Genomic DNA, 60,948 nt, shown 5'->3' with positions numbered 1-60,948 from the left:
AAGAGCGGCTATCGAACTGAGGGATGACTGTGATGACAGCGGCTATATGTGCAGGCGGGGCCGTGCGCGTGTCATCACACGTCATCTGCCTTAAAGGTGTGAATAAAGGTTTCTTCAGCCAGGACACACGAGGGCGTGATATCCCATACTTATGTGTTGTACCTCGTTCCTCTCCTTCAGGGAACAGAAGTTATAGACATAACTATTCATTTGTTGATGCCTACCAAAAGTCGTGTTGTGACTTGCAAAGGGACATTTAACTAAGTATTATTGGGGGTCTATGTTTATATTTGAGCCTGTATGTTTAATTGTGATCCTGTGTGGATTAGGGAAAATCCAAAATAAATTTAACATGTGCACCTAATTCTTATTTTTTTTTAAGTCATTAAAGATTTATGGTGCATAATCATTTCACCCTGGAAAAATAACAGCTTAAAGAAATCATCAAAAGCCCCAAATTACCATGGCATTTATGCCCATGATGAGTGTTTGTAAACTCTCTCTCAAACACCGTCACATTTTCTAGTAAAGAAAATGTTTGGGTAACTACAATTCTTGTTCCATTACGAAATGTTTAGCAATAAAGCTTATCTTTGCCAGGTAATATGTCCAGTTTTTATTGACTTGGCATGAGATTGGTGTTGAAGCAACTAACAGGGGTGTTAGTAACGCTCTCCTATTGCAATACTGTTTTACCACCCAATTTACAGATAAAGGAATACATAAAAATACACGTAAGAAACATTTTACAAAGCTAAGTATAACAGTGCCTTTGGACTTGGTGATGTAAATCAAATATATTTAGCTGCTGGGAAATGCTAGATAGTTTGCACAGTTTTTTCCACCAACAGCACAATTATAACAGGTCACTAAATACTGTTGCTCATTTATCAAACACCATAAGGTTTTTCTTTGCTTTTGGTTGCATGTGTAAACAAAAATCCACCATTGTGGCTACAAAGGGCTTGGTGACCAGCAGATGTCACCGCACACCTGCACATGAAATGCTTTCAGTATTTTGAACTCTTTGTCTTGTCCACCTCTGTAGTGATTTAGTAAAGGCATTAACAAGACTGTAGAATAATTTATCTTTAACTTTGAATCCATTTGTCCTTCACTCATATCACTCTGTTTTATGTGTTTTAAAGTGTTTCTTTCTTTATTGGAAAGAACATAAAGAAGAGACCTTGACCCTAACAACCTAGCAGTCACTGTCCTTTTGTCTCATTAAAAGTAAATGTATAACATCATTTTAATGAGCTGTGGCTGTATAGTTGAGTCAGGAGGTAAAGTTCAGAGCAAGAATTAGATTCTGAAGCATTATAAACATTACACAGACGTGTTTATTTCTCTGGTTTGACAGCAGTTTGATAGTTTTACACTGGGTATTATCAAAGCATCAGCTTAAGCATTGAGTTACTCTCTTTTAAGCAGCTTTTTGGTTTTTAACACAATTAGTCTGACAATTATCTGTATCTTTATTGTTTTAAAAAGCACACTGATTAATATGCAGAAGCCAGCATGAGCTATATATCAGGGTAAGTGCATGCATTTCTCATACAATAGCAGTTAAATGTGACAGTGTGAATTGTGGTTTCTGTCTATGTCTGGTAATACATATATATATATATACATTGTATAAAAACCAATAAAAATGATCTTACAGACAAAGACCGTTTATCTTGCATTGATTGCATTGGAAAGATGAGCTTTACTAGCTGCATCATCTCTATCCTGAACCCATAAGTCATGAAGATGATTTATGGGTTCAGACACATTTGTGTCTGAACATATGCAGTCACTGTTACCAGACAGTTAGCACAGTGTAAGACAGGAAACGAGGGGAACAGGCTAGTCTGGTTTTAACCAAAGGTAACAGGACATGATAAGAACTGATAAGTTATACCCTGATTGTATAACACATAGAAAAACTAACATACACTGAGTTTTATGAGTTGATTACCGTTAGACTAACACTACTAAGTGTTTCACTGAAGTTTCACTCTAAGCTAAACTAGCTAGCTGTTTACATAACAGAAATACACTATATGGACAAAAGCTTTAGGCCACACCTATTAATCTTTAAATTCAGGTGTTTTCAGCCCTGCTGTCACAGGTGTATAACATCAAGCACCCAGCCATGCTGTCTCCCATTACAAATGAACATGTTGTGCTAAAGAGCTGAATGTGAGTTTGATTTCTATTACAGGAAGTCACTTCCTGAAGTTGTTCTCCACCTAGATAGTACACCGTCAGCTGTAGTATTATTGTACAGTGGAAGTGTTCAGAAGCCACACGATGTAGCAGATCATATGAAGTTACAGTGTAGTGCATGAAAGTTGCCAGTGCTCTGCTCGCTCAGTAACTGCAGAGGTCCAAATGTCCTCTGGCATTAACATCAGCACAAGCTGGGAGCTACATAGCATGAGTTTCCATGGCTGTGCAGCTCCTGTAGGTGTAATGTATATGTAGCCCTGCACTTTTGTCCATATAGTGTATACAAGAACATTCATTGTTTATACATAGGCAAGAAAATTTAAATGTAGAATAGATGTATCTCTCAAAATGACAAAGCATTCCTTTAAAAAATGACAACCATCACATCACAAAATTAAATAGAAGGACACAATAATGGATAATCAGAGTCTCTTACACACAGAGTAGTGGTGTTATCTTCATGGCTTGTCTCGTTTGGTGATGTAGAGAAGACTGGTTATTTTGAGCACAACTTACTTGCAGCACTGTTAAAAGAGATTTAAAATATTAGAAGGTCCGGGTTGTCAGTCAGTCTCTGTACTCCACACGTGTATTCTGTGCGTTACCTTTACGATTTTCCTCCACCTTGAAACAACAGCAAGAAGAGCAGTGAGGCCCACAACCACCAGCCCAGCTATCATGGGCCCCAGTGGGAACTTCAGGGTTTTGTCTGTAAAAATGAAGATTAAAACATTAATAACCAAGCCATAATATCATGCACTGATTTTTATAATCCATTGAACAACTTAATGTGGAGATGTGGCTTGGGTAGCATTGCAGAGTGCTGATCTTGTGGGCTCACCTGTTATTGTGACTTGGAAATGCCTGCTGCTAATTCCATACATAGGAGAGTCCACTGTGCACGTGTACATGCCTCCATGCAAGCTTTTCTTCACTTTGCTGGCTGTCAGCTGACATGTTAAGCCATTATTGATCACAGAGAGGCCATCTGCTAGTAGATCCACCAGGCTTCCATTTAGTGACCATGTCACAGAGGAGACAAGTGGATTGGCCCTTGTGTCACACTCCAAGACAAGGTCATCCTCCTCTTCAACTGTAACTTCCACTGTTTCAGAGATATTTGGGGCAACTGAAAAATGATCAGTGCAAATATTAATGCTTGTGAGATTATTGAAGTAACTTTTTCCAGATAGATGCACATCAACTTGACGCAAGTTACACGTTAACCTAGCAGCTACACTGATTCAAACCGGAATATTCCATGACCAGCCTGCCATCAAAATTTGCACAGGTATGTTGGGCGTGTTTGTATCATTCCATCCCTCCCTCCTCTTAAAATGGAAATTCCCTGTTAAAGTGCTGTTGTCATGCAGGAATGTGACCACAGAACAACTAGCTGCATCCAGAGGGGAGACTGTGTGCAGATAAAATCTTTTCAAAAACCCAGATGTCAGTTTACTATAGAAACCCAAGTCCTCATGATCACTGATAATCCTGGACAAATCAGGGCTAGAATAAAGATGGGATCGTGGTCAGTTCCTTCCAGTCACGCTTCCTGCAAGTCCACTTGAATGGTCCATGCGTAGTTTGGTGTTCTCCATGGTCGAGACTAGTCACTCCACTCCGAGTGGGCACTAGGACTACTAGTATAATATGTTAAATATCTACATATTGTGGTGCTGTACTTTTTCCCTGAGATCAGTGAAAAATATATGAACTAACAGGTAATGAGCCCTACTTTGGTTGGTCCTTTAGTTTAAAACCTGTTAAATGCCAATGACCCCAGTACTGGGGGCAAGATGGAAAACATCAGGTTTCACGAGATGTGCCGCCACATTTGTTTTTTAAATATAAACATCTGTGGCATCCACAGAAAAATCAGAATGTTTTGTGAGCTAAAGGCATGAAAAACATTTTCTACGATCACCAAACACAGCTAAAACAACATATAATTAAAGAGCAAGTAGACATGTAGCAAAACTGCATGTTTCATCACGCTCCAACCAAAGTTCTCTGAACCAGCAGCAAAACAAGACCAAAATTATGCATCCCACTTGAAAAACACGATGAATTTTGTCCTACCTTTGCTTTCTTTCTTTCAAAACAAATCCACATAAAAATGCATTTCCTGAATACCTCCATCTTTCAATGTGCTTTGTGTTCTGTCTTATTTGCTTATTTACACACAGATAAATTACAGCCTATGGCAGCATATTTTCTTCTATATTCTGTTTTATAGAATATAACCCCTCCCTGTCCAGGATGTGCACATCAGCATCACTGACGGGGTGGCTGCTGGCCTGTAGGTCTAAACAGACTGCAGAGTCCTGGCCTGATGAGGTAGCTTTTCTGTGTTGTGTCATCAGCTTAGAGGTTGTTTGATTTCACTGATGTATAATTTTACAAAAATCCTCCTTGTACTTAAACACGTAGATTAGATTACTCTGTTTGTACCGGAGGACCCGATCCTTGGGGTGGAGCAATTTTCTGACGTAGCATGTTTTTTGGTTTGAAAGCCACAAAACATGGCTTTCAAACCATGTTTAGAGAAAATGTGTCTCAGGATCACCAAAAGTTTTCGTTTCGTTTCGTTTAGGCATGGGTTGTAATTCTCTCCTCAAGTATTCTTTAGGTGGCTTCCCGGCTGGTCAAATGTCCAACTGGGAATGCCACATTTACCCAGGGCCGTTTTGATATGATGTTCTTCTGCTTCCCTACCCGGCATGTTTGCGAGGATGTCGTTCACTCTGTGTTGTAGTGTCCTGATGACAACCTGTTTATGCTCCAGAGTATGATGACAATCCAACCTTGAATACTGATACATATTAAAGACAGTGGTGCAACGGATCCAAAATCTCACGATCACGGTTTTAAGTCACGGATCGGATCAATTTTCGGATCATCAAAAAAAGACAAAAAGACAAAACTTTAACTTGCCATTTACTTATTTAAGTATTTTTTGGCTATTAAAAAACATTCAACTCAAGACTCATTCCACGCAATTATATAAAAACAAATTAAGGTGCAATATAGGGCAGTACAGGGCTTTGTATCTACCACTCCGCTGTGATATAATGAGCAGTCACGGTCACGAAGCTTTCCGTTGCCCTGGAGGTCCACCCAACAGAAGATGCCTGGAACAGTTCAGGCATAACTTTAGACTTTTCCTGCTCATACATGCTTGGAACGATCTTGTTACTGAAGTGGACTTGCAACGAGATATCATAGCGTGGCTCAAGCACGTTCATCATAGTTTAAACCCCTTGTTTTGCACAACGGAATACGGCCTCACGTCTGCAGCTAAACACCCCAATAGCTTTTGTAATAGCTTTAGCCCGGTCGGATTGGGCAGCAAATGGCTGCTTAAACGCCGCAAACTCCTCTGCTCCTCCACTTGGACCGCTAGCGCTGGCCATAACTATGGCTTGACAGACTGACCACGCGCACCATACACATACTTTTTTTCTTCTTTTTCGAATCTTCGGAGTGTGTGCCGAACCGTGGAGTGGGATCGGTTCGGATTACGGATCAACAGTGATCCGTTGCACCACTATTTAAAGATCATAAAACTGAACTCACGCCCCGTTGTCAGTCAGTGTGATAGTTTTGGTCATTATGCAGTTATATTGTTTCTGATTCCTAAGTTGGCTAAATATGCAATTGATCTAAAAGTGATTTAGTATTGGCTGGGAGTATTAATATAATAATGCAATAAACAGATCTTTAAAGAATTCTTTAAAGGGACTTACATGTGACATTCAGGGTGACAGAGACTTGATCTGTGGAATTGCCTTTTTGGTGGCAAGTGAACTTGGCACCATTATCTTCATAGGTCGGTGTGACACACAGACTGCTGCGATTCTTGTTGTTCCCTTCCTTCAGAAGAACCGCTGCATCATTCCTGAGCCAGACCAGCTCTTCATCAGCCTGAGTAACACCAAACGTACAAACCAGCGATACGGGTTCGTTGAGCTTTACCTGTATAACACCCTCATCGTTGAATGCAGGTTTAGACTGGATATTAATGGCTTTAGGATGGGGAAGAAAAGAAAGTTGAGTAAGATCGGGGGAGTAAATCTTGACAATATAAATAGAGACAAGAAAACTGATTGAGATACGTTCCCTGTGACCAGGTCTTTCTAAAACAACAAACTTACCTAAAATGTGCACTGCATAGAGGACGAGGAAATGGAAAACTGCGGCTCTGAGGATAAACTTCATTTTGCTTTGCCTTCAATGAACCTGGAGGAAAGGAAGAGATCATTAGAAAAAGCACTAGTATGCAATTCATTTACAATTTTAAGCTAAAGCATTACGAGTTTTTTCAGATGTGGCATACCACCAGACCCCACATTCTGTTGTGTTCTTCATCGAGAGGTAGTAAGATCGCTAACCATTTACTTAACAGGTCAACCAACAAACCAAAAATACGTTAAATATTAGTCTCTCACAATTTTAGCCTCAGATTAAATTTACATTCCAGACGTCAGACGACCAAAGTGCAAACATTTTCTCCTCTGCTCTTCTAAAAAAAAAGAAAGCCATCAAAAAACATTCAACTTATTTATCCTTCTGTAACCTTAAAAAATAACTGCCTGATCTGAATGACCTGAAAATGTCTGTGTTACACGGGTTTTAAGCAGAGGAGCTGCTGTGTTAAACTGTTGACTGGCTGTTCATTAACAAACCTGGTTTAAAAATCAGTTAGCATATAAATATTGCAAAATCCATCTACAGAAAAAAGGGGATTTTTCTGATTTTGTTTGAATCAGATTATTTCCAACTCTGGCAACCAGAACTTTATGACTCAGAAAAGAAACACATTTGTTTCAAAATACTTTTTTTCAGCATTTGTTAGATATTAAGGACAGCATTAAAAGCCCTAAAAAAACTCCCTGGATTTAAAAGTTTAAAAGTTTTAGGAATTATACTATAAATATATCTAGAAATGTTTCGCATTCTGAGATGAATTACACGAATTTACCTGACGACGCTCGGGTCTTGTCTGTGTTATATGAGGGTATGAATGACTGTTTTAATCTGGATCAGCTCCTAGTCTGTACTTCGCAGGTCCCTTTTTATAACTACCGTCTTGTTCAAAATGCCTTTCTTATAATAGTATTTACCTTCACGTCAACACCCTTTAAATCCTCCCACCCATGACTTTTTTCCATCTTTTATTGTGGACACTTTTAACACAAGGAAAACTTTTATTGGCTGTAGCCATTACAATGGCACTAAAAGTAAACTGGGTGTGTGTGCCGAGTTAAAAAACACCCTTTTTATAGTTTTTTTTATTTTAAATAGCCGCTTTTAAATGCCGTTATGACATCACAAACCCTTAAAAATCAATGGTTGGAGGGATTAAAAAATAAATTAAAATTCTTTAAAATCAGTGTAATTCTACACATTTATTTATGAAGGAAGTTACAATGGAAGCCCATTAATTAGTTCCAATACTATAAAATTATACACAATATATAAATTACTTATACATTAAATTTGTGTGTGTCCTTAAAAATGAGCGGAATGCATTGTTATTTTGCTGTGGAAAAAGGGATAGATGTAACTATAGTGGTTGTGGATTTACTTCCTTGTCAATTTTCCTGCCTTTCCTGTTAATGTCCGATGAGTGACAGTAAACACAGATCAGTGCAACTGAAGTTTGTGTCTATATAAAAACATGTAAGAAATTATTAAAAAAACCCAAAACCTAACAAATGTTAATGAGACATGTGAGATTTGAATTATAACAGAAATTTCAAAGACATGGGTTTACTGCTCTGTAACAAGCTAATAATTCAGGGTTGCCACAAGTTTTTTTTTTTAAATTAGCATTTCTGAACCAACTGCTGGACCGACAACAACAAAAATGTGCTAATTTAATGACCATTTGTGAGGAATGCAAATAATGCTACTATCCTTACTGATAGCTTGAGAAATATGCTTAGCTAAACTTTGCTTCAAAATTTTCCACTGTTTGCTGAGGCATCAATTCTGATGCTTCAGCAATTTAATTTGTTAAGTCACAGTGCTGTGCATGCAATGTTTGACTCCAGGTGGAGTAGACGTCTAAAACTAGCTTTAAAGCAAGACCTGCAGCGGACACACTACGCCTAGTTATTACTTTACATCAGAATTAAATCAGAACTCAAATTTAAAGCAGGAAAAAGGCCAGCTTCCTCTCCCTTTTATTCTTGCGACTTAGCACATATGCTAAAGTGCAAGTTGTAATAATAACCATCGCCTTCACGCTTGGACCTTCTTCATTCATATATTTCACCACTGCCAACGCTGTACTTTTTAATCTATGACAGATTTCTGAGCTCGCTCTTTAAGAAAGCCTTATGTGTTCACACAAAGATCAAAGGTTAGCTGCAATTGCAACACGAACAGAGGTGTAAAAAGACGCTCTTTATGATGCTGTTGCACAATTGACTGGATAGCACACTATGGACAGGAAACTCTTTCTATCCATGTGCAATCAAACACACACACACACACACACACACACACACACACACACACACACACACACACACACACACACACACACACACACACACTTTTCAGCTCTACTGTATAAACTAATTCTTTAACTTCTGACTGAGCTCGTGGCCAGGTTAAAATCAGTTTGATCATGTGGACATGATACGTATTAGGTGTTCATTTTCACACTGTGCCTTTTTGGAGTTTCAGTGATTAAATCACTATCATTCGTCAGGCAATTCATTGACATATAAATGTAAGTTTATAGGATTTAAAGGTCCCCATGTGTTGTGAGAGGTGGTCTCTTCTCAATAGTCAGTCGACTATAAAGACTAAAGTCAAGTTATCTGTAAATGCTTGTGAGTAAATGATCAGGTTTTTGTGCTCATGTGACTTTGTTGATTTATGTGACATGAGGAAGGACGACCCCAAAAATCATTTGTCAAAGTCCATTCAGAGGGAGCTACAATCAATGGCTAATACCGACACACACACACACACACACACACACACACACCTACACACACACACACACACACACACACACACACAGCATGACTGCCCTGCACCAATTAGTCAAAGCCTGCAGATCAGATGCCATCAAAATTCCTTGTATACACTGAAAAACAAGGCATTCCTCATCAGATTACCACTGAGCCCTGCAAGACCACTCAAACGCACAAGTAAACCCACACGACAAAATATGCCATGTAACATATTCACAAAGCACGCACTCGTACACTGCACACAGAGCAAATACTCAAACACGTTGCATTCCCTCCCCCAACTTCAAGACACGTTTGTCAGCCCTGTTTTGATCCTTGTATCAGAAAGGTCTTCTGTTCTTTTCCAATCCCTTCTCCAGCCGTCACCTCTCATGTTTATTTTCTCTATTTTGTTTAATCTGTTGTTTCCACTACCACCCTCCCCCCCCACACACCCCAAAACCACATAATTTAATCAATAACTTCTAAGAAGTGCATGTGTCGCACTTCTAAACCCAGATAGGCCAATTGCCCCTCTTACCCTTGCACTCTCTTACCCCATTCCCTCCCTGCCACTCTTGCTCCCTCCCACCAGTGCTTTCTAACTTTTCTCCCTCCTCTCTCCCGTCGGTATTCTCTTTCTGTGTTTGAATGGAGAAGCTGGCTTCACTGGAACCAGCACACCCCTTGCCCGGTGCAGGGCCCGTTGCTGAGGTTTCTGTTGCTAAGACGCCAGGGGCTGTGGAAGACGAGGGTGCATCATGGGTGAGATCCAAACTCTTTGAGTGTGGGTGCATGAAACGCTTGCTACCACAGGCTTACAGAGAGGAACTCTACCAAGTGTTACGACTCACAGGCCCACTGGTGAGTAGCGGACTTCTTCTTTTTCTTCTTTTCCTTTTTAGTTGGGGGATCCTATGATTATAGTACGTACAGTCAGCGCACTCCTGCACTGCAGAATTGCTGTTTTTGGTACAGGTTTACATAATGCAGTGGAACTAGTCACTATATCTCAAATATAAACTGAATATACTGCATGCCTAAAAAAGTGAAGAAAAAATGTTGTCTATACTGACTGAATATTAATGCAATCAAGTCTGTGCCTTGTGATTTCACAACACTGCTTTGCCAAGTACTGATAAGTCCCCTGGACACAGTTATAGGCTATAAATCGCTGTGGTTTCACCGTACCAGCAAATGATTAAAGTCCTTCCTTCTGCTTGTTTCTACAGCTGCTGTCGCGGATTCTGAACTTCCTCCTGTCATTTGTTATCACCATATTCTGTGGTCACATTAGCAATGCAGCACTGGCTGGATATGCACTGGCCTCAGCGGTACGTACTGTACTCCTTTGTCCTTTGTTCCTTGTACTCAGAACAGTTTATTTTAGCACCACTGCTTTGTCTACTTATAGTGGGTTGTAATGGTAGCACAATAAGACCAATTTCTCTCTATATTGTTTGTCTTTTTGCATACTGGAGGTGATGCTGGTTTGCCTGAATGTACTGGTATGTGTATAATACAGTGCAGGTCTACATCTCAGCTGAGTGACGTAGCCAAGCAGCAACCTCTGTGGATGAGTAGCCACTATGGATGGTTCCAAAAGCAATTAAATTCACCAAAATTAACCATATTAAAATAAAGCATGGTCGAAAAAAACAAAAACAAAACTTTATAGCTTATGCATCTTTTCGGAACAACTATAGAGGAACTTTATTATAACTTTATTATAACTAAGCAGAGGTTCAACTGCTATTTTGTTCACTGAGTGCAACAGAGGAGACAAATCCACGTGGTGAAACAAAGAGCAGAGGACAGCAGCAAAATAGCTAATAACTCTTATTACTATAGTGGTTTCTATAGTTAATTATATGAGAAATGAGAAAGTAAAAAGAAAATCAGAACTGGCGGCTGCCAAGGCTTTCCCCTCAGCCTCCTAGTAGATGTGACAAGTGGTCTAAATGGTATAAATTTGAAAATCCTAGGAAAGGACCTATAACCTTGAGGTCAAGGTCACAATGATTCAAACTAGGCCAAGATTTTTAGTAGATACACCTATGGTATGAATTTGAAACTCCTGCTTCACCTCATTCTCGAGTTATTGCATTTACAAACTTGGGTGTTGACGCTGCCTGCCCACCTGCCCAGCGAGTGGATAAAAATACCCCATCAGCCTTTTACAGCTGAGGGGTAAAAAAATACTGAGTTACTGGGTTTAGCCTATCAAGCAACATTTCTAGCCTGTTCCTACTTACACAAGGCATGAAGGGTCGCTGAATGGTTCCTGTGAAGCAAAACTGTAATTTGTGATAGGCTTTAATTTTACTTATTCATAATGTTAATGCAAAGCCAGCAATGTTTTCCTTTGTTCTACCAATCAGTGCATGGCTTCAGTATCTCTTTTCTATGTTGTATTAATTTCATTAGGCCATCATAGTTCAGGATTTGTTGTCTCAAACTCCAACATAATCTGCTAGTCACCACTTTTTCACTTGCATGAATAAACTATCAGGTAATTGGAAATAGCAAAGAAAATTGGACTTGGTGCATCTTTAAATCATATGCTTTGGCCTTCACAGTCACCAGATTTTAGCCCTGAGGAACTATGAGAGATTTTGGACTGATTTCTTTAAAAACACCAAAGAAGGTAATATCTTCTAAAAAAGGTGTTCCATCACTCCTGTAGAGGTGCAGAGTACTTTCATGTTTCTGCCTTTCTGACTGTACTTGAGGCCAAACACTTCACTTTAAGTTTTTTGGGGTTCACTTTAACATATCACCCATTTTGTAATTTATGTTGGGTTGTTTTGGCTCTCATGTGCACAACCTTTCTGACTGTAATTGAAACCTTTTCAGTTGACAAGGGACTAGTCGGATATCCAGAGTTTCTGAATGTGGCTTATTGCGCATTTAAAACACAACTGAACGAAATATTTAGAAAATTCAAACTTCTACTAAGCACTGGTTAATATCAACTAATGAATCGTGCACATTCTCTTAGGTGGGGCTGTCACCTGTACTCTAACTAAAAAACAACGTTAAGGAAACAAGCACAAAATCATACTAGTTCATTATCAAAAACTAAATTGCATGCGTTTATGAATTTTAAGAATTTTAAGAACATAAAAGTCATACTGTAAAATATTAGATCTTATAACAAAAAATTATGTTTTACAGCCGACTAACTGCACTATAAAAACAAAACCCCAGTAGGTCATGTCACTGTCCGAGGTGCTGAAGCGACAAGGAGATAGGTAGAGAGTAACCGGCCAAGAAAAATATCTACTTACTCACCTGTCCTCGCAGAGGAAGGACTTTGCCTTGTCCTTCATTGTAGCTCCAGCTCTCGTGTAACAGAGGATGCCTTTATCAAGTGGACAGGTGACAGGTGTTTCCTTTCTAGTTTTCCGTGCAGGAACAAGTTGTTATCTGGTCCAAAGCAGAAGCAAAACTCAATCATCCACCTCAGTGATAGTGCTGTCCTTTCAGCTCAAATGCTGAAGCTTGTTGAACTTGCTTTGATTAATTAATGAATACTGTGTTGCATTCTCAGGGATGTCAAACTCATTTTACATCTTGGGCCAAATACAGCACACTTTGATTTTAGGTGGGCCAAACCAGTGACGCTACACTTTCTTAAACTAGACATTTAATCCCTGAGACATCTTAATTTAAGAAAAGGAAGAGCAATTTCAACAGTACATGTCAGTTTTCCTACATAACAGAGAAATGCTGGTGTAGTAAATGAAAGCACGAATTTTTGGATTTAAATGGAAAAAAATGAATGTGTAAAGTTAGAGAGAGAGTTCAGGCAGCTTATTGCCCAGGCTGTCCTATAATTACAAAGTTTATAGAAAATATTTAATGTAGAACCACTGTAAAAACTACAGAGGTTACTGTTAACTATTAAAAAACAGGATCTTTTCTGTCATTTATTTGCTTATCTTCTACTCAATTACTTTGGTGTAGTATGAATGGCAGTAGAGGAGGTCTTTCTCAGTAAGACATTTTTAAAGATTATGTAAAGATAGTTAAAAGTACAAAATGTATACCCTCTAGCTGTCCAGTGGGCCGGATTGGAGCCTTTAATTATGTTTGAAACTTGTGGTTTAGTGTTTAAAAGTGAATGAACTGTAGTTGCTCCATCATATCTTTGATTAAGCCAGCACTTTTTTGTTGACACTGTGTGTCTGTGGTGTTAGCCACTTGCTCTGAAATGGACCTAATACGCCAAGAATGTAGTAGTTAATGCTAAGTGTTCTGCTAGCATTATATCTAACTTGGTAGAAGTTTACACTACCTGCATAGTGTCCACCTCCTTCTGCACGGCATGCCTGCTCCTGGCCTGCTATCCCTGTCCTCCACTCGGTTATACTGTGATTTGCTGATTTCAACTTGATCCATCCTTGAAACATTTCAGTCGGAGCTCCTGTTATAAATGACTTCCAGACTTCAGACTGGGTGTGCAACGCCTGCAGTCTGCCTGACCGGTATGACAAGAGGCAAGTCCAGTTTAGCTTAATGCTCGAAAGTTTCCATCTAAAAATGTCCGAACTTTTCCTTTACCTTTGCCTGTGAGTGCGGTCCAGTCTCAGGATATGGTTTTGGTTGAGTTTCAGTTCAAAAGGAACTTTTAAAACTTTAATTTTATACAAACTCTATCCCCTCTGCTAACCTGCTAACTTCCCGCTACTGGTGTGAGGTTAGGCTAGCTCCATAGTCTTACTGCAGTGGGGCTTGATTGGTTATGAAGCAGTTTAACCATTTTTTCTTTTCTTTTGTTTGTTAACATTAATCTAAAAAGTAAACAAGCAAAAAAAAAACAAAAAAAACTGGTTGAATGATCTTTCGCTGCTTGCTTGCTAGATTTTAGATGTTAGCCTTAGAACTGTTAAGAAAGACCTGAAAGGAGCATTTCACTGACTATCAGACAGATCAGAGATCAGCTAAGCACAGTGTTGCCAACTCCTCAGTAAGGAAAACCGCTAAAAGTCTCTAGAAGTCGCTAAATGACGTCATCACCTAATTTGCATAATTGGTCATGCTAATATAATTGTAACCTATGTTGTTGGAGAGAGAAATAACATCGTGGAAGAGACATAAAGTGAGTAAAAAACGTCCTAAATGCATTTAGAGTTTATTTAGAACTACAAATGAAATTTCTTTTAGCAATTATTGTTTTAATGTCACAATTCCAACCCTGCTCCTTTACCCGGGCTTGGACCGGCAAAAGTGACCCGAAATAGGCACTCTGGTGGAGTTACTTTGTGTGTGTGTATTTATAAGTAGTTTTAAACCTTGTGATCCACAAAACAGCATAAGAGTAAAAGAGTAAAAGAAGAACTGACTGCCTTACAGCACCCGCTGCTTGTTGAGAGTAAAAGCGATATGCGCTTTCACGTTTTTTTTAGCGACTTTTTTTTTTTTTAGAAAAAAAGTCACTAGGGGGTCTGAAAACTCACTAAATATAGCGACAAAGTGCTAAGTTGGCAACACTGAGCACTACTACAGTGCACTGTGTGTGTTGTTTTTTGTCCCTCGACACCAGCGAAATACAACTCAAAATATCAAAGTGGAACAATTAGCAGGGGAACTGCAAAACTCAGTAAAATCATCAGAGCAGTGGGAATTAATATATTGTGTTTTCTGTTAAAGAGATTAAGCTTCCTTTCCTTGCCAGTCAGTTAATAATAATTTGTGGAATTGCTACAAAGAAAAATCAAACTATATTTTATTTTATAAAAAAAAAATCAAGATTATTATTATTGTTTAACTGAAGTACAAACAGGCTGTAGTTACTAGGATCTGCTCCTTTTAGGGGTTGTCTGAGCAAATCATCTGCCTCTATATCACCCCATCACTAGCATCCTCTTCTGCACACCAACCCTCTGCATGGCCTCCTTCATTGCATCCATGAATCTTATCTGTGATATTTCTCTTTTCCTCATGCTTTGTCCAATAGAGTCAATTTTCCTGCTCTGCAAATGTGCAAAACATTAGCCTCGCCTCTCTAACTATGTCTCCAAACTACTCAGTCTGAACTCTCCCTCTGATAGATTCATTTCTAATCTTGTCCTGGCCACTCCCTGTGAAAATCATAGCATGTTCTTTTTTTTCTGTTGGTATCCCTTTTATTTTTGGTAACTAAGTACTCTGCTGGATCTTTTATGTTTGGATTACTGAACAAATTCAAAGATTTTTCATTCTCCAGGGACTCCTTGATTAGCACGATTTTAGGACACCTCGTTCCTCCTTCTGATTTATTCAAAAAAATTTGGAATGAAACAGAACTTTATCTATCAAAGCTTTAACGACCTTTGGCTTCATCTGTAAATCACTCCACTGACACGAGGTTACTCATTGTTGTTTCTGGCCTGTAACTTGAAATTAGGGTCACTGGGGTGGAATGTGTCAGAGATGAAAACAGCTCCCATTTTCTCTATGTATGGCAGAAAATCAACAAACATTTTTGCTTTTTCATTTGATCAGTCAGAAAGGTTTTAAGCTCTGGGCGTATACTCCTGAAACAGTCCAGTGTTCTGTGTTTGCTGAATCACCCCACATCTTTGTGAGGAGCAAATCAAGTTGCACTAACCTTTGTGATGGATTTTTATTGTTTTCAAGTTGTGAGTCTGTCTCTCTCCCTTTCTGTGTGCGTGTGTGTCATCATTTTAAAATAGTGGGAACGACCTCTCAGGTGCTTTTCAGTACCTTGTCGGGTGTTGTCTGTCTGTGGACCAAGTTTGTCCACTCAGTAGTTTCACAACCATTTAAGACCACTGTATAATGTAAGTAAGATCACAGTGAAGTCTGTGTTTGAAGATGGGTGTTGCCAGGATGGATGGTGTAACTCAATCTCAAGATCTGGTCTCAGTTTATATTTTATGCTGCTTTGCAGCATAAAATATACAAAGGAATGGAGTACATGACACATTTCAGTTTGATGCAACATTAACCCAAGTTTGGCCTTTCATTTTGGTGTGCAAAAATAACTGCCTCTCTTTGACTTGATACGTATTTTGATTGTCAAAGGTTGAAGTGTAATACATTTTTAATTTAAGAATAATTTGAATGTGACAGCAGCCCATGATCTTAAATTAATTTATAATACAACTGCAAGTTGTGGACATAATGAATGTATGAACTGTTTACTAAAGTGTGACTTTTATTCTTCACCTCTCAGACCGTCAACTCGACCACAGTTGCAACAGGCCATGGCCTTGCCTTGGCTTGTGATACACTCATCTCTCAGGTGAGCAAACCACGCTGTGTGTGTGCATTATTGTTGCAGTCCCGATCTACGGGAAGGTTTTAACTTCACTATGAAGGAATCAAATCCTATTACCGTCAGCATGTTTGTGTTTTGCAGACTTTTGGCAGTAAAAACATGAAACGTGTGGGAGTGATTCTCCAAAGGAGTTTACTGATCCTGCTGGCGTTTTGCCTGCCATGTTGGGCTATTATCATGAACTCTTACAGCCTACTGATCCTCATGCACCAAGAGGAAGAGGTGGCGAGGTAAAATCATGGTTTTTAAAGCTGATATAGCATCTTTGAATATATAATTGGAAAAAAAGAAATACAAATCTATATTTTTTAGTTCTGTTGTTGGCATTTTTATCAGCAGTACTAATACTATTCTGTGCTTTATAGATAACTTCAGCTTTGTATGTGTTTTCACTTAATGTGAAGACACTGCTGATGCACTTTCCCACAATGCTTGTATTTACAGGTGCACTTTTCAGCTGAACTTAAATGATTGTCTTTGTGTTTGCTTCACTAAATGAATATCATTTTGTTTGCTTCCCCTTCAGAATTGCCCAGATCTATATGATGGCATTTCTACCAGCTGTTCCAGTGAGTTTAATGAAGTGAAACTGAGACTTAGTCCACTTACCTCCCAACCTTGACTGAGATTATCAGTTATTGTGTACTTGTCAGCTGCAGTGTTGCAACATCTGCATTTAGTAACACATGTGCAGCAGTTTAGTAAGCGCACTAGTATTGACAGCTACTAGTTGTTTAACCCTCATGTTTGAGAATTATTACTGCCAATTTAATTTAGTAAAACACAAACAAACAAACAACTAAATTCATGTTGTCTTTCTTTCTGCTACAGGCTATGTTTCTGCACCAGCTGCAGGTTGCCTACCTGCAAAACCAGGTAGGTTCATGAGATGAAACAAGTATCCTTCTGGTGTGCAGGAATCAGACAACTTCCAGGGGAAACTAAAACAGAAAGGTCATGTTGTTATGTTGTTAAGTGTGGGATCTACCAAGGAGATATCCTCCTCCTCCTCTTACTAAGAAGTACAGCAAGCACTTGAAGAGGTATACCAGAGGAGTAAACTAGAGGTTGCAGACCACAGCAACCTCTCTGAACAGGGGTCAATAACCATCATAGTGCAGACATCCAAGAATGGATCTCCAGTCTGAATAACTGGCAGCACAAATGAACCAGCTGCTAATCACGGAGAGACACCTGTAATGGCTAACTGAAGGCCGGACAGTCCTGATCCCCAAGGATAATAATAATAATAATGGATTGCATTTATAGGGATCAAGGATCCCAAGAAGGGACAGATCCCATCCAACTACCGGCCAATAACCTGCCTCAGTACCGCATGGAAGCTGCTGTCAGCCATCATAGCAACGACAGGGATATGGCTCAATACATGAGCAGGGCACAGAAAGGAATACCAAAAGGGGGTGACACACCAGCTACTGGTGGACAAGAACGTTGCTCAAGACTGCAAGGCCAGGCTGACCAACCTGTGCACTGACTGGATTGGCTACAAGAAGGCCTATGACTCGATGCCTAGAACTGTTCAACATCAACAGGACCCTAAGAGCCTTCTTCAGGAACTAAATGGGGATGTCGCGTACAACACTAGAGGCCAACTTCAGCCTACTGAAGTTCAAATTCAAGCCCATAGCACCAAGCCACCATCAAGTGTGGGATCTACCAAGGAGATGCTCTGTCTCCACTGAACCCCTTCAGTGAGAGCTTTAACAAGACTGGCTATGGATACCAACTACAGAATAGGGCAATTGACAACCACTTCCTCTACGTGGATGACATCAAGCTGTATGCCAGGGGTGAACGAGACATTGATTCACTTATCCACACCACCAGAACTTTATTTATTGCATTGTACAGTTGCCTGCACAGTGAAATTAGGTAGCAAAACCACAAAGGTGCAAGAAAGTGACATGTTTCAAAACAACAATATAAAAACACTATATACACAATATACACAATGCATAAGTTAGAAAAAAAAAAGGTAGGATGATTATTGCACATTTGCCAGGATATTGCGCAGGAAATTGTCAATAGCAGCAACAGAATGGCTGTATGGAAGAGGTCTGCTCGCACAGGTATACCCACATCCGCACACACCCACACTCACATGCACACGTACACACACTCAAGGTTACCATAAGTAAACAAAGGGGAAGACTGCAGGAGTGGTGTCCGTGTTCTGGTGGATTGAGAGGTCTGACAGCCCACGAAAGGAAGCCGATCTTTAGTCTGTTGGTTTTGCATCTGATGGATCTGAACCTTTCTCCAGAGGGCATGATGTTAAATAGGTGGTGGTTAGGATGGAAGTGGTCTTTTAAAATCGCCCAGGCTCTGGAGGGACATCTAGAGCTGGCAATGGAGTCCAGGGGGGGGAGTGGACAACCGATCACCTTCTCTGCAATTCTGGTGACCCTCTGGAGTCTCTTCTTATCAGCTGTTGTACAACCAGCCTACCACACGGAGATGTGGTAGGCAGCACACTCTTAATTGTGGCTCAGTAGAAGGACACTAGTAGGTCACTCTGCAGCTGGTTCCATCTCAGAACCCTCAAGAAATGGAGGCGCTGCTGGGCTTTCCACCATGATGTACAGCAACAACATCGGAGTGTCATTTGGACTGGAGAAGTGTAATTGGATGGTAACAAAGAGAGGGAAGGTAGTTAGAACTGAGGGGATTGAACTACCAGAAGGGAACACCAGATCTTCCCGAGAAGAACTTGAGAAGATGTGGGTCATGAAAGTTACAGTGGTCCCAGTGGTAGTCAGAGCACTCGGTGCAGGGACCCAAGCTAGGCAAGTGGCTCCAGCAGTTCCCAGTAACAACATCTGAGATTGCTGTCTAGAAGAGTGCAGTCCTAGGAACAGCAAAGATACTGTGCAGGACCCTCCAGCTCCCAGGTCTCTGCTAGAGGACCCGCGCTTGAAAAATAAAGACTGCCCACAGGAGCAAGAGGAGAATAATATATAAGTATTCAGATATTTATATATATATATTTGTATATATATGCCTATATAGAAGACACTGTGCCATGCTGTGCCATTCCAGCTGTTTACCCACAATATCAGCTAATATTAGCACAATATTATATATAGCATCCTAAAGCGCCCTTGTAAGGTTCAGACTTGTGATTTTCTGTGACAGAAATGTAATCATGCACATACTATGCAATTTTTTTGAAATAATTTATTGTCCTCCTTTTGTCTAGTTCAACTGCCAGGTCTATTTTTAGCACCAAATACATCATAAGCAGCTAATGTGCAGTTTCAGTGAGATAATGTCTTATTCTAGTTTCCACCAGTGTGCTACATTTACTTGAATTTGTCTTTGGGAAATTAGTAAAGTAATTCAAGTAAATAAATAATCTTGCTGAAGGAATGGTGGCTCTGCATACTGGATTGCTAATCGTGTCTTTTAAAAAAAATCTTTCAGGGGATCATATTGCCACAGATGTACACAGCGGGAATAGCGAATGTTTTAAATGTGGGCTTCAACTACGTCTTGATCTTCACCCTCAATTTGGGCGTTGTGTAAGTGTGTCACACTGCCTCTTTATGCCTTTTCATTTTTTATGGACTTTTTGATGGCGGAATAACAGATAAAATCTACTAATAAAACTGAAAAAAGCTCTCTGTTCACTACACTGTTGTCCAAAGAGGGGAGTGAGAGGAAAAGAAAATTTGTTTTCTGTAAAATCTTAGTCAGCAGTGCACTGATGTTTATTATTTTTGAAATTTATTTAAGAGAGGGGGCAGCGTAGGGCAAAGGAAGAAGAAAGTTCTCTGACAGGAGTTATTCCAGCTGGACAAACATTTGATTCATCAGGCAGATGACTCAACCAATCAGACCTCTGTCTGGGCCCTGTTTCTCCTATCCTTCACATTTACCAAGCACTCACTCCTACTAATTGTAAAAAGTCTTATGAAACCTAAGTCTTAAGAAACCTAGTGTGCCAAACCACAGTCTTTTTGTTAGTGTTTTGGTCCATGCCTCCTCAGCGTAGTCCTGTGTTTGTTAATGTTGTTTGTTAATGGTCATTCCTCTGGCAACCACAGGTATAAATACGTTTTATCATCTGTGTTTTCAGTGGATCAGCAATCGCTAACAGCCTCGCTCAGATCACCCTCTGCCTGCTGCTGTATGGCTACATCAGAATAAGGAAGCTCCATCAGAAGACATGGGGAGGTGAGTGCTACGCATGAATAACGCAAAGTGAATGATACAGCTTTTCAGTCATTAGTTTTACTGAATTGAGTATTCTCTAAACCTTGCAGGTTGGTCCACTGAATGTCTGCAGGAATGGGGCTCTTACATGAAGCTGGCTATTCCAAGTTTACTTATGGTCTACTTTGAATGGTGGCTCTGGGAGATTGGCAGTTTTCTTGCTGGTGAGTGTTGTTTGCCAGACACATAAACGGCCGATTACACACACTCATTTTACACATATTTTCTCAAGAAGAAAACAAATATCAAGCTATTTTTTTTCCTTTTAACCAAGCAGTTATCACTATGACAGAACATCTCTGCTGTGCACAAGTCACAAAAATACAGTGATCATGTTTCAAAAACCCAGATTCAGGCTTCCAGGGTTTCATATGGAACAAATCTAAAGAAAGAGTACCTAATCTTGCTGGTTTGGGCTAACTTCTTATAACTGGTTTCTAGGAAAAAGATTTATCTATAACTAGCAGCATATTATTAACTATGTGATAACTTGACCTTGATATTACTGTTGGTGCTTCTGGTTGTCTTTGTTCTTCTATTACTCCAATATTACATTATGCAGCATAGATTAGAATTAGGGTGACTGAACAGAGATGACCATGCTCATGCTGGAGGTGAGCAGAGTTGGGGAGGAGTGCATATGCAATACTGATAGATCTACATGTAAAGGAAGCAAAGGGTCCAATAACTTATCTCAAAAATGCACTAAAATGTTGACCAGGGTTGTCTTATCTTTCTGTAAACAAAAATCTATACTCTAATTAGTGGCTTGATAATATTTAAAATCATATTCCACCAATTATACATTATATTGCTATTACAATGTGCTTATTTCCAGTTAGAATCTGTTCAGTATACGTGACAGTGTAAATCATTACAGTCGAAATGCTGTTAAAATATATTTACTACTTTGCAATTCTCCCATCTTCTTTGAGGTTATCTGCCCAGATAATGTCCTGGTTTTCACTTTTTTTTTTTTTTTGCAAAAAAATCATGATGGAAAATGGAAAAGTTTAATTCACAAGATCTTACCTCACTGTAAAATCTTTGTCTCAAAAGTTTGTGTAAAAATGTTGCATTCATGCACAGCAGCAAAACCTTTTATGAATCTCTCTCTAAATTATTTCAGGTTTACTTGGTGAAGTGGATCTTGCTGCTCAGCATGTGCTGAATGAAATAGGAACCATTGCATACATGGTATGGATCAGCCATTTACTTAGTTGAACACAGTCATCTTATTATTTAACAGCAATTCTGCAATTTGGGAAAAATGCCTACTCTGGTCTGGACCTTGTAGATTCCTTTAGGTATCCATGCAGCTGCTTGTGTGCGTGTTGGGAATGCTCTGGGGGCCGGGGACACCACCGGAGCTTTGCTCACCTGCAAAGTGACCCTATTTCTGTCCGGTATTAGGATATTTAAACATTTCTTTGAAAATTCAAACATATGTAATACATGATAAAATAAGGACACATATGGACTTACATGTATTTTCTCTATAGGAACGCTTGCTGTTTGCCAGGGTATTGGTTTTGCAAGCTGTAAGTCAGTTGTTGCCTTCATATTTACCTCTGATGTGTGAGTATCACAGCAACACACACATTCAAGCCTGTAAAATATTATCATAACACTGTTTTAATGCTCTTTTTCTGCTCTCTGCAGCGAAATTGTGGCAACCGTGTCTGAAAACCTTACAGCGCACATTTTTGTACAGTTCTTTGATTCACTTCTGGTATGCCTTTTCACAACAAAAAAATGTTCTCATCTCACTTTACAAAGACTAATTCAGAGAGCTGGTTGTCTGCTTGATCGAATCAAACCCTCAACTTTGTTTCCTTTTATTCTGTGTCCCATTTCAGTGTGTCTGCTCAGGGATCCTCGTAGGATCTGGGATGCAGAAAATTGCTGCCATCTCCAACCTGTTGGGTTACTACTTCATTGGCCTGCCAGTGGGAATAGCTTTGATGTTTTATGCCAATATGAGGATATTAGGTAATACTTTTAATCCATTGTAGGCATGTTTCTACAGACAAGCTATAAGTTAAATGCTGTAGTGGTGCAAAGGTTTGCACTTTTGCCTTACAGCAAGAAGGTTTGGTATTCAAAGCTCTTTTTTTTTTTTTTTAACAATAGTTTGCATGTTCCCTCTTTGCCTGTGAGGGTTTTCGGCTGCCACAGCTTAAAGTCTTTCATGTTAGGTCAAGGGCGTAGGTGTGGATGTGACTGTTAGCCCTGTGTTAGCCAGGGTGTACTCAAGCCTCTTTAACAAAGTCACCTGGGATAAGGTGCAGACTCCTGGTGACTGTAGTTGGATAAGTGATTAAGAAAATAGATGGCTGGACTGATAAGCCAAAATCAAAGGACTCAACGGCATAACATGAAAAGAAGTTTTGAAATAGGCTTCAAAGCCCCAAGACACAGTCTTTACTTCAGGCAAGAGACAGTCGGGTACACACAACGCAGGAAGTCGATCAGAACAGGCAAACCAAGTCTGACAGAGAAGAGCAAGGACAAAAACCAGGATACCAAGTAGGTTCAGATTCACAGATAGACCTTTACGGAGAAGAAAAGGCAGGAATTCTTAATGCAAAGATAATTTGGCACAGAGACAAGGAACACAAAATACACAGTGGAGAATGCACAATTTGACAGAGGTCATATGACATAAGGGTGAGACGAGTAATAAAACAGCTGATAACAATGTCTGATACCAAGATTTATCACCAGTGGCACTTAAGTAGCCACATAAGAGCTTGTAGGCAGCAACACTGGGTTTCTAAATGTAACTCCATTTAACTGGATTTCAATTATTTACGATTAGTTTTGCAATCCGATCATTTTTAATACAAAGATATCCCATTACCCACAATGCACTTCAGCTGCTGTTGATTTAGGATTTAGTTGTATAACCCAGCCTTTAGTATCAGTCTGAGATAAAGACCCAGCTATAGGTCACACTCTTCACCTGAGGTAATTCAACAGCTGTTTTGTAACATTTTCCACAAGAGCCAAAAAACGTTGATGTGTAAAACTGGATGGATATGAATATGATTACCTTTAAAAAAAATATTATTAATTATTTATATTTCTTTTTTTTAATCCAAGCTGATTAAATTAAATTCTCATTCACTTAAAAACAGTTGCACACAACACACAATTAAATATTATACAGTATTGTGCAAATTTCTCATTTCTTAATTTTTGCTTTCAAGGAGTGAAAGACTTGTAATTTTTTAAGTGTTCTTAAACAAATCTGATAAAAATTAATGGAATTATGAACGCAAAAAAAATGCCATCAGATTATGATCCACAGTGCAGTGCTGTCTTGCCAGCAGCTTAATTTTTCAACACGACAATGATCCCAAACACTCTGACAATGCAGTAAAAGGATACCTGGACAGAAAAGTACACAGTGAATCACTATCAGCCCGCAATATTATTAAAGCAGTGTGGGACTCAAGACTTTTGCACAGTACTGTAAATAAATCAGATTATCCTAATGTACATCAAGGATGTGAACTTTTCATCAAATGAATCTGTTTGTGTACACTAACACAAAATTTCCACTTTTTTGTGCAATCTATAGGATTTTTACAATTTTTGCAGGAGACTTTTTTTGACCCCAAAAAGTTGATTCTGTTCATCTGGACGTAGCGTTTTCAGTGGGGAGAAACGTTTCCTCACTCAACCAAGTGACTTGTTCAGTCTCAGCTGACTGCAGGTTTCCCCAACCTTATAAACAGTACCTTTGCATACTGACTGAAACTAGCACCACTGAGTGAACAATGAGCTGTGAGGTCAGTTCCTTGATCCTTAATATGCAAATTGTCATGACCATTAATCAAAGACACTCTTGACAAATCCTTCAATGATGAGGATGTACGTATCCTGGACAGGGAGGAACCCTGGTTTGAGCGCAGAGTCAAGGAGGCCATTTACGTGAAAAGGGAAAGACCATCGCTGAATCAAGGAGGGGGCCTAAGGGTACATCTTTCACCATCTTACAATGCTGTAATTGCAGCCATTCCCCAACTCTCTGTGAATGGTACTCATGGCCATTGATCAATGGTCTTTGATCAATTGGCTTTCATAGTGGTTGTCACAAAAATAAAATAAAATAATACAAGTACCATGGGATTGCAAAGACAGTTGGAAATTCTGTACACAGGCACAGCATCTGAACATGGAAGCACAGTCCAGGTGTGCTGTCTCTACTTTATACGAGCATATGGGCTCATAGTCTACAGCTGTGAATAATCAGAGTCGACTGTCAGCTTGGCTGTGTCTTTAAAGACCATCGGTATAAGCAGTTTGATAGCTTGATAACTAGACTATTTCTTGATGTGTTTGTTTGAATTTGTGTTCCTCCTTTCAGGTTTGTGGCTGGGCCTACTTGTATGCCTTTCCCTCGAGACAGTGTTATTTCTGGTTCTGATCTTTAAAATTAACTGGAAAAAAGTCACTCAGAAGGTAAGACGCTCATATCTTTCTCTAAAAGCATAGATATTATTTCAATCTTCCAAAAAAAAGTATGAATGTAACAGGTGACATTTCTGAGTTAAATCTTTGGAGGTCTGTCAGTAAGTTTTTTTTTATCTGTATATTGTTGCAAAATTTATTTTATTTTTATTCTGAGAAATTTTGCTTTTCTTTGTTTAGCTTTAATTTTTTCTTACTTTCAAAAAAATAGATAAGACATAAAAGACAATATGTACTCTCACACATCCCACATACTAATACATTTAATTATTTTTGTATAACCTTGTCACGGTGGACTGAACGGATTCAAGCGCAGACAGGGAGAAAGGTGCAAAAGGTTTATTTACAACAAACCGGGTGACTATATACAAGTACTGAGGGGAGGGAAGGGGAAGGGCAGCCACAGGGAATGGTGAGGGAAATTCCACACATGCTCCTCTTCTGCCACGCCACACAACACACTCCTCTTCACTCCTCTCCATGCTTGTAATTCACACTCACACTCAGGTAGTCCAGGGACGCGAAAGACGGATGGAACCAGGGAATCTAGGTACGGAGACAGATGAGAGAATCAACACCAGGAAAGACACGCAGGAAACACTGGAGATAATTTTACAGCTGTGCAACGCTAACGATAGTCGTTTAACGTTCCAGCGACAAGAAACACTGAGCCACCATCTTAAACGGTGGCTGGGAGAGGCAGGAATAATGAGACACGGGTGAGCAGTCGCTTGCAGGTGTTTTGGCTCACCCCACAGTGAGCTCCGCCCAGGTGAGCAAGACAGAAGAGAAAGAGAGAGCTAGGGAGAAAAACAACAACAAATACCTGTAGCCTGTTCGAGCCGGCTAGGGAGACAAACCTGCCATATCCCGCTGCTTTAGTGAGCAGAGTAAAGATCTAAATGCCCGGTTGTGCCAAACACATTTGTTTGTCAAGAGTAGCTCTATAAACTCTATATAATCTCCTTGTTTTTGTCAGTTTCTTTTTATTTAATTTCTTTGTTTTTTTATTATTATTATTCATATTATTGTATAACGATGCCAGAGCTGACAGGTAAGTAGTAATGTGTTTGAAAACAGCAGGAAGAAAGCAGAGGACTATATCTGTTTTTAGATTGTGGTTTACTTTTGTGGATTTATACCCAAGAGTTACCAGATTTTTATTTGCTTCTTGAACCTCACTCTGACATGTTTTAGGCTCAGCTGCGAGCAGGGAAGAAGTTATTGGTAGGACCTGGACACCTTCCTGGTACAGGGCTCAATGAAGCGATGCTGCTGGATGGTCCTGTCTGCCCAGACTCAGTAAGTCTTTCAACACAGCGTGTTTTTTGTATCTTGTCAAATCATAATGGAGCCACTCACACATCCATTAACTGCATCTTTGCACTGTGAAGGCCCAGTCAGATGGTGGAGAAGCTCCAAAAACAGATGGTTACAGTCCTGTCAACACCCTGGATCAGGAGATGAAAGCTGCTCATGAGGCAGGCATCATCAATACTAATGCAACACCATCTGAGAGGGACACTGAGCATAACGAAACCACCAAACCTAAAGTGGTGCTTTCTACCAAACAGCTGATTTTCCGTCGGGGAACCACCTTACTGGTTTCGGTTCTTATTTTGATTATAGGTGTTGCTTGTCATATTGCTTTCCCTGTACCAGAGCAGAGTGCACAGAGCAAGGCCAACTTTACTCTGAACTGGGCCAATGACTCCACCCCCATGCCACTGGCTCCTCTGAACTTTACACTACACTTCTGAGATATTTTTAACTTCCAAATATTGACTTGTCATGGCTGCATATAGTAAGTGTTAAATTCCTTCCTAGTTGCACATCTACTCATAAACCAGGGGTCTTATTTTCGAAAACTGGTGCTACCTTGTGTAGAGAGAAAAAAACCCTGTCTCAGTGCTGCACTGCTGAGCAAATCCACAGAAAGCTGGAAGCAATATCAAATGAGAGGGAATCTGGCAGGATTAACAAAGGTCTTGTTACAAAGATCATGTTTTAACCAGCTCAGAGCTGAGATTTCTTAACTGGAGCAACAAGGTAGGTTACAAATCCTCACAGGAAAATCACGTGGGCATCAAGCAACAGATGTTTTCCCACAGATAGCTTTTTGTTTTTCAACCTGTTCTTGACTTGATTTACATGTTGCACTGTGAGATGTATATCACAGCTTACTGACCTCAAATCATTCTCTCATTTTTTTAACTTGAAGATTGACTGTAAATATGTGATGCTAAATTTGACATGTCTGTAAGTGAAATATCATCGTCACATAGTCTTTTACTGTTGCCCTGGCTCTGTTTGTTTTCAGGACAGAAGTGAATAATAAATAATGAGCTATGTGTCACCGGAATACATCACAGCCTCTAGTCTGAACTCTTTTTTTTCTTTACAAACAAAACACGAAGACTCATATACTAATATGCAAAATAACCATAGTTCCTTCTCTTATAGATGCTCTACTAATAACTGCAAAGGTAACTATCATCACATGAAAAACAGTGTGGAAATAAATCCTTTAAATAATAGACTATATTGCCAAAAGTATTTGCTCACCCATTCAAATGATTGAATTCATGTGTTCCAATCACTTTCATGGCCACAGGTGTATAACATCAAGCACCTAGGCATGCAGACTGCTTCTACAAACATTTGTGAAAGAATGGGTCACTCTCAGGAGTTCAATGAATTCCAGCGCGGTACCATTATAGGATGCCACTTGTGCAACATGTCCAGTTGTAAAAATATTCTACAGTCAGCTGTTAGTGATATTATAACAAAGTGTAAATGATTGGGAACAGCAACTCAGTCATGTAAAATCACAGACCCGGGTCAGTGGATACTGAGGTGCAGAGGTCTTTCTGCAGAGTCAATCCAAACTTCCTGTGGCCTTCAGAGTAGCTCAAAAACAGTGTGCAGAAAGCTTAATGGAATGGGTTTCCATGGCCGAGCAGCCGCATCCAAGCCCTACATCACCAAGTGCAATGCAAAACGTCAGATGCAGTTATATAAAGCACACTGCTACTGGACTGGAGTGATGAAATACACTTCTCCGTCTGGCATTTCGATGAGTCTGGGTTTGGCGGTTTGCCAGGAGAACAGTACTTTTTTGACTGCACTGTGTCAAGTGTGAATTTTGGGAGGATTATAGTGTTGGGTTGTTTTTCAAGAGTTGGGCTCTGCCCTTCATTTCCAGAGAGAGGAATTCTAAATGCTTAATCATACCAAGACATATTGCACAATTTAAATGCTCCCAACTTTGTGGGAACAGTTTGGAGATGGCTTGTTCCTGTTCCAACACGACTGCGCACCAGTGCACAAAGCAAGATCCATAAAGATGTGGAGGAGCGAATCTGGTGAGGAGGAACTTGACTGAGCTGCACAGAGTCCCAATGTCAACTCAACAGAACATGTTTAGGATAAATTGGAGTGCAGACTTTGAGCCAGCATGAGTGTCTGATCTCACAAATGTGCCTATGGAAGAATGGTCAGTAAACGCTCCTAAACGTTGTGGAAAACCTTTCCAGAACAATTAAAGTTGTTATATCTGCAAAGGTTGGGCCGACATCATATTAATCCCCATGGATTAAGAATGGATTAAGATGTCACTCAAGTTCATATGCGTATGAAGGCAGTTTAACGAATACTTCGGGCAATATAGTATATGTTACTATAGTATAACTATACTATGTTACTATACTATAGTATCCATGCAGGTAAGACTGAAACAAAGCTCACACCCCAATCAATAACCGCTAATGTCTATTACATATTAAAAAGAAGCTACAATTGTTTCTGGGCCTAACATACCATTCAACCTCTTAGCACACAGATACCGCCTTCATCCACAAGCAGCACCAATGAAGTATTCAAAAGAGTGGCAGTATCGAATAGAGCTTATCTGATATGCACTCTACACAAAATAAGACTAGAAAATTTTGTAATCATGGGGACAAAGGTAATCAGGTTAATTAGTGACAGGACTGGGTATGAAAAGAGAATCCCAGAGAAAAAGACTCTAGAAATAACACAGTGAAAAAAAAAATCATTGTCACTGAGTACGGTCTGTTTGCAAATAAAAGAAAATGAGAAATAAGAAAATAGAATAGTATCAATATCCAGGAGGGTATCGGGGTGAATGAATGCTCATAACTGCAGTACTGTGCAAAAGTCCTGAGACACTCATTTCATTAAATTTTGCTAGGAATATTGGAAACAGGTGCAGAGATTTACTGACATATCCAAACACACATTGAAAGACAGTATATAAAAAACAGAGTTTGTACAAGTCAATTTGGTAATATCTGGTATGACTACCTGTACTCTTCAAGATAGCCTGAACTCTCTTAGCAAAACTTTCTTGTAATTTCTTTAAGTAGTATTCAGGAATACTTCCAGGCTTCTTGAAGGACATTCAAAGTTCTTCTTTGGTTGTTGGCTGCCTTTTATTTCATTCTCTGCCACGATGACACCACACTGCTTCAATAACATTGAGTTTCAGGCTCTGGGGAGGCCAATCCATGACTGTTCCAGTGTGTAGTTCAATGCAGTATGCTTTTACTGCATTGTTACTGTATTTGGGATTACTGTCATACTGAAAAATTAAGCTGCTGCCAATCAGATGCTTTCCAGATTCCTGTATCCTGACTTCTGTTCATACTGACAAGCATTTGAATTTCAAATTTGGATTTATCACTCCATTAAACCTGTTTCTCCTGATTTTCAGTCAAGTTCTTATGAAATTTGGCATACCCGAGGACATGACTTTCAGGTGCTGTTCATCTGCTGTGATAGTTTTTCTACATTGGCCACTACTTATTTTGTCCTCCACTTGTTCACATTACTCAAATATTTTAAGTACAACAAACCGTGCTTTTCACCTCTTTGAGAATCACCTTGTTAGTGCACATAAAATACTTACTGTTATTTTTGTGTTATTGTTGGCATTTGTCATAGCGTTGTTCGAACATACAAGAACAAATTATGCGTTTTTGTGACAGGCTGCTAGTAACAAAGTGCCAATTTAAATGTTTCTCTTTGCTAAGTTGTCCAATGTACATCAGTTTGTCCCTTGATATAGATGCCTTTCTTGTTAGTTTTTGTGCTTGAATGATTCATAGTGTTAAGTGCCTTAAGAAAAACAAACAAAACCTCTGGAAATGGTGAACACAAGGACTGGAATGAAAATGAATGGAAAAGCAGACAATATCCAAAGAAAAACAGTAAAAGACTTTCATAAAGCCTGGGAAACGATTTATATTTAAACACCACTTTAAAAAATTAGAAGAACGTCTGGCTCCTTGAAAACAAAATATAAAGTAATGAGAGGTGCTTCAAGACTTATGCACAACACTGTACTGTATATGCAGGTTTTGGAACAGCACTTGTTGTCCTGCAGATGATGTCTTTTTTTAAGAAAGCCTTGCTTGTGTCTGTGAGACAGTGCCAGACAACATTATGCAGGTAGACCAAGGAGACCACTATAGCAAACTAGTGCAGGTGATAAATGGCCCTGCCTGCAGTCCAAAGCTGTCTCCCCTTGAAACATTTTGTACATTATGAAATGAAAAATACAACAAAGGAGTCCCCGAATTGCTGTGGAGATGAAATTCCAAGCAACAACACAAAATCCTTTTGCTTTCAAAGCTACAGCTGCTGGCTTCCTCAGTTATCAAAACCTCACTGAGTGTAGTTTAAAAGTACATGTATAGCCACATAATGGGATACATGCCCCCATCCCAACTATTTTAAAGCATGCGAACTGGCATCGAATTTAAAACGAGAATGTATTTCTTAAAAAACAAAAAACAAGCAAGAAAATGTGTTCGTTTCAACATTTAATACTATTTCTATTTATTTCCATTTAAATTTGAACATTTAAACTCTGTCCCGGCTTTATATTGTTGCATTAATTGGAGTCATAATTTAACTGAGATTCAAGAATATTATTGTGCTTTGTGGTTACAACACCTAAGAAGTTAATATGAGACTCGCAAAGAGACTAAGTTGCAGTCTAAAGATACTGACAGCAAATCTTTAGACAGTCACTTTTCACTTGTTAATGATGCCGCAGCGTGTTACTGATTGCAGTCTCTGGAGGTGAGCAGACCAAGATTATGGTCTCTGTGAGGAGCCTGTGGCAATATCTCCACTGATGAGCAAGACTGAAGCTCAGATGACGATGTAACCTTGTATGAATCAAACCTGATTTACATGTTGAATAACAATAAATTAATATGCAAGTTTTTTTTAACCGTACTGTTGCAAACATCAAGCTGTAGCAAGTGCAGGGCCTTGTGTCGTGCTTTAACCTGTGTGACCGTCCATTAGCTGCTTGACATCAAGGTTTAGCATTAGCACAAGTAAAATAAAAGTAATATAGTAGGGAAATACACTTGATGAGAAAAAGATTTACATCTGTGGAGCAAAAATAAAGCTAGAGCAACCAAAACCTGTTCCCCTGTTTTATATTCACTTAAGATGTTATGAGCGTAATTTGGGAACTTCTCATGCTGGTTGAATTCAGATTAAAATCAAATAAAAATCAGATTTCTTATTTACTTGCTTTCAGACTTGCTCCAAAAAAAAGGAATTAATTGAAATCTGGCCCAAACACAATAGCAGGTCTTTGCTTTAGGACAGACTGTACAAGGAGGAGCCAGGCTCTGGTTTGGTCACCGGTCACAATTGGGTACATAGTGAGCTTTAGAGGTATTTAAATGCAGATTTTGTTATCTTTGAGCAGTGAATCCTCTTTCTAGCCTTTGCGCTAACTGATTCCAGGCTAACCTTACATATTACAGACAGACAGTCAATTTATTTAATTAATAGCTGTGTACAAACACCACATATACATGCCAAAATCCCACATGGTTGACTGTTCATTGTTAGGCAGGTTGAATCCTTTATTTATGAGCAGGCTTCAGCTGTGAGCTGGTTATCTGCTTGGGCAGAGGGAACAGGTGGTTGATTTGCTCAGGGTGACATGTCTTTATCCAGCCAGCATGTTACAGTGAGTACATACAGGCCTTTCATTATCATCAAATTTGGCAACACAGATCAAAGGAACGCAAGATAAACCAAGCAAGAGAGTAGCATTTCTGTCTTTTGATGATGAAAGCACCCTTCCACAGATGTGCTGTAGCCTAAATATAACCTTTAATCATGTTAGTTTCTAATTGCGGCACCCATTCAGGCTATGAATTGTAGGATGGGAAATTTTATTTATTTCAGAGTCTCGATTGGTGCTCAGCTTACACAGCATGTTCCTATAAAAAAGAAAGTCTTGTCTATACAGTAACTATTTTCAGTTTGGCTTTTCATTCAGTTCCGACTATGGATTAAATTAGATCTAGAAAGAGCTAGAAAACTGACCTCAAATACTACTACTAAAATGGCAAGCAGATAATATTCTGTGGCTTTACAGACATTTGGATTGTGCAGTAATGTCAGGAAATGAAGCTATAATTCAGCCCCAAGAAGCGTGTTTGACTTTTAGAAAGCTCAGTAATTACTGCTCATTCTAATGCTGCTATTTGCCATCTCATGCACTAAGTGCAGAAAACAAAATGGCCTAAAATTGTGTAAAAGTTGGACTGAATATTTTAAATGATGAATTGGTTGAGATGGGGCAATTCACAGTCTTCACAGTCATCCTAATTACTTCATATTGTGGGTGCAGACAGAACTTCACAGCATCCTGTGATAAATATTAAGCTGGTTTATAAGATGTGCTTTACTATGATACATGTCACATATACTCCTAAAGGCAGACTTGTTTGTTTGTTTTGTGCTGCACACATTATTCAATCACTTTTCAAGGCGTCTGATGAGAATCTCGCTGATGATAACTCCAGCAGCAAGGATGACGAACATTAGCAGCACAGTGGCACCATGCCGTAACACCAGCTGCCTGGTGGATAAGGCCACGGCGCCCAAGGCCCTCTCATCTGAATTGAGTGGCTCTGGCCTTTCTTCTACTGGAATCAGAGAACTGGATCGGATGGTCGTTATGCATTTTTCCCTTGGGTCCAGGGCGCTGAGGGAAACTTTAAAATCATGGTAATCTTATTTCCCAGAAAAATGACCAAAAGCTACTGAAGGAATTTTTTTTTTGCTTACCATTAGTATTCCTCTCTGTAATTTGGACTCCTGCTCTTACAAGTGCCTATTCAGAGATATTAAAAAAACAAAGAAAAAAAATAAGTATTTTAAAAAGAACACAGATCCCAGATTTTACACAGATCGTGTTAACATTACATTAACTACATTTCTTACATTCATATGAAAGAGAAAATGCCCAAAACGCATAAGCTACGTCTCTGACTACACAGGCCTCAGTTAGTTAGAAAAAAACACTGAACAAACATGGCTTCTTTGGAAAGGTTCTCAGAAGAATCTCTGTAATAACAACATAGCAGCACAGCTTAGGTTTGTAAAGCTGTATCTGAACAAAGCACAAAAACTTCTCTCTTTTGGAGAAAAATGCTCTCATCTCATCTTGAAAGCAGAGGAACATCATATCAGAAAGGCCCTGAGTGAATGTGGTTATTCCAGCTGGACATGTTGTGAAAGCTGGGAAGTCCCCTAAAGAATGCTCCCCACATTCCAGGAGAGAAAAAGGACAACCGCTGCCTAAGCAAAGAACTTTGGTCATCCTGTATGTGTCAGTCTATTTCACAATCTTACAATGCTGTTTTTCTAGTCATTCCCTAATTCTCTGTGAATGGCCATTAAGCAATGGTCTTGACAATTTGCATGTTAATGATTAGGAAACTGTGCTCATGGCCCAGTGTTGGTCAATGGTGTTAGTTGGGGAAACCTGCAGCCACGTGAGGCTGAAGGGGTCATTTGGATGACTAACAAAATGGCTTCTCCCACTTAAAACACTACATCCAGATGAAAAGGATCAACTTTCTGGGACCTCATACCAACTGTCATGCACAGTGGTGAAGGGGTAATTGAAGAGACTTCTTTTGTAGCTATAGGATCTGGACACCTTGCAGTCATTGAGAGAACTATGAACTCTGTATACCAAAGTGGAGTCAACTGTAAGGCCATCAATGATCCCAAGCACAGCAGCAGATCTACAACAGAAAGGGTAAAAAAACAACAAAAAACTAAATCCGAATCAAGGTGTTGGAGTGACCCAGTCAAAGTCCAGACCTCAGACTGATTGAAAATGAAATTTGGTGGGACCCTAAAAGAACTGTGCATAAACAAATACCAGCAAGTCTCAACAAACTGGAGCGCTGTCGTAAAGAAATTCCTCCACAACAACGTGAGAGACTGAAACTCCTTCTGATAAAGTCATATAGAAAAATATTACTTCTAGTTCTTTCTACTAAGAACTAGTGGCTCTGGAAGCTTTTTTCACGGGATTTAACATGTTTTTTTTTTTTTACATGACTGTATCTTCCTCTTCCTCACACAGGACTTACTCACCTCCTCAGTGGCTTTTGTCCAGTTTAGTTTACACAGGAAAGCTATAAAAAATATGGACTGTAGAGAAGCACTAACTAAAAACCCAGTCCAAAGCCCTGCAACAGAGATGGAAAGTCATCAGTTAGTTGTTAGTGTAAATATAATTTAACTATCTTTTGTATATGCTGCATAAATATATTGTTGACATTAACCTAAAATTCCCATTTTCACAGGGAACATTAAAGATAATCCAATCGGGAACCCAATGAGGTAGTATCCCACCAAGCTGCACAGCGCACCAATCTTCTGCTTCCCTGCCCCCCTGACAATGCTTCCTGTCACACCCTGTGGAGGTAAAAAAGCAAATAAAAATTTTCTGTCGACACATCAGGTTGATTTTGCTCAGCAGAGCGTTTTTGAACTGGGAAGGATCTCACCGCAATAGCCTCAGCAACATGGATGAAACTGTATATCTTCATGATATTAGCCACCCTCTGTATAATGTCTCTGAAATAGAGGAGTAAGTAGGAGTAAGCCAATTTAATTAGATTCAGTTTCATTTATATAGTGCCAATTCACAACAACAGTGTCTTCAAAGTATTTCATATTGTAACGTAAATATCCCACAACAGTAGAAAAAAACTCCAGCCCCAATCACATGACCCATTATGAGCAAGCAAGTGGCTGAAGCTGGGAAGGGAACAAACTCCCATTTAACAGGAAGAAACCTCCAGCAGAACCGTCGGCTGTGACTGGTCAAGGGTGAAGAGAATGAGAAGACAGCAGAGAGAATCAGGACAAGGCACACATCTAAAAAAAATGCCAGAGTTCCATAATTATTATTGATTGAATGCAGAGTGGTATATAAGCACATGGTCAGTGCATCAAGGGAACCCCCCAGTAGCCTAGTCGTATTGCAGTGTAATTAATGGATAGTTCAGGGTCATCTGATCCAGCCCTAACTATATGCTTTATCAAAAAGGAAAGTTTAAAGCCCAAACTTGAAAGTGCAGAGGGTGTCTGTCTCCTGAATCCAAACTGGGAGCTGGTTCCACAGAACAGGACTCTGTAAGCAGAAGGCTCCGCCTCCCATTTGACCTTATTTTACCTTCAGTCACAAGTAAACCAATAAAGAGAAGCTAATATAGGAGAAATATTGTCCCTCTTTCTAGTATCAGTTAGTATTCTTGCTGGAACATTCTTTATCAACTGAAGGTTATTCAGGGAGCTTTTAAAGCAACCTGATAATAATGAATTACAATAGTCCAGCCTAGAAGTAATACATTCATGAACTAGCTTTTCAGTATCATTGAGATAGGCCAAAGAAATGTCTTCTAAAATAAATATCAGGTTATAACCTTAGTTATGTCTGAATTTAGAAGTATGAAATGAGAGGTCACCCAGGCCTTTATGTCATTAAGCTGAATGTCAGCTGCATAGCAATGAAAATGTTATTCAGTGTCAAATAATATAATTCAAATAATATTATATAAGGGGAACATGTATAATGTAAAGTATTGGTTACCACTACAAACCCCTGTGGAACTCCATGACTTACTTTTGTGTATTAAGAAGCACAGATGGATTAGTACTGAAGTTAATACATGATGAATTACTCATGACTGACGTATACTCATAGTTTCTGCACCACGGATAAACACACAAGTTTATTCACCTCTCTGTATTACTTACCTCTCTGTGGTAAATATGTAACCAATCACATCCTTGGCTATACCAAGACCGGCTCCAAGGAAACATGAGACAATCACTGGATTGGATATAAGAAAGGTGTTTTTAAAAATGCGAGCAATAAAGTATATAAGAATGACAAGTAACAAGAGTGGGGACAAACATCACTTTTTACTCTTTGAATACAGCATGGCTCTATTTGAATTTTTTAGGCCTTTGCAGGGGTGCCAGCAAGCTGGGTCTTAGGGGGGCACTGGCTACCCCCCAAAATTTGCTGACCCCCTCAGTGCCCCCCCCCCCCCCCCCCCCCGGGAAGACTGTCCTATGTTGGTATTAATTTCAATAAATGTGAGCACAAGAGAGAGGAATACACTCTACAATGAATTGAATTGATCATTATGGATTTTAAAATCTTATATGTACCCATTTTCAGGAAATTAACTAGGCATATAATTCTTTTCTTTCTCTCATTTTTGAGATATTTTTCATTTGACAACAGCATAATAAAACAGGAAATTCTGTTTTTGGTGTGACATCCCAATAATTTTAGTGCCCCCCATAAGGCCACCCCTATGAAAAAATTCTGGTGGCACTGCTGGGCCACAGTAATATAATTTCATACATGCACAGAGAAGGGAGACTTTGCTGGACAGCTTGGCTTGTTCTGTGTTCCCACCACCAAGAGCCTTTCCAACCCTAACACTGGCAGCGGCAGAAAAGCCTGCAGGAAACTGTGGAAGAGCAAATGTTAGCAATTACTTCACAGTAACAGAGTAACATTTTGCTCATGAAAATCATTTAGTTACTTTAGAATTTATCAATAACTTTATTTAATGTGTGTAAAATAAACTCAATATACAGGCTCGCCAATGTGGCAAAAGATCAATTTTTTTTTCACAATTATTCACCACGTGAATAAACATGAATCAACAATTTTAAGTAAAATGAAACTGAAATATATAAAAATATTTAAATAATTAATCATTAAGCAAAAAAAAAAGCTTAAACTGAATTTATACCAATCAAGTACATTTCATTTGACACTGCAATAATGTAACAAAACTATGTGGAGAATTTACATGTAATCAAATATCAGCATTTTGGGCATAAATATATTTTGAGTGTGCGTGGATTAGTGACACAGTGTTACAGTTATTATCAATAAGCTACTCAGTTATGAGCCCTCCTGCACAAAACGAGTTACCATGAAAACTACAACAGCCACTTCATAAGCTACAGACTGAGCCGCCAACTCTGTTTCACTGATGACACCAGCCAGGAACCCTGCAATCTCATACAACCACCACTCCAGACAGTGCATCAGCATACTGGGGAGGGCCAAGTGGAAGAAGGAACCCCATTCTTGCAGGCAATCTCCAGACCAGCCTGAAAGATAACAGGAGGTATGAACGGTTTAGCTAAATGCTCACATTTGCCTTCTTTACACTGTGCTGCCATTTAAATTAGACTTCTTTCAATATCTACTATCCTACGAGGCGTTTCTAGCAGTGTGTTAGCATGCTAGCATTCCTTAATTTTTAGGAACTTTATGTATCACAGTTGCTTTGAAGGACAAAAATATGCCTAAATTATTTAAAATTGTAATTCTTCTACCTCAGCTATGTTTCTCTTTAGCTAGCTTAAGCACGTTAGCTAAAAACTGAAACCCAAATGTCAAAAAATTTTACTTTTACGTATATAGACAATTTTTCAAGTCAGCACATATTAAGGAATAAAAGCTAAATAAAGTAATGATTTAAAAAATAAACAGCTTGTAGATGTTCACAGACAGCAAAGCTGATGTAATTTAATGTAAGATCATGCCACAAATTAATAACAAATCTGTAATTAAGGTGTAAATGTGCTTTTTAAAAAAATAGGTTTTTAAACAGTATTTGCTGGCTTGTCTTTTAGTATTTTTCTTGTACACTCTGAGGACAATTTAAAAATATAATAGCATCACAAACTAAATCCTCCATAATGATTGTAATGTGGAGTCCAGTCAGTTTAAATAGCAACACCCTTAAAGAGTTTACGCACAACTGATTACTATAATTGTAGTGAGGAGCAAAGTATTAGTTCCAAGAGAGTGGCTTTGCCCTTTCTCTGATATCCTGTCACTTAATTTGAAAATTTGAAGAAAAATTATATCTAGAAAACTTGCCATCCCATGTAGGTACGTGCAGCCCTTTGATGTAGATGCATAAAAACAGGAACACAGCCAGGGAGTACTGTGAGATGGCATTGGCAGCTGCGGATCCACTTGAATGTTAAGCAATAGAAAAGTAGAAAAGAAAAGTTTCACATACAAAGACATTCCCAGATTAAGCATTCAGCTGACTATCAGTAATCAACATTATATTGCTTTCCAAAGCTGATTAGTGTAAAATATTAACTAAGGGGCGCAGGGAGTGATGGTGTGTACTTACGCAATCCCCAGATCCAGAACACTGAGGAGGATGTAATTGATAACAGCATTTAAAACATTTCCCATGGCTCCGGATATCACCTGGGGCCACATGGTGCCCTGTAAGCCAAAGCAAAGTGTATGAAAAACACAGGGTTTCGGTGCACCTGCTGTTATTTTTGCTACTTTTTCTCAAAAGAATTTCTCTCTAGCAACACACAAAACAATGTCATTACATACTCCAAGACATCTCATTAATATTTTGTTTCACGCCAGTGTTTTGCAGTCATCAAATGCACCTGATTCTGAAGATACCTCCCCTGCAGATGGTACATGAAGACAGCCTGCCAAACCCAACATGTTGAATGGGGGTTAATTAGACTGATAATGCAACACATTATGGAAGGAGATACAAAAGGCATTTGGGAAAAGCGTGGCGGCAGCTGAACTTACTGGCAGAGCCGGCATAAAGATCTTCACGTACAGCTGCGACAGTCTTTATGGCAGAGAGAAAAGGGGAGATTGTAAGTAAGTGCAGAACCCATACTGAATAACTTTGTGAGTAATAAGTGTATATGTGCCATTGATTTCAGTTTGTGCCACAGAATGGCAGAAGAAGGTCACCTTGCAACCTCCGTGCTTTGCCTGACAGCCAGCAAAATGGACTGAGTGTTAATAAGGAGAGCCCAGCAGGGGAAACAGGCTAAGAGGAGGATCAAAACTCCTCTTTGGAGTATCACTCCTACAAGCTTCAGGTTACCACTTCCATAAGTCTGAAAACAAAATGGTAAAAAGGAAAATCTCATAGTATTTGCTGAGGTGCAAGAAAAAGGTAACCATAAGTCTGAAAAAGCAGACTGTGTTTAAGACTGACCCGATTAGATGAATAAAGTGAATTGTACCTGCGATATGAGAGTATCAAATGTTGATATCAAACCACAGCCGGTGGAAATACTTGTGATATTTATGACCTGCATTGAAATTAAACTTTATTAAAAGACAGAAGAACCACAGGCTCACAAATGAAAAGAAGAATGCAGGAGTATAATCCTTATTTAAAGGCAAAAAAGGCTATTGAAGCGATTTTCAACATTTCACAATAGCAAAAAAAGCAGAAACAAAAAACGTAATGAGATAGCTTACTGCCATTGCTAACGCCACCCCTGCCAGCTCCGTCTTTCCCAGGTGACCGCAGAACACCGCGCTGACGAAGCTGATCAGGAAGCTCATCAACTGTGAAATGAACTGAAAAACAAAATCAAGTGCTTTCGTTTTTAGAACAATAAAAAGATAAATGAACGTCGCCGAAAATGAATGAAATGTTACACTTAATATTCAACACATAAAGTTGCTGGCTGGGTTCTTATTCGTAAAAGAAACATTAATTCAAGAGGCCTTGAGATAAGAAAAAAAAAGTTCTTATTTGCTCTGGCAGCTGACATGTGTCATGCTTTGATTTTGCTGCAGCTCCTTTGTATTTCTAAATGTCTTTTACTACTTCTCCTTTCTTTAGAAAGTAGTTCTTATGATTGCTGGTGTAGGTTTTTGACAGGTTTTTGGCATCAAAAGGTTTGCACAAAGGAAACTAAATGCCCTCATCTATCAAGTTCTGGCTTTGTGCAATGAATAGCACTCAGTGAAAAGTGGATACATGTTGGGCTGCAAAACTATTTTCCTGGTCACAGTTATAATTTTCTGTTGAGGAGGCACTTGTAAATGTGCCTTATTTTCTGTGGAGACTATTGTTTGAAAAATATCTGTGATTCAACATTCGCTATCGTATTGCATTGAATTTGATGGTAGATGCATTGCAAGGTAGTGGTAGGTTCAGGGTAGTGTTTTAATTTAGATTCATTTACATTTTGTGCATGACCTGGAACTTCTAGAACATTTTTATATACCCGGCCAATGCATCCAAGAAATGTCGCTGTGTTTGTTTTCTACTACAGTGCTAAAAATAAATAAAGGGAACACTTTAGCAGACAAAATCAGTTAGACTTTAGGGATATAAGTCATCAGATTAGGAAGCACAAACCAATGTGAAGGAGTTTCACCTGTTTTGATGCAAATGAAAATGTAGATGCACTACAGAGGTAACAATAAGACAGTTACGCCCAAAATTGAATTGTTTCCAGAAACCATTCCTCTCTCCTTATTCCTCCTCAACGATTTGTCTCCAGTGTTGCTGTTTTTAGTGTCATTGTGACTACTGCTAGCAGGAGACAGTAGCTGCAGCTCATTCAGGTTGCACAAGTAGTCCAGCTTCTCCAGGATGACTCATCCATATGCCAAAAACAGGTTTGCTGTGTCTCCCAGGACAGTTTCTATTGTGTGAACGAGATATCAGGAAAGGCCATAGAAAGGCATCAACCCTGCAGCAAGACTGGTTTCTGCTCCTTTGTGTGAAGAGGAACAGCGGGAGCACTGCCAGAGCCCTACAACATCACCATCACTGGGCAATTCATGTGCATTTTCTCTGACTAAACTGTCAGAAAATGAACCATGAGCATGGCACAAGGTCCTGATATCCTTTAGAGGGGCCAGCACCATGCAGATTGATTGGCATGTGCCACAGATCCACAGAACTGGCAGGTCCACCATTGGTACCCATTTTCTTCATCGATGGGAGCAAGCTCACACAAGAGTCAGAGAGAGGCCTTGGCAAGCGTTATGATGCATGCATCTTGGAAGAGAACAGGGTACCAGGGGTGAACCCTATGTGGCTGCTAATTGAGCTACTTGATTGTGAATGTGTCCCACTAAAAAACATCAAGTCCTCACGACAGTCTAATGGAGGCTATTTCTGACAGTTTTATCAGAAAGATGTACATGAGTAACCTACTGGAGGTTATTTTAGGGCTTTAATAGTGCTACCCTTTCTCCTTCTTGCCCAGAGGAGCAGATACTTGTCCTGCTGGTTCCTTCTGTCCAGCTCTTCTGGCGTAACAACCCAACTCCAGATATCTCTTCCACACTCTTGAGACAGTGTTGAGACATAGCCAGCCTTCTTGTGATGCCACATTAGATGTGCTATCTGGAGGAGCTGGACTACTTGTCTCCGGGTAGCGTGTTATGCTGTATTGAAAAAGATCCTAACAGAAAGTAAATGTAGAGAGAAATCAGTCAGCAGGGATAAGGAGACAGCACCTGCTTTTTGAGGGTTGTCTTGTTGTTGCCTCTCTGGTGCACCTGCTTTTTGAGCAGCCTATTTATCTGTCTTGTGTTCAAAGTGATCAGTGTAAGACTGCACAAGTTTGAAATAAACAATTTTAATAAAATAAAAAATACATTACTGTGCTGTATATTGCTGCAAGGAGCTTGGAAAGAAAAGTGTCTGGACTTCTTTAAGTTTCCTGAAGCACCAATTGCTCATAGAACTGAAGAATCTTCTCAGATGAGGGGTGAAACGTCTTCAAGAAACTTAAAGAAGTCCAGAAGCTTTTCTTTCCAAACTCTTTAGACTACAATGACCTGGATGACTGACAAACTTCACAGACATATACAGCATAGCTTCTTTCTAATACCACACAATTTCCATTAGTCATCAACAATAAGAAAAGATCAGTTTAGTAAAATAAAGGTCAACATAATAACAGGAAGGTATTTTTGGTTTATTTTCCCTAAATAATTCATATTAATTCAACTTAGTTTAAATCCATATTTTATCCCAAGTCTTCTACATCCACCCTGCAGTGATTGTATCCTCCACCAGGGGGCCCACCACACAGCCTGAGAGCCACTTCTCTAAAGCATACAGTATACTATATCTTAGGTCAGTAAAAGGGTGAAATCAGTTTTAGTTAAAGTGCTATCATGGTTATACTTTTATCACCATTGGGTAATTATTTTTCCAGTGAGCCTCAGTGGTTTGAAGCAATTAACCTGTTCATTACTGTTTTAATAAAACACGTGTCACATTAAAAATAATTACTGGTCTAAAATGTTAGACCAGTATCTTTACTTTTGTTAAATTAACAAACTTCATTCATGACAACTTGTGATCTACACTGCAAACTACTCAGTATACAATAATAACAACTAGAGAGCTGTTCCTGCATTTATTAAGATTCACATTCAAATTGGAGTACCTTAGTACCTTTAGATTTATTCATACAGACAGGCTAAAATTTTGTCAGCTGCTTCAGCTAAACACAGTCTTACCACAGGACCCGCAAGTTTTAAAAGCTGAACCATTTCATGCTTGTAGTCCAAAGGCACCCAGCGCTTGATGCTTTTCAGGCAGGATCTGCAGGATGAGTCAACATTGAGAGCAGCAGGACGAGGCAATTCGTCTGTTTTGGACTGACCAATTACCCCTCTACATGTACTTTCAGATACTAAATCTTCCATCCTGAAATGAGATTTGGCAGAAAACAGAACTCAGTCCTAAACTAAATGATGTTCGCACAGTGCATTCCCTTCAGACAATGTGAAGGAGGCTGAAAGTAATCAATAACCAATTACCAGAGTATTAATCAATAACCAAGGCTCTTCTTGCCCATGTTGCTCCTTGTCTCTGAAAGTGGACATGCACTGTAAATGGCAGCAGTGATCTCACCACCTCTGACCCACCAAAAAAGCCAGGACACTGCAAGCTGCGTCACAAATAAGGTTGATCATAGAAGAATCACTGGTCTTCACCGCATCAACAAAGCAAAATATTTTTTTCAAGGGCAAGTGCACATTTCTATAGTTAAACACTAACAGGTCAAAACAGTGTTCACCCTGTTTCTCCCTGCCCCTTATTGGTTATTACAGGGGTGGATTTCACAATTGTGACAACTTGCTATATAGAAGAAGTTAAATCTCCAAGGTGTTACGATTTAGTCTAAAAATAAATGCAGATCAAACAAAGAGAGAGCTTTATTAAAATCTCATAAAGTCTAACAGTTTCAACATAAAAATACAAGAAATCAAAAAACAACATCCCCCCTCCCAAAAAAACCCAGAAATAACAAAACAGAAGACCTAAGAATCCTGAAAACTCACACTAGGGCACACTAGGGAAAGGAAATAACAGGGAGGATTGGACTATTTATACACATGGGCTTGATAAGGGAAGTGGAAACAGGTGGGGAAAGTAGACACAAATGCAATCAAGACAGACACAGAGGAAGAGGTAAAACTCAAAACAAGATACAAGAAACAATTAGCAACAACCATAATTGAAACATATATGAAGTAATACATTGGGTAACATAGAAAGAGGAGAAAGAGTGAGTAGTAGAAAAGGAACTCAAAATATGAACTGAAGCCTAGTAGGAAAAAAAACAAGGATTCAAAACCTACACTGGAACAGTAAATCATATTAACACGAATTCAATTCTGTAAACACTAAACAATAACAAGACAACAATGGGAACTAATGCATAAAGTGAAATCAAAACCTTAGCCTGGCTATAATCAAAAACTGAGAGCATGAGAACAACGAAGAAAGCCAACAAAAACACAATAATCCAAAAATGCAATAGAAACTGAATACCTGGGATCAGGACAAAGGGAGCATTTTGAACACCATCAAAGAAGAATTAAACAGTGCAGGTAAATGACACATTATCCTTGGTGCTAGATATGTATTGAGGGATTAAAAAGACACTGTCACTGGTTCCAAAAGATTAGCCTGCTCTGGATTTGGTCTCTTTTTCTTTTAGGATCCTATGCTGCCATTTGATATAAGCTTTTCTTTTTCTGTTTTCTGTTTTGGCATTGATAAAGCCAAAACAACTAATGGCAAAATACTATTATATTAAGATGCTGATTTTACCATACAGCTGGGTGATAATATACAGTCACGTGAAAATGATGTTGATTAAACTTTAAGTTTATATACCAAAGTATTCTAGAGTCAAATGTGAGGCCATCTGCCTGACAGCTAAAGGCTGGCCCAAATTGGATCACGCAAAATGACAATGACAATGACAGCATGAAATCTACACCAGAGAGGAGACTGATAAAGAGAATCCAGGTGATCCAGTCAAAGTCCAAACCTTTATCTGATTGAAATTTTGTGGCGAACTTTATTCCCGCCAGAGTATTTGCCCACAAACCTCAGTGAAGCAACATTATAGTGTAATATTTCCTCCACAGTGATATGAAAGACCGATAAAGTTATACTGCATAGTGTCCTTTACATAACATCTGAGAGATTAAAAACTAATCTCACCTAGCAATATACCACATTATCTCAATATGTGTGTTTACCAATGTAGCTAAAAGTTTAAAATCAAGACTTTGCTATATTTTTGTGCCTGATGCAATCATGAGACCAATGGTCTTTGAGTGGAAGTTGCTGGACAACAGTGTAAGGTCTTTTCCTTGCATTGAGAACCGTGCTGACATTTGCCAATTTGTTCATGAATCTGAACTGAATTACAGTTTTTAAACCTTCTCACTATAGGCTCAACATCTGTGAATCACCATGTTCACTATCAGCTAAGGGCAATAATTGAAAAATCAGCTCACCAATAAAAACTGCATTGTAAAAACTATGTGCCTTTTAGTCAAAGGAGAGACATAAAAAGAACTGGGTCTGTGTTTTTCAGAGACAGACTACATTTTGTTTCCCCCCTCACTGAAGTAAATCACTGAGTCACTGCCACTGTAAAGCGTCGTGCATGCTTGTATCCTGTCAATTTTGCAGCTCATTGCGTAGTATGTTCATGTTCTTTTCTGCCCTAGTAACACCTCTCAGTGAGGCGTTCCTCTCTCCAGCTGTGGCTATGAAAACCTCCCATTGGGTGGTGCTGTTTTGCTCTTGTGAAAATTCAAATGCACAAAATTTCTGGCACCAGCACCAGACTGCTTAACTGAACTTTGAATGGATTTCTTACCATATGATAAATGTAAAAAACCCATTTATTTCTTTTTCAGCTGCTTTAAATACCTGAATACAGTTAAAGAACCCTGTAACATACTGTCGAACGTACCGTCAAACACTTGGATAGTTTTTGCAGTTTTAACTGTTTTTCTTCACCTCCCCCAAGGTGAAGAAAAACAGTTTTTGGCCCCCACCAAAAGGAGATGTGAATTAGAGGGAAAAGGAATGAAAATTAGCGGAGACCAATGGGAGAGGAAGGGGTGACATCTAATGTAGGTTCTCATTCATTTTCCTGGTTCAGTGATGCAGCAAGGCCCAACGGGTCCACCCACTCACCAAATTGTATTCCTCTGTCTCCCCCATCCCATCCACATGCACAGAATCACACACACGTAAATATTCTCCACCAACCAGCGGGGCCGGCGTCCGCCATGACGTCACACTGCAGTTCTTCTCGGGCTCCACTGGATGACAGTGGCAATTCGCCGCTTACACGCGATGAGCCGTCATTCTTAATGGCGACCGCTCAGAGTGTGTGTACGTGAGTCCATTCGTGTATGTGTTTGTGTGCAGTTTGGGTGGGGTTTGCATCGGATGGGTAGCGTTGGGGTATTGAGGAGGTGGAGAGGGTTTATTGGAAGGGGGTAGGTGGGTTGATGAAGGTGTAGGAGGCGGGGGCGGGCCGTAAAAATCGCAAATGAGAGGAAATTGTTTTGAGTCAGAGCAGATTTGGTGGAGGGAGATAAGGGCTGATGACGGTGGCGGTGGTGTGATTAGGATTAGGGTGGGGGGTAGGGGTTTGAAAAGAGTAGAAGGTTGTGGTGGAGGTGGTTGTGGTGGTGTGGGAGGAGGAGGAGGGGGAAGAGGAGGACAGTGGGGTTGTTGGGTGAGAGCATTTGCACGCACACCGTACGACTGGGTGTGTGTGTGTGTGTGTGTGTGTGTGTTGGAGTGTGTGTGTCTATCTGCGTCTAGGTTGTGAAATATTTCCTCCTGAGCGTCAGCGAGTAGAATTGGGGGGAAAGATGAGGAGATTGGTGGTTTAGATAATGGCCGCCACGGAGAACGGATGAGGGCAGAGGGTGTCACGCTGAAAGAAAGAGTGTGATGGAACAAGAAAGAGTGGACGAGACAAAAGAAGTGAACATTCGATAATAGAGAGGTGAAACCCCCCAATAAACAAACAAAGAAAAAACAATAAACCCAGAAAGATAGAATGGAGAGGGTATATGGGAAATAGGGTGGTGGTGGTGGGGGGCTTGCAGGCCTGGATGAGAGGAGAGACATTGAAAGAGTGCCAGAGTGATTTTTGTCATGTTCTCCACCCTCCCTCCCTCCCTCCCTTCCATTTGTTGGCTATGTTGTGGGTAGCTTTGGCGGCAAGAGCTTTAGGGGCTTTGGAGTGAACAATGACGTAGAGGGACCCGCCGCGTCTGCTCCAGCTGATAATGATGATGCCTAAAAACGATAACGATAATAAGTAGCTTCTTGTGGAACCCTAAAACCGCCGGCACGTGACGCATACGTCACAGGCTATCACACGCAACGCGCCGGACACGCAGACATGGGTATCTCATGTTGGCAGAGTGTGTGAGGGTGGTCAGAGGGAGCGAGGGAGACACAAAGAGAGACAGAGGTGGAAACAGAGAGAGAGAGGGAGAAAAAAAAGGGGGCATGAGGAGGGAAAGAGATTAGAGCCTGTCACCTGCATATACTTGACATTCGCGTATGGGATGAATGTGTAGGAGCTGAAATGAAAAAACAAAATGAAAGCATTTATAGCTCCCCCTATTGTATGTGGGCAATCTTGTGTAATTTTGCTTTTATCAGTACAGAGAGAGAAAGAGAAAAAAAAACACTCAAAGGCAGCCACTCAGAGAAAGCTGAACCCTACTGGGAAGCATTATTTTGAAACATGGTAAAAGCTGAATGAGATGGTGGGAGGTGTCGGGTGGGGCCGAGGGAGGTGGGGTGTTGGGAGGTGGTAGTGGTGGTGGTGGGGGTTGTCTGACATCACTTTGACCACATTTTCAGTTTAAATCCACACGATGTCAAGCACGTCATTTGAATTTTGGACTTTGCTAAAAATAAAAAAGGGAACCCATAATTGAAGCGTGGACTCATCTGACTGAAAAATGGCGATACAGATGAAAAGTAATTCAGCCATGACTAAAGCAGAAAGAAATTTTGCTGTCTGCCTTTTGATGATGTACGAGCCATTGAGTTTCTTTGGTGAGTCATATAGAAATTACTTGAAACAGTCACAGCAATCAAACTGTAAAGTAGGCGCTATAAATACGCTTGGATGTTTTGGGAATTTAAACTCCCCTCAGCTCGTCGAGGACGGACGACAGAGGTGGCGGGGGATGATGGTGGTGGTATTCTTCAAAAACAAATTACACTCATGCCATGTAACTGTGGAGCCTCTCAGGTAATTAGATTAGACTATGCCTTAATCAATTCCATGTCTGACCCGCTGCAACAGGCATCAAAAGACCACATTATAATTCCGCTCTTGATTTAGCAGTGCTGTCTTAACGCAACGGACGAGCCTTCTCAAAATGCCACCAACCCTGATTTTTCTTCCATGACTCATCCAGCCTCTGAAACAATGCGACACCATGCCACACGCTCCCTCATGACACACTGTCCTTTCGGTAGCACCCCTGATGAAGCTGCAAGGTTTGTCCGCAGGGATAAACGCAAACCGACAGCTCCAAAGGGTATCTAAGGGACTTCTCACATGGGGATGGTCAAGAGCAGGAAAAAAACCCAAACCTCCCCCAAAACAAAAAGAAAACACAGGAAGTGATAAGAGGTAAACATGTTTTTGCGGACATCTTGCATTAGTCAGTCAAAAACCTCTCACTGAGCCCACATGTGACTATGTGCATGACAGGGTCGGCATTATTGATGACACATTTATAATAGGAAGTGATTCGGTGCTTTGTGGACTCACAGTCTGAAGAGGCTCATTGACTGTGGCGGCTGGTTGACCTTGGAGAGAAGGCAACCTGTTTCTCTCACTTTCAGTTTGAACCTCTGGAGCTTTCTTGTGCGTGCCTTGTCTGAAGGAGGGAAACAGAAGATATTCGTTCTGACGTGAGAGTCGGAGGAGGTGAGAGGCACCTGGCCTCACCCTACGGTGCATTATATCTAACGCACAGAAGTGATGCCTTACTGATGATCTCAAAGTATTTCAGCTCTTTAGACTCATGGTAAAGTATGAAGTATGTTTTGTTGAAGAGGGGGGGGCATTGTCCTTATACTGGCATGGTCCTGATTACCCAGAAAGATAGTCTTTGATTCGGGCTGAATCATAGCACATGTGCAACCTTTAACCTTGAAACCTTCACTTGTACACTCACATCACACCTGTGAAACAAAGAGTAGGGAGGGCAAACACATTCCACTTTTTGCTTGAGTTTTCGACATTATATCCTGTAACATTTGTTTGCTGCAGAAAAAAAACAGACAGTGGTACATCTTGAAGTTTCCTGAATGTTACATTTGAAATGCGTCACTAGAATTAAGCAGATGGCAAACAAAATATGCTCCATAAAAAATAATAATAATATGGAAACTGAAAACGTAATGTGGCCATGCAACCAGAAGAGCTCAAAGAAAGGAGATCAGTGACTTGAAAGACGAGCTTTATAGCTCCAACATCATCCATTTCACCCAATAGCTTAAACTTCCGTCATAAAAATACATTTTAATTAAACTTAATTGAAACTCTAAGTGTCCAGTGCCTTTTTTTAAACATTCCCTGCCTTCTAAGACTATCTACGATGGTATGCAACTACCATCTGTGGGTTACAATTATTTGAGGAAAAGGCGGCTTATAGAACATAATTTATGACAGCATTATCATTACTGTTATTGTTTACCAAGTTAAACCAAGAACTTTATAAAAATATCGCCTCGCCTTCGTCTTCATATTCAGATAAAGTTACTCATATAGGAAGCGTGGACACAAACAAACATACTGTGTAGTTCATTGAAGAGGGTGAATCAGAGTCTTTCTTTCTTCCTTTTTTGTGCTTTCATCTTGATCATCTTCATTCTCAGTGACTTTATGTAACACTTTTTTGCATATGACACAAAATTCCAAATCTCTGTGACGGGCTAAGATGTAATCACGTCAATTACAAATGATGCGCTAAGAAACCAGAGAATAATTCACGTCATTTTAAACCTCTTTTTGTTTCCACACAATTACATTAGAACGAAGACTAAAAATTGACATTCAGCAAGTTAAGTATTTCAGTTTTTCAGCATTTGTCTCTTTTTACACTCGACTGATTGGGTTTTGGACTAAATCTGTGTGATGAATCTGCTCTCCGGCTTGGGTAAATCTAGGATTTGGTCCAGTGTGGATGTTTGTCCATGCGTTACGCATTGTGTTTGAACAGGGTTCAGCCAAATATGTGGTCAGACTCTAGAGTTAAAGGTCACAACCACAGACTATAAATAAGAGCCTGCTGCACACAGGTGCAGGACCTGGTGTGTCTTAAGTTTGAAGAGATAGCAAAATAGTAATAATCAATATGTTCATCTTTGACATTGTATGGTACTGAAAAAACTAATCACTGCACTAATGATTACTGTTGTCTTTCTCATCTGAATGTTTCCTGTCTCCTGGAAGCTGCAGAAAGCATGTAACTAAAATATTTCAGAAATGAAAGATGCATTTTTACAAAAGGATAAATTGTGCAAACTGGAGCACAGGCTTTTAGCTGCATGCATGTTTATATATCAGAGTGAGATCACAGCACTGAGGTAATGCTGTGTGAGGGTACAGCAGACAAGGAACATGAATTTATAATTTTTTTTCACTGCTGTTAGGGAACCTAAAGGAGCATAAACAGCTCCTGCTAATACAAATGGGCTGAATTAGTCTCATTCTTGTTCAGGAACATGAGTGTGGATGGAGGAAATTGGGGAGGGGAGTGAGGTGGCAGGGCGGAGCGGGGGAAGTGCTGCGTGTTGGTGATGAGGCTTGAAAAGAGATGAAGCCGTGCGGGGGGAGGACTAGAGAGTGAGAGTTAAACGCAGAGAGAATTGGAATGAATGATGACAAGATCTACTCCTTTTTTCCCCACATCTGTTTTGTCCTCATTGTCGGAATTTGATGGGCATCGCCTCACGACCCAAACTTTGCAGCAGTCAGACGTTTCACATTCAAATAACAAGGAAATTTTAACACCTGATGATGGATTGGCAGTTTGGAAATTAGCTAATGTTGCTGGTGAAAGCTCACCTGATTTTCTGTCAGGCAGCAGTATGAATGAATAATGAGCCAGCTCAACATACAGAGTCCTTTAGAACGGAAGGAGACACAGTTCAGAAGATGAAGCGAATATTTGTGATAATCAAACTAAAGCAAATCCAGTGTTAGGTTCCACAAGATTTGATAAAACTGTAGCAGGAATTTGATCAAATCTACAGAGAAAGTCAAATGTTTTTTTTAAAAGTGTCAAAGTGAGGTTGTCTTTAATTTTAGCAGTGCAGATGGTTACTGTATCATTCTAAAGAGAATAACAATAACACTAAATTAATTCTTTTAGTTGATTTTTTTTAAAAAAAAGCTAATATCTCCAGATCCTTTAAACAAGATAATCAAATGCTTTTTAAAGCCTTCCATTATCTATTTTTGAGTTTTAGGCATTTTCTAGGGTCACCTTGTGTCGCAGGATGTTGCGTTGGTTTTATAGTTTATTATAGACCAAATGATTCATTGAGAAAATAATAGAAAGATTAGTCATTAATGAAAACCATCATTAGCTGCAGCTTTAGTAATTGTCTTTAGTGTATATGTGGTGTGTCTGTAGGTTTGATTATGAGTGAAAAAAAAATGAATGGATTAATCACACTGATGACGGCATATTTGATGCAGTTTTTTGTTTCACGCCCTACTCACAAGAAGAGGAGCAGAAGGGGTGCAGAAGGAAATATGTATACAAGATGCAGATGGCTGATTTAATCCACAGATTTGTATTTTAACTAGTTACAAGATAAGATAAGATAAGATAAGATAAGATGAGATGACCTTTATTAGTCCCACACGTGGGAAATTTGTTTTGTCACAGCAGGAAGTGGACAGTGCAAAAGTTATGAAGGACAATTAGAATAAAATAAAATAAGAATAAATACAGTACACAACTGTACAGAATAGAATAAAAATAGAATACTATATACAGTAGAATAAAATAGAATAAAATATACAATAGGATAAAAATAGAATACAAATGCTATATACAACAGAGTGAAAAATACAAGAGCAGCAACATCATTGCTGCCAGTAAACCATGTTTTTTTTTCTGCCTTTCATTAACATTTTGTTCGGCAGTTGATGTTAATTATCGGGGCGAGATCTCGAATTCGCCAGCAAGGCTGTAAAAGGTCGAATCATTTTGCAGTTTGATTCCACCGTTTCACTTTGATTCTCACTCTCAGCAGAAGATTGCATTCCAGATTTGACAATGCAAAGCTCTCAGTAGATGCAGCTCATGAACCAATATGGCATTATAAGTACAGAGATGTGGGCTGTGATTGCAAAGCCTGTCTCTTTTGGGTTAGTGCGCATTTGTGTGTGTGTATGTGTGTGTGCGTGTTGCCTACAGGTGACTCATCGCACTGCAGATGACCACAATGTTTTTCTGCTGCTTGAGTGTTCGTGGCTCTCTTTCTACCTTTGCCTCTCCTATGATTCTTATTCCCTTTCTTTACTCTATTTTTGTAGCTTCAGACCTCTTGCTATCTCCTTCCCTTTGGTGCTTTTAAGCAGCTTACAAGCCTCCAGATTACACGATGCGGGATCCCATACAGTTCTGTGTGTTGATACTACAGACATGAAATGCAAATAAAAGAGATAAATAAAAGGAGCATTTACATGTTGAGCTAAAGATCTTTGTTTTTTTGTGTGTGTGTCTGAGAAGGCTGGCCACTTGCAGCAGACGGTGCAGCCCAGGTATAACGAGCCATAATGTCACGTTACGATCTGATTGGCATGGTGAGCGTCACAGAGAGGGGTGGGACAAGGGGACTGGTGACAGAGCTCGAAAAAAAGGAGAGAGGGAAATAATTATGATGGTGATGATGATGATGAGGGTAATGATGAGGGGCGATGAGCCGAAACAAAGGCAGAGTGAAAAAAAAGAGGTGTATATCTCTTTCTCTCTTTCTGTCTAACCCTCCTAGTGTCAAACTCGCATCAATCATACATTCATTTACCCTGTTCCTCTCTCTGCCTCTCAATAACACTCTCCCCTCCATTTTTTGGTCACCCAATATCACAAATTTCAAGCACTGAAAATAATTTAAAATGTGTATTCTCTCTTGCAGTCGGGGCTGTTAAACTGTTATGCCTCTGTGATGCCAAATCTGAATGCTTACTGAGCAGAAAAGTAGCTGAGCCTTCATTTGGACAGTAAAAAGGGCATCAGAAAGCCAGCATGTGCCCGTATTGACGTTTCCAAACATGACATGTACCCATTGCTAAACTTTATTGGAAACTTATACTTTGGTAAAAGAGGAATTATTTAAAAAATCTTCTTAAAACCTTTCAAAACAAACCAAATATAGCAGCAGGATTCAAATATACAGTGTACATCTGATATGTTTAAGAAAAAAAAATGCACAGAAAGTGAAACTGTCCACACATGCATGTAAAAAGGTTCAAATAAGTGGCTTTCCCCCCCTTTTTATAATAAGTGTGATTTTTACCATCAAAATCAAAATGTACAACTATAGATTAGCCTAATCTTGAAAATACAGGCAGGAGGCCCCTCCTTACACACACACTCACACACGCACACACCCAAAAGGAGCATTTACATTGTAATTACCCCTGAGCCTCTCTCCAGGTCCCTGTGGGACCTCAGGCTGAAGACGGTCTCAGAAGAGTCCCAGTTGTCCCATTGAGGAGATCATTAGCCTGGTTAGAGTAATCCACAACAGCCTGTGTGTGTGTGTGTGTGTGTGTCACATGTGTGCCCATGCGTTAAGCGGTTGTTAAATGGACTCCATAGCCTTTAATGTCCGTGGACATTAGCTTTATTGGTGTGATCTGAAAAGTTATTTAGTGACAGCTGGGATTTCCCTCCCTCGGGATGTAGCTGCTGACAACTCATGATAGGAGACATGAATGAAAGGGGAAATAGGCGTTAAATTGAAAGACCTGGAAAACTGCCGGGAAGAAAAACACCCTGAATTAATTAAAAACAAAACAAAACCCAAAAAACACACACACAGTAAGAGTAAAAAAATGTTTTTACAAAAGTTATTCGTGTCAGAGTGCTTTTCTTCCTTTACTTTAAAATTCTGCAGAACAATAAAAATAGTCTGATTTACCTAAAAATGTGATTATTTTATTATTGTTAATAAAAAATAAAATTTTAATAAATGTTTGCTAGATTTAAGGAATTGCAAACCCATTAAACCACATTTTTTCAGACACAAGACATTGCAGACAAAAGACCGAAATGAAACGCTGGAGAAATACACGTGCATATTTACTAGTATGCAAATGTAAGCTGTTATCTTCTTCCGGTTCTTTGTCCTGGGATCGTTTTAGTAGATGTGATTGTAGCTGTGTCTTTGTATATTTTAGGCTTTATAGACTCTGTGTCAGGGGTTATAGAGCAGCTGTGCATTTGCCTGTCTTGGCTTAGGACAGCAAACATCTGTATGCGGCGTTGTATTGTCAGATGTGCCTCTAGACTCTTTGAACCAATGTGACCTGGCCGATCAGCAGTCCCTCTCTCTTCCTTTATCTCTTCCTACCTTTCCTTTCTCTTCCCTCTGCCATTCTACTCTCAACGCTGTTGTTTGGAAAAATTATCCTCCCTTTGCACTCGCTGCTGGAAAAGAGAGTGAGTAAAGGGGCACAGAGGGGGAGAGGGAGTGAGGGCAACTGATTGCTCCTATTGTTTAAGAGTGAGGCTTGCTGCCTCTTAGGGGATAATTGGCACACAAGGAGGGTAATGTGTTTGGACAGGAAAGAGGAGTCGAAAAAAAAAAGGAAAAAAGAGTGGGGAAATTAAAAGGAACGTGGCCCTTATGCCACAATGAAAGGATGCAGTGGATCAGTTAAATCTGAAACATTTGAAATTAAATTTGAACCAGTGAAAGCAGCATATTCTGAAATCGGTATTTCATTTATTTTTTTGCCCTGGAGCTCTTTTCTCTTTCACATGTTTTTTTCTTAAATTTTTTTTTTTTACTGCCACATCAAAGTACATGGAGGCCTTGGAATCAAATTTCCCCACAGTTTCCTGTTGGATGAAATATAACAGAGAAGGAAAATAGTATATTTAATATGTTTAAACCCATGACAAACACAGGGAACCTGGAAATGATAGCTGATAGCAGGATGTTGAAATACAAAAATAACTTCTGCTGCTTTGAGTTGCCTTTGTATGTCTGTGCAAGTCATGGCAATTGTGAAGCATTATTTGTTTTTATCTGTAGACACAGAAACTGAAATCATCAGCAGATATTATCTTTATTATCTTATCTTTTTATTTCTTATTAGCCTAGTTGTTGAACATATAAAAATCACTACTAATTACATTAATCGCATTTTTTAATGTTTTTTTTTACTTGCTTTAAGTCTGTAATAGAGAATCCCTGTAAATCCCTGTAAATCTACTGTATTAATGCTTTATTTACATTTAGCTTCCTTTCTTCTGATGCTTCAATAACACAAAACAAACATTACCAGAAATACATGCAGTGAACGCTGCACGAAGCAGCTGTTGCATTTTCTTCTGTTGCCTCTTTCCAACAGCAGGCTCTGCACCCATTTCCTAATATTCATGATGTTCTTGTTCTGTGTCTTGCTTCCATTTCTATCTACATGTGTCCTTTGTTTCTCAAAGTGGCTGATGGAAAGCAGGTGTTAAAACTTGACTCGACTATGCAGCAGGGAACTGTGCAAACAGCTCCTTCGATGTAAAGAATGTGATATTTGGAGGGTTTTTTTCCTCCACAGTTTTATCCTTTTAAAAAATCTCTCAGGTGTGGCATTTAAAAATAACAAGCTCTCCATGACTTTGTCAAAACCACACAACCATGTATAATACAATAAATAAATAACAGATGATGCAGAAATCCTGCTCTTATGGGGCTGACCTTTAACCAGCAGGACAACTTGTATATCACGCTGCAGCGGCTGTGTGGTGAAAACTCTCAAGCGTGCAGGATTTTTCTGAGAGAAGAGTTTGCTTTACTGCGTCATCAAAGCCAGTCCTGCACGTCCCTCTGTATGTCTCTGTCTCTATTTCATATTCCAGTCACAGGCTGTGTGGTGCAACTGCTCAAAGGGTACGATTTTGTATTTTGGAATTCTTTATTTTTTTGGTGGTGGTGGTGGGGGTGGGATTGATAAGTTTTGTGCCTCAAGGTTTGTCTGGGATGGGATGGCTGCACACAGTGAACGTGCATGCTCAACACGCCCATGACTGTAATCGTTTTAGCTCGATACCGGTGACGACAAAAAAGGGAATGCAGAAAAAAAAAAGGGAAGGGATGTAAACATTTTTACATCCAGCTTGCAAGTAAAACCCAAGGATGTCATGTTTGAGGCGCTCACAGTGCGCCCTCCATCCACGTATTCCTACGTGTTTGTGTGTCACCAATTAGGGTACTTGCAAGACTATTATTTGTGATATTATTTTGTGCAAGTGTGTGTGTGTGTGTGTAGGTGCGTGTGTGTACAGTGTGTCTAAATTGGAAGGCTGTAATTAAATGCGTAGACCTCTCCACTATCTCCTCCTCCAGCCAGCGCCAGTGACGCACAAACCGCAGCACAGCCATGAGTCATCAGGCCCCCAGGATCACCACCCCTCCTTCTATCTCTCTATCCCTGCCTCCATCCACCTCTACACAGCTCTCTATAACCCTCTCTGCCTCTCACTACACATTCCTATGTCCCACTCTTTCTAAATTACCCACCACCCTCTACTCCCTCCGGCACATGCACGATACCAGCCGCTTTTTTCCATGAGCACTCCTTGAGATTCGTGCTCAAAATCCACCTCGATCCGACACGCTCCCGTCTATCTCTCCACATCGGGCCATCGATCTCCCTACTGCACCCCCACCACCGTCCCCTCTTCACTCGATCTGTCTTTGCCCTCTTTATCTCCCCTGTTAACCTCTCCACGCCCACCCCTGAACCGATGGGTTATTAAGTTTGCCACAGTTGCAGGCGAGGAGGGGACAGAAGGCGACATTGGGAGGAACAAGAGTGAGAGGGACTTAAACGGGGGTAGACAAAAGAGACGGGCTCAAATTTTGAGGAGAAAGGAGTGGGAATTGGTGAGCAGAAAAGAGCAGCAGTGACAGTTCGTGCAGCGCAGAGAGCAGGGACGGCAAGTGAACAAGTAAAAGGAAATGAGGGAGCGAAAAGGGGGAGAACGTGATTTGAGGCATTTGCCACCTGGCGTCCTGAATCATTATCTGACTCATGCTAATCTCTTATCTTCTCAGCCAAACACACGCACACAGACACACACAGACGCGCAGATTATTTTTAAAAAAAAAAATAGTGCAAGGAGAGTCAAAGCAGCACTTTTGAGTGTCAGACAGCGAAGAAGAGAAGAGTCAGGGGGCACCGGCGCGTACGGACGAGAAACACTCAAAGGACAGAGAGGAGAGGATCTCTCTCAGCTGTCTGACGAAGTCTCCCGACGCGGGTAAAGAGGAAAAAAAGGGGGATGTTTCATTTCCATCCCTCTGAGTGTTTATGATATGGGTAGGAAGGGAGAGCATATTAAATGTATGACTCATAAATGTGCGCGCCTCTGTGCCCCACCAACGCCCTGCAGAGAGGGTTTGCATCCACTGCTGCACGAGGGATAAAAAAAAGGCAATTTCGTGCTTTAGTTGGTGTGGTTATCCAATTAGTTACACAAAACATGTGGCTAAGCGGATGTATGCCAACATGCTTCTGTTCCTGATAGATGTTTTATCCCCAAGAGAAACCTTCATGAATACGTAGCAAAGCTGTCTGATGAAATATTACATTTTGAGTGCAATAGTTTTGTATTCGGCATTAGTTGTTTCAGTTTGACAGAGGGGATCCTGCACTGTTATCCTCTGAGCTGGTTATTCCGCACACGAATGCCGTAAGCTGTGTGTTCATTAACAAAGCCAAGCGGCTTGACTGTATAAGGGTTTCCCACAGACCAGTGTTATTTATTATCTTGCTCCAGCATGTGCACATTAATCTTCTGTACATCCTGGACACTCCTGATAAAGACACCGTCTTTTTTTCACCGTGTGAATGAACCACAAAAATGATGTGTGGAAATCTTCATTTAGAATAGACCTTATCTGCCAAACATGCTCTAATACGGAATAATCCAGGAGTATTTCCTTTAAGAGACAAAAATAACTTGTATGCCACTAAAATCTTCCTGTCAGTTTTCAAAGTTTGGGGATAATACTAGTTGCATGTATATATATATATATATATATATATATATATATATATATATATATATATATATATATATATATATATATATATGTATACATGCAGGCAACACTCTCTCCTCAGCATTTATTATTCAGAATCCAAGAGCCAATGACTCAGTGTTATGGCACTACATACTACTCCACTGGAGCATCCCACATTTATTTCAAACATTTGAAATATTTATGACTTGAATTGGAAGTTGCCTAAAGCGTATTTTGAACAATGCAGACTTTTAATAGCCTATGACTGTGGAGATCACAAAAAAAAAGAAAAAGAAAAGAAAAAGGAAAAGCTTAGCAAATACTGTGGTGTAGTGATACCATCACTGTGAGTAGGATTTAAATGATTGCCTCTAGCTTACATAGTCTAATTTCTGGATATATCCCACTGCCAAAGCTACACAAACAAAATGATATACTTGATATAAAAAACTATTAAAATTTGCAGGAGCTAAAATAAAATTTTTATACTGAGAAATTCACCATTTCACTCCTGCTAAAGGTTGTTTTGAGGCACAAAGGAACAACATAAATCTGAGTTAGTTTAACTTTAAACTGCTTTATACTTCTTAGCATAAGAGTATATCCAAGATTCTTATTACTACTACTCATCTACTCTATGTAATACTATGATATAGCAGCTCTGAACAAGACCAAGAAGGAATGCAATGTAATTTAACCTCTTCTGTTCTAGTTATATATGATATATAACATTTCTACAATGTTCCTAATGCCAACAAGCCAGAAATATCACCTCACTAAAATGAAAACTGTAACATCAAAGCACAATTCTAAAACACCACATTCAAGACACTAAAAGTGTTGAGATGTGCAAATGTTTAAAACAGTTAAAACAGGAAAAGGATACCCTGTTATTGGTGCCTATGTCTTTATTGTAAACCAATGACAGCATAAAAGATGGACGCTACCCTGACGTCCTGATTTGAAGCCTTGAGATGAGCATTCCTGCCGTCGTAAACTTGGGCAAAGAAAATACAATGAATCATAATTTTATGATTGAAAACTTAGAACAGAGCATAGCCAAAAAATTGTAAAGACTTGTTTTTTTACAGACTTCCTTTTATTTGTTTAATATGACCCAAAACGAATGACTGAATCCAGCTCAGTTGGAAAGTGTTTACAGAGGTGATGTCAGAAACCTGCTATATTATAAACTTCCATAGGACTCGAAGTCTTTTTTGCAACCACAGCTATCACCTGATGTATACGCCCATGTTGTATACTGTCTTTGATGGAAACATGATGTGGTGTCACTCATTGGTTTGTGGAATGTTTTTTAAAGACAGAAGTTTTCAGCTAACACTAACAAATTTGGAAAGGAAATGTAATGACTAAACTGGTGCCCAGACTTCGTGATTGACCTGTTTTTACAATTAACCACACAAGATGTCATTTGTCAGGTAATAGCCTTAAAAATGACAAAGTATCCAGTTTGTCACTCAAAATGGCCAAACCTGCGTAACTTAAAGCCTTAAAACCTTAATACAACCTAAGCAGGGTTTGCGAGTATTTTGGAGTTATTACTACATTATTGCATAAGTATTTAGTCCACATTTGTCAGATAAGCCGACAAAATCTATTCACAGACTAACAAACATACAAAGAGCTGCTACAATACTTAAAATGATGGTTCCTGCAGGAGTGGGTGTCTCTAGCACCATTTCTTTGCCATGATAACACACATACACACAAACACAAAAGTTTTTGGAAGCTTGCTGATAAAGACACGTGTCATAAAACAGCAATATCTGCAGTTCGAATCCAGCTGGAGAACTTTGCTGCAAGTCATTCACATCACTCTTCTGATGTTTCTTTATTGCTCTCCGCTGTCAATAAACTCTAAGATGCTTTCAAATTTGCATAAGAAAGTATAAAAAAGGCCATTTGATTCATGTGAAAATAAAGCACTAAAACCGAAGTGTTGCATCACCATTTAAAAAAAAAAAATCAGCTTTTATTTATAATAATAGATGTGGAACACATGAAAAAGGTGTTATTATTGTGATAGTTGGGTTTCTCTAAGTGTGTACAACAACTGCTTTGCAAATTCTTAACCAACAATACATAATGAGCCACATTATGTCCATCTTGTCCTCCTGCTGTTTCCCAATTTGTGCTGTTTAGCAGATCCTATTCTACTCCACATGTTGCTGAGCATCCTTGGATCCCATGATGATAGCTACTTATCTACCTGCAGTCAAAATGAAAGCTGCAGGTTTCCCAACTGGTTGTTATTGTCTTTTTAATAGCTGCATGTTTTCCAAGTAGTCTCCAAGGTAGACTCAACTTGGCAAATGTGCCAAATGGTTTGGAAATCATTCCTAAAGCCTCAAAGCTAATCCTGTTTACCCTAATGCTCCATTTTTCTCCACAATGCAAGTTCATCTGAGAGTTCTTGCCCACTATCATAATTCATGTCCTATCAGGACATTATACCAGATCATGGAGGCAGGTGGGCATTTGTACCCTTTGTGTCAGGCGGTTGCCGAAGCATTGTGAATCCTGATGTTCCAGCAGTCTTTACAATAGTCTACTGCCTTAAAAACAAGCGTGCATCACCGTTTGCTGGTTTTAGTGTCTAAATGCAGGCTAAAACAACCCTCTGATTGTGTATTAAATGTGTTTGGCAGTTACAGATTATGGCATCTCTCATTAGAGTGGTGACTTGAATTCACGACCCTGACCGACAAACGCCCTGTCCTTGTCGGTCAGGGCAAAGCAGTATGTGCCTGTCATGATCCAGGGTGTTGGTCATGTGCCGTTGCTTGTTTTCCTGTCCGGAGCTCTAGCCTCACCTCTGGGTGGAGTTCAGGGTTTCCACTTCCACCTGTCTCCACCTGCAGCTCATCATCAGCAATCAGCATGGCAGTCTTAAGGACCGGTTCAGGCCTTAATTCTTCCC

At 39.7% G+C, this 60,948-nt stretch overlaps 3 protein-coding genes across 3 annotated transcripts; 1 reads left to right on the top strand and 2 right to left on the bottom strand.

Moving 5' to 3' along the window:
* Positions 1-2,729: 2,729 nt before the first annotated feature.
* tmigd1 (transmembrane and immunoglobulin domain containing 1) lies at positions 2,730-6,450 on the bottom strand. Its single transcript, XM_063484725.1, has 5 exons — positions 6,375-6,450; positions 5,967-6,245; positions 3,059-3,346; positions 2,823-2,926; positions 2,730-2,741 (listed from the first exon to the last, which is right to left on the bottom strand). The coding sequence occupies exons 1-5, from the start codon at positions 6,436-6,438 to the stop codon at positions 2,730-2,732; spliced, it is 747 nt and encodes a 248-aa protein (XP_063340795.1). The 5' UTR covers positions 6,439-6,450.
* Positions 6,451-9,838: 3,388 nt separating this feature from the next.
* On the top strand, positions 9,839-27,549 carry slc47a1 (solute carrier family 47 member 1). Its single transcript, XM_063485925.1, has 17 exons — positions 9,839-10,055; positions 10,424-10,525; positions 16,375-16,443; positions 16,561-16,709; positions 17,006-17,048; positions 17,311-17,355; positions 19,924-20,021; positions 20,579-20,676; positions 20,766-20,879; positions 21,845-21,912; positions 22,013-22,121; positions 22,218-22,293; positions 22,378-22,447; positions 22,575-22,707; positions 25,091-25,185; positions 26,392-26,496; positions 26,589-27,549. The coding sequence occupies exons 1-17, from the start codon at positions 9,843-9,845 to the stop codon at positions 26,952-26,954; spliced, it is 1,953 nt and encodes a 650-aa protein (XP_063341995.1). The 5' UTR covers positions 9,839-9,842; the 3' UTR covers positions 26,955-27,549.
* A 5,463-nt stretch (positions 27,550-33,012) lies between these two features.
* Positions 33,013-44,902, bottom strand: LOC134635331 (multidrug and toxin extrusion protein 1-like). The gene is made up of 17 exons (XM_063484724.1): positions 44,886-44,902; positions 42,884-42,968; positions 39,866-39,967; positions 39,625-39,693; positions 39,347-39,495; positions 39,176-39,218; positions 39,022-39,066; positions 38,745-38,842; positions 38,480-38,577; positions 37,520-37,701; positions 36,938-37,046; positions 36,319-36,394; positions 35,064-35,133; positions 34,839-34,971; positions 34,648-34,742; positions 33,291-33,370; positions 33,013-33,226 (listed from the first exon to the last, which is right to left on the bottom strand). The coding sequence occupies exons 1-17, from the start codon at positions 44,900-44,902 to the stop codon at positions 33,013-33,015; spliced, it is 1,665 nt and encodes a 554-aa protein (XP_063340794.1).
* Between the last annotated feature and the right edge of the window lie 16,046 nt (positions 44,903-60,948).

The sequence above is a fragment of the Pelmatolapia mariae genome, linkage group LG10_11 (genome assembly GCF_036321145.2).
Source record: "Pelmatolapia mariae isolate MD_Pm_ZW linkage group LG10_11, Pm_UMD_F_2, whole genome shotgun sequence".
Taxonomy (NCBI): Eukaryota; Metazoa; Chordata; class Actinopteri; order Cichliformes; family Cichlidae; genus Pelmatolapia; species Pelmatolapia mariae.
This window is presented reverse-complemented; position numbering and strand designations above follow the sequence as displayed.

Coding starts and splice junctions, on each gene's coding strand:
- slc47a1 (XM_063485925.1), top strand. CDS start 9,843: ATGGAGAAGCTGGCTTCACTGGAACCAGCACACCCCTTGCCCGGTGCA. Junction 17,356..19,923: donor TTGCCTACCTGCAAAACCAG/GTAGGTTCATGA, acceptor AAAATCTTTCAG/GGGATCATATTGCCACAGAT. Junction 22,122..22,217: donor AGTGACCCTATTTCTGTCCG/GTATTAGGATAT, acceptor TTTTCTCTATAG/GAACGCTTGCTGTTTGCCAG.
- tmigd1 (XM_063484725.1), bottom strand. CDS start 6,438: ATGAAGTTTATCCTCAGAGCCGCAGTTTTCCATTTCCTCGTCCTCTAT. Junction 6,246..6,374: donor CTATGCAGTGCACATTTTAG/GTAAGTTTGTTG, acceptor CCCATCCTAAAG/CCATTAATATCCAGTCTAAA. Junction 3,347..5,966: donor TGTCACCCTGAATGTCACAT/GTAAGTCCCTTT, acceptor ATCATTTTTCAG/TTGCCCCAAATATCTCTGAA.
- LOC134635331 (XM_063484724.1), bottom strand. Junction 39,694..39,865: donor GGGTGGCGTTAGCAATGGCA/GTAAGCTATCTC, acceptor ATTTCAATGCAG/GTCATAAATATCACAAGTAT. Junction 39,219..39,346: donor CAAAGCACGGAGGTTGCAAG/GTGACCTTCTTC, acceptor TCTGCCATAAAG/ACTGTCGCAGCTGTACGTGA.